This window comes from Palaemon carinicauda, chromosome 3, assembly GCF_036898095.1.
Source record: "Palaemon carinicauda isolate YSFRI2023 chromosome 3, ASM3689809v2, whole genome shotgun sequence".
Taxonomy (NCBI): Eukaryota; Metazoa; Arthropoda; class Malacostraca; order Decapoda; family Palaemonidae; genus Palaemon; species Palaemon carinicauda.
This window is the reverse complement of record NC_090727.1, coordinates 7,287,572-7,359,660: the sequence shown is the minus strand read 5'-3', so window position 1 is coordinate 7,359,660 and position 72,089 is coordinate 7,287,572. Positions and strand designations below refer to the sequence as shown.

The 72,089-nt window shown below is 38.7% G+C and overlaps 1 protein-coding gene across 1 annotated transcript; it reads left to right on the top strand.

Annotated features, from left to right (window-relative positions):
* Nucleotides 1-31,663: 31,663 nt before the first annotated feature.
* LOC137638199 (thimet oligopeptidase-like) lies at nt 31,664-59,332 on the top strand. The gene is given in 9 exon segments (XM_068370280.1): nt 31,664-31,904; nt 35,503-35,607; nt 36,008-36,130; nt 40,708-40,845; nt 47,542-47,616; nt 47,725-47,740; nt 47,743-47,900; nt 48,169-48,429; nt 59,066-59,332. Coding segments are annotated over 9 exon segments (1,293 nt in total). The 5' UTR covers nt 31,664-31,688; the 3' UTR covers nt 59,267-59,332.
* The last annotated feature ends 12,757 nt before the right edge of the window (nt 59,333-72,089 follow it).

Genomic DNA, 72,089 nt, shown 5'->3' with positions numbered 1-72,089 from the left:
TATGGAAAACGTGGGTAAGATAATGCACATTAATTATTTCTTAGGATACTCATACTAATTATCACAGAATATACACAATATTATTCACATTTAGACATTTTGTTGCAGCCTCTTTAATTTACCCAAGCGCTTCCTTTAATGTAGACATCCTTAGTTATAATTCTTTATAATTATCCTGGATAATTCGTTATTCAAATGAAATTTCAGTACTAAAAATAGAGCGTTTATTTTTATTTTCATCTCGATAAATGTTCTCATCGTAAACACACTTGAATATGTGTATTAATTTATATATATATATATATATATATATATATATATATATATATATATATATATATATATATATATATATATATATATATATATATTATAGCAAGAAATAAAAGCGGCGGTTTTTAGTCCATTGCAGGACAAAGGTCTCAGGCATCACAATTGATATTTGAGGTTTGACCAGTTTTCATCACCATGCTAGCAAGTATTGATTGGTGATGGTGACAGATTTTCGTCTGATCGTTAACAGCAAACCAAGGTAGTATGGGTCGACCTGTCTAGTACAGCTTTGCTGATTATGGCGGTACGCAAACCCTTTCACCACGGCAAGGTTCCTCCCGTAAAGTTCATAGTTGTAAAAATACCTTATAAAAACCATTGATGAGTTATCTAAATAGATTTGTTTTATGCACGTAGTAGTAGTAGACTTACAAAGTGGAACTCATTCAGGCACTCGACCAAATGATAAACTGAGTCGAAAATAGTTTTCATTTAACGTGCTGGAACGAATTTCCGAGGACAAAACGTTCCTCAACTGAATTTGTTTGTAGTGATAAGACAACCTTTCATGTTTCAGGGAATCTGAACACACAAAGTGAGAATCTGGTGATCAGAGCATCCCCTTGTGTTTGGGGGAACTTAAACTAGATCGTTCAAAGGGGAATGTGTGGTATAGGATCGTGTGTAATTGAATCGGTGGTCCATTATTATTCGACGGGACATTAATTAATAAAGACGTTTATCTTGGCATTTTTATTGAATATGTGGCACAACTTGATAGACGTTCAATTAAACATAATTTTCCGGCAAGATGCTGCATCGCCATATTGGGGACTGCATTTTCGTTAGGCTTCTAAATCAAATATTTCCAGACCGGTGGATTGGTGGGGGTGGGGATGGCCCAATTCCTTGGCCACCTCGCGCACCCGATATATTTTGCCTGCAATTCCTTCTATACAATTATGTTGAGGATATCATGTAACAAACAAATCTCGAGCAAAAGAATGCCATTGCCACCATGGATGAGACTGGTATAACGACCATGGCAAGAAATAGAGTTCGATTGAATGTATTTTGTGCATCGACGATGTGTAATAAATAAGGCATAAACAAATCAATTTATACTCCTAATTTTATATTTTGTTCCCATAATGTATATTTGTATGTTTGCCAAATAACAAATATACATTAAGGAAAAATATACAATTACGAGTTAATTCTAAGGTGGCTGGATGTAATAATATTAATTAGTAGTCGATAGTTAAAGGGTTCTTGTTAGTCATCGTAAACTGCAAAGAAGGAATTGAAAATAAAACCAGTAAAACTATAATTACAATGGTTAATGATAACGAATCAGGAATGATGGACAAGCACAAAGTAAGTGTAAATGTACCAAGCAATGGTAGTTGGATAAAACTATTAACGGATAAGAATCGAGAGACATACGCTGGCTAATGAAATTAAGATTAACAGAATTGCATTTTATTAGGCCTATGGTGTTTTTCATACCGAGAAATTCCGAAATTTTGTCCAGAAATTGTAGAAACGAATTAAGATATTCATGAAATTTGTCTGAAGTGTTAAAATACATAAGTATAGCATCGTCATGCCCTACCCTGGGTCATTACTTTTTATGGGGGCTCCTTTCATATGTTAATTTGTAGTAACGAGACACCAGGTTAAAAAAAAAAAAAAAAAAAAAAACTATACATCAGGAAGTGTTGCCAAGTCAGAAATGAGGTGAATGATTATGTTCTCTATTTTAAGGAAACGTGAATAGAAGATGCTGACCAATCATTACCGTTTGCCTGAGATTCTTATATTTTCCAACACTTTTGTTCCATAATTTCTAGTTGTGATGTATGGTTAATCAGCTGAGTAAGGGTTAGATATGAGTGCAGTTAGCATGATACGTCTTAAGTTAACTCGAGGACATGTTTTTCAAGGTAGTATATCCAATCAGTTGTTCACCTTCCTAAATTATACAGTACAGTAACGACCTCTTACTTGTTCCTCCTCCATCACAAACCGCAACATCGTAATTTCTCTTAAAATATCCATAATTTTAGGAAAGATATTTTTTGGTGGTTATTTCTTTCAGGTATTGTAATTTGACGTTTGAGTTAAAGGTTTAATTTTTTTGTCATTATTTAAAAAGAATTTAAAAAAAATTTTTCGTATCATTACTGGAAACTATGTATCTAAGAAAAATGTTCATGGGCAATGATTTATTTAAAATGATACATGTTGTTTTATAAAATATATGAAAAAAAAATCAATTTTACTTTATTTTTATGCTGTTTATACATTGCATTATATTATTGCAAGGTAAGATTGGTGAATGTGAGCTACTAGAATGTAAAACCCAAGTAATCTCTCTCTCTCTCTCTCTCTCTCTCTCTCTCTCTCTCTCTCTCTCTCTCTCTCTCTCTCTCTCTCTCTCTCTCTCTGTATAAAACTTGCTCTCTGAAACAGTCGTCCAGTAATGAACACAAGAAAAATATGTTTGTGGAAATCTTTTACGCTTTTGTAATTTTTTCTCAGTAGAAATAAAAGTGAAAAGCAATTAGATATTTTATCGTTCCTTTCGTCGGCGCTAAAGATTTAGTTGCAAAATTAGATTTTATTCTGTGCCAGTTGTGCTGAAAGCTTCCGGTTCTACATTTTTCCATGTGGGTATGAAAGAGTTAAACTGACAAAAATTTGGTGTTCTTTTTATGTACTTTTTTTTATTATACTCTGCAAAAGCATGTTCACACTTATTCAGAGGTATTTTAATCAAATGACTATTTTTGACAGACAACAGGATGTACAAAATTTTCGCCTAGCTATGCATTTATTTTTTGTAAAGTCATGTGTTTACCTTATGACCCCATTCTTGTATTGTGGGTTCTCGTCATGTACTATTTTACACTTCCGTATCATAAACCCTTAGTCAATTTTCATTCCTTTCCTCCCCTCATGCTCATGTCACCTCCCTGATATAAATCTGTTGTAGGTATTAATCTCGTATTTGAAGCTATATTTTCAATTTCATCTTTAACTAAAACTTCTATTACTTTAATAAGGTAAAGATGAGAGATTCCCTCAACTTATTTTTTTGGAAACCATGTATTACTAAGATAAAAAATGTAATGATGAACCCCATTTCCATAAGACTCCCATACCTATTTCTAGATTTAAATCACTACTGCTTAGCATAACTATCCTTTGAAATTGTCCTACGTCCCTGCCGGACTAAGGGGTTCGAGTTCTTGTGAGCTAAGGATGGAGGTTTGGCGGAGCCTAAAGGTCTACCTGTTAGTCATCACCAGCCACTGTCAAGCCCTTCCCGGTCTTAGCTTGTGTAGAGAGGGGCCTTGGGTGTTTATTATGTATATATGATCAGTCTCCAGGGCATTGCCTCTACCATTCATGAGCGGCCTGTAAACCTGCCAGAGATTCGCCCCCAGAAACAGGGTCTCTCTCTCTCTCTCTCTCTCTCTCTCTCTCTCTCTCTCTCTCTCTCTCTCTCTCTCTCTCTCTCTCTCTCTATATATATATATATATATATATATATATATATGTATATATATATATATATAATATATATATATATATATATATATATATATATATATATATATATATATATATATATATATATATACTGTATATATAATGTATAAATATATATTTAATTTTTCTGAAAGAAACTCATCATGGTGTAAAAAAATCCATGTATGGTCTAAATGAAGTTTGTTGTAGCTACCTACCAGTTTGAAGATTCATATTTTTTATTTAGCCAACATTTCGACCGAGTGAATTTCAATTATCTATTTTAACGCCCCCCTGGTGTTTAATTTATGTTTATTCAAGTCTTCGACTTTTCGTTCGCTTGTTGGGTTAAAAATTTTATTTTTTTCGTTTCTACTTTCACTTTATTTTCTTATGGAATAGAAAGTTTTCCGTCCCAACTTGATATAATATCCCCCCCAACTTGATATAATATCCCCCCCAACTTGATATAATATCCCCCCCCCCCTTAAGCATCATTCCATCCTAATTGGCAGAGTTAACACTCCTATTAACTGGATGAGCTTCCTATTTCTACTGAGAGATGTACTTTCTTCTTTTGAGCCAGCGAGTTTTCTATGTTAGTTTGTATTGCTTCTTCTATATCCAAGAAAGAAAGCTTTCCATTCCTCTTGTGATTAACATCATATTCGTCAGGTAAATAAGTGAAATTTCCGTTCCAGATTAAAGTAAGCGTAGCCACTTTTTTTTTTTTTTTTTTTTTTTTTTTTTTGCCCGCTGCAGTTAAAGAAAGTACAATTTTCTATTTTAAGTAAAGGAATTCTACGTTATTCTTGGGGCTGCCATTACTTATTTTTCCAAGTTATGTAGGAATATGCGTGTACCAACGGACACTTAGAGTTTTCTATTTATGCTTTGTATAAAGTCATTAATTATTTAATGTTAAAAGGGCTTTACGTTCTGGATTAGAGCATTAACGTCTCCCTCTCCTATTTTAGGGACATCTCTGCTCTTGCTTGAAATAATCATTGTTTTTCCGCCATGTTTTTATAACTTTCTATTTCAGCTGAGAATATACAAAGCGAGCCTATTCGAGTTAGCGAGTATTATGCTTAGAGTAAATACGGCCTCCTTGCATCGCGTGTTCAAATAACTTTTATCTCTCTTATAATGATTCAAGCATTCCATGATAGGAATCAAGTTTCTAAAGCACGCCGTCCTTGGTTCTTCAGCTTCATTCCTCCCAGCAAGCTTTCTTTTGTAATCGGCGTTTATTCTTGCAAGTCTTTGAGCTCTATGTTCATGGAAATTTTAAGAACAAAATATTTCAATTATGAATAAAAGGAAATTTCATCTTTTATAAGGAGCTCTAACCCGCTTCATACAAGGACGTAAAGGCGTTGTCTTTCCTTGGTTGGACAAATGCCTGCCGGTATCAATTTCCCCTTACAAATTCTGGTATCAATTTACCCTTACAATTTACAGCTCGTATCAATTTACCCTTAGTGTCGAATGCATTGCGTGGATATGTTTGTACTGTATATTCTATTTCCTCCAGAAAGCGAACATATTCTGCTGTAGAATTTCTTTAGCACAGTATATATGAGCCTTTCACCATTCTTAAGTAAAATATGCAGTAATTTTCCTGTTTCTGATAATGATTTTTATGATTATTGCGATGTTAATTTGCTTGTTTTAGTTTTATTTGGTGATAATGGTAGCTGTTCCTGCAATATGCTTGGTAGTTTGTGTTGATAAGGAATACTATATAATTTAATTATATATAATCGCGTCTTTATATTACCGTATGTCACTAAATGTGAATGTAAAAGATAACCAAATTTCCTGGGAGTTTAATTCTGGTTTACGCTGTCATATGAAAGTGGTTAATTTAATAGGAAAGAAACCGCGGACGTTATTGAAGATGCTTATTATAGATTACACAGTGTGGCTGTTTGTCTCACCAGGGTAATTTAACGCGAGATCTCCTCTTCATTGGAGACTGACGAAGAGCAACGTATCTTTAGGGAAGCCTCACACTCGAACAACACAAGCACAAAAGGAAGAGGTTTGTTGCCTGTGTAATTGCCTTGAAAGTTAGTGACTAACGAAAAACGTTAGAATAAAAAATTTCAAAACAGCAATTATAATGCAGCGAAAATAATAATGATATTGTTACCGAAAATTAAATGATAGAACAATAGTACCGTTAGTGATAGGTTTCAGATAGAATTCATATACCCATGGCAGTACTAGATAAACAGGATAATGAGAATGCATAAGCAGCACTTCAATATCAACAATGATAGTGAAAATTGCTCAACAGAGCAAAATATATTATTGTTAGTAAACATTACACCAACAAAAGGACTCAATAGGAGAGAGTGAATTACCGTAGAGGTTTCGTACATCTAATTTAAATTAAATAAAGTGTTTGTGCTCATCTAAAAAACGAGAAAAAAAATAAATGGCTAGAAAGTGGAGGGAACTGTTTTCTCAGGAAGGGAAACATAAGGATACTTAGAAACAAAGATGTATTTTAAGGGAATGTCAGTCGGGGAAAAGGAAACTACATCACTTTTATTTGGTTACTGAAAGTTTCAGGAACGTGATGAAATGTGATTCGGAGAGAGAGAGAGAGAGAGAGAGAGAGAGAGAGAGAGAGAGAGAGAGAGAGAGAGAGAGAGAGAGAGAGAGAGAGAGAGACCTCTTTGAACCTCAAGGTGTCCATCAGGAAGAGGGAAAGTTAGATGGTAGTGAATGCTAGAAGAAATGGATAAAAGAACTAGGCAGGAAGAATAGAATGAATGAATGATTTGAAGTTCTCTGGCATCCTGACATCGAAGGTCATTGACGCCGATATTGTTTATTATAAATACAGATTAAAATATATTCAATTAAAACCAGAAAAGTAAATGTTATAAAAGTTATATAGCATTAAGAAGACCTGCTTCTAACATAAATTTAAATAAGCCACTAGCTTTGTACGACACATCATGTCCAAGGATCTTGGCAAGGATGAACCTGCCATCCTCACCTCGAGAATCAGACAGATATCCATTTCTATCTGTGCTAGAAGTGGGGCATTCAGTCAACAAATGCCTCACTGTCAAGGGTATCAAACAGTCGTCGTAATATGGTTGGTGTTGGCCAGCCAGCAGAAACTCTTGTGTCATCCGAGTGTGACCAAGGTGTAGACGACAATGAGTAGTCTCCCATTTTCGGGGCATCCAATTATACCTCCAAGGGGATATAACAATCGCAATTGTTCTCATCTTATTTCTGGTTAAACTATCCCAATGCTGTTGCCAATTGTTATAAATAGAATTCTTAATTGATGGTAAAAAATCATTACAGAGAATGGGATACCTTCTTGGTAGCAACTCGGGTGCAGCAGTCTTTGCCAGTGAATCTACCTCTTCATTTCCAGACACACCTACGTATGCCGGAACCAAGCAAATTCGAACTGTTATACCTTTTAGGCCAATATTTAAAAGCCACTTTAAAATCTTTAAAACTAAAGGGTTGCTAGAATTAAAACCTTCTAAAGATTGAAGGACACTTCTTGAATCACTATAAATGGTAAAATTGCCCTCCTGTTTTAACGCTATTTTCTCAATAGCGGTTAGTATGCCATATTCAGCATTAAATATGGAAGATATAGGAGGAAGTTGCACCTCTACAGTTGAAAGAGCTACTATATACTCCAAAGTTGAATCCCTATGTATGTTCCATAAAAAGAGACCTAGCTTCTAATTCGGTCATGTTTTTTAACACCAATAAAATATTTACAAAAAGATATCTCTGGTAATTTCCACGGAGGGATTGATATCTTAAATGGAAGCACCTTACCTATAATTATAGCAAGACTGTTTAATAATAGTTTTACCCGAAAGCCTAGCCTTAAGGTTGAGGAGATTTTGGGTGCCACTCAAAGTATGTTGAGAGCCTTACAAGGCTTGCAGTCTGAAAGGCTAAAGAGTTAGGGAGTCTTTGTAACCTAAACCAATACCGAATAATGGAAGACATTCGGTAATGGTCTAGAGGTAACTTTCCAGCATCAACAAGGAGACTTGGGATAGGTGAGGTTCTAAACACTCCAGTGGACAATCTAATACCAGCATGATGTATTGAATCTAATATCTTTAGTCGACTTGGGGTGGCTGAGGAGTATATTTCACACCCATAACTAATTTTGGAAAAAAAATAAGGCCTTGTATTAGCCTCAAGACATTTAGCTGTCAACGCCTTTAAGTGAGAAACCCATGTAAGCCTGGAATCTAAAATCAGTCCTAAAAATTAGCTTTACCTACACATGGGACCTGTTGACTTTTCATGTATATATCCGAATCTGGATGTAATCCCCGGATATGACAGAATTGGACTATAGTAGTTTTGCTTGTTGAAAACTTTAACCCATTATTATTAGCCCACTGAATAATTTTGTCCATTGCAAATTGTAGTTTTCTCTCAACCATTGCCATTCTAGCTCCAGCAAATGATGTGGAGAGATCAACCACAAATAATGTTGAGAGAACATCCTGGGGAATGACTAAGGATATCCCATTAATTGCTAGTGCAAACAGGGTTACACTCGGCACACTACCCTGAGGAACTCCTCCTTCCTGACATTTACCCTCTGACAGAGTTTCCCCCACTCTCACTTAAAAAACTCCATGTGAAAGAAATGACTGAATAAATAGTGGTAGCTTTCCTCTTAATCCCAATTCATGAATGGTTTTAAGTATACCATATCTCCATGTAGTAACACATGTCTTTTCAGGATCATAAAAGACTGTCACATGGTGCTTTTTGGAAGCAAAGGCTTCACAAATAGAGGACTCAAGTCGTATCAACACATCAGTCGTTGAGTGCATTTTTCTGATCCAAAACCAAACTGAATAGGTGATAAAATACCCTTCTTTTCAAGGTACCACATCAGTCTTGCATTGACCATCTTCTCCATGATTTTACATAATCAAGATGTCAATGCAATAAGTCGATAGTTTGCTGCTAAAAACTTGTCCTTACTGGGTTTTAAAAGGGCTAAAATAATGGCTAGTTCCCAAACACTTGGATAACTATGATTATGCTATATTCTATTAATAATGCTTAAAATAACTTTTTATTAAAAGGTACATGTTTAATCATTGCAAATAGAATTCCATTGAGTCCAGGGGCTGTGTCGTTACAATTAGCAAGTGAAGACTCAAATTCTCTTTCAGTAAAAGGAGAATTATACAACTCTTCCCTTCCTGTTGCAAAATTTTAAATTTTCTTTTCTTCAATGCTCCTATACTGGTGGCCGACCAGGAGCTGCTTCACACTTGCATGATACATTTGAAAAATGAGCAGCAAGGGAATTGCTAACATCATTTGCTTCAGTCACATACTGATCGTTCACCTTCAACACTGGTGGTGGGTTTAGGGTAAATTTGCCTGCAATCTTTTTTATTTTCCTCCATACAGAAGATGGTGGTGTTCTACCATTAATGGTGGAAACAAAAGACACCCAAGACTGGCGTCTAGCTTCTTTCATGGCACGACGGAACTGTGCTCTACACTTTTTGTATATTATCAAATTTTCCCTAGTACGGCATCTACGCAATCTATTCAAGAGATTTTCCGGTGGCTCTGTATAAGACAGTTAATTCTAAAGACCACCAGGGGACTAGTCGCCGTTTGAATAATCCTGTGGTTTTGGGATTCGAATTGACTTCTGATGTATGGAAAGTTCCATTCAGTAGGTTTATGGCATTATCAATGCTTTCAAACTGCTCTGCACTCCCCTCAATTTCACTTAGCTCACGAAATTTAACCCAGTCCGCCTTGTCAAGACTCCATCTCTGTAAAGATGGACCATTGTTGGTGTTTATAATGATTGGTGCACAATCACTAGTATGCCAATCATCTAATGTCCTCCAATCGAAATCAAGAAGGCAGTTAGAGCTTGCAATTAAAAGTTAAATGCATAGCAAGGTATCTGTCTGAACATGGAAGTGTGTGGGCTCTCCTGTTTTAAGGAATCTAACATCCTCGTTTTCCACAATTTATGATAAAATATTGCCCCTGGCGTTTGCTAAACATCACCCCACAAAGGATGTCTACTATTCAAATCTCCAAGTAAAAGAAAAGGTAGAGGGAGTTATTGAATCACCTATACTAAATTATCAAAGGATGTTATCATTTAGAGGCAAGTACAGAGAGAAAATTGTATATTTTCTTCCTATATCAATCTGTACAACCACTGCCTGAAGAGGTGTACAGATAGACAAAGGTTTTTAAGGAACATCTCGATGAACGTATATGAGACTTCCGCCATGGCTCTCTACTCGGTGATCATATGGTGTCCTATAGCTAATAAATTCGCCAGGACAAGGGGTATTAGCATCAAGCTTCTCCACCTGTAGACATATAATTATGGGGGAATGCTCGTGAACTAAGAGCTTAAGTTCCTCATATTTGGCCCTTAAACCCTAACAATTCCATTGCAAAATAGAAGAAAAAAATGTTCTTTATTTTTTGGAATAACTTTTGGATGAATCTTCCCATTAGCAATTTATGATCTAACATTATTTCCCGGTGGTTTTATTAGAGAGGGTCTTGATAAATTAGGTTTTGTGATTATTTTCTTTTTGTCCTTTTGATCTAATTGTTGAGGGGGACGGTGGACCTCAACTTGAATTTCTGATTTATTTAAATTGTCTTCTTGTTGATCAGAGACATCAACAGACAAAACATCATATTTATTTGATGTCGTAACTCTAATATTTCATATGGAAGGGGGTGAGAGACATGGAGGTCTTTCTCTTTTCCGATTGATAGGTTGTGAGCTACCAGGTTTTTGTACCTAACCCACTACTGGTGCCCCTGATAACTTGCAAGGACATGGCCTGGCAGAGGTTAGTACTATCCTTTGTGATGGGGGATAAAGGTTGGATAGTGGTGGGCAATGTCTTTTTGATGATACTCCATGGTAAATCTTTAGGAGGAAGATATTCTTGTCTTATGCAGCAATTTGTCAGTAGATGGTGAATTTCTTTTACGAGAACTTCCTACAGTAGTAGTAGGGTTAGACGATTCCCGAGGAACTTTTTCTCCTGTTTTTAATGTCTGTGCATAGGTACTAGATTTATTTAATAATCTCTTGGTATGCCCTACGCTTACATGTTCAATAATTGATTTATTGAGGGCAGCTTCTTACTTATAAAACTGCAGCTCCTATCATTAGATTTATGACTAGAGTTGCAGTTTAAGCACCTTGCCTCAAGTGTACATTCTCCTTGGTAAAAATTGGAGCAAGTATTACAAATTTTATCATTCTTGCAAACGTTGGAAGGATGCCCAAATTTAAAGCAATTAAAACATTGCTGTGGCTTCTTCTTAAAAATTCGAACTCTAATCCTTTCATTTTCTATGTCTATGTGGAAAGGTGCATCAGCATTCTGGAAAGTAAGGATAATCATTGATGCACTTTCCACACTGATAGATAGTGGACACATAGCCAATATCTTCTCTTCTGTAAATTCATACAGATCCCTATTGAAAACCACTCCCCTTCCATAGCTAAAGTTTAGATGGGGTTTGATGTCCAATTTTATATCATCATTTTCTGTCTTTAAATTGGACAATATAACAGACTATGTGTATGACTTTGCTTTTATCAAGTAACTTTTCTTACCGAATCGAGATATATCTCTAGGTGCGATCGTTCCTACCTTCCTCTGAAGAAATTTGCAGAGTTAAAATAATTTTCTTTAATCCTGTAGATTGAGCAAGAAGCCACATTGGTGGTCTTGGCTTTCTTTGGGATGGCACAACTATTCCTATATCTTTATTAATCCAGTCTGCTGGTCAGTAGACATCCAGATCTTTAGGTACCCCATCACACAAAGCACCAATTAATACTCATATTACCTACTTTGATATTCATAATGTTACGGCTTGCATTGAATACCTCCTCATGACAATTAAATGCTAACCAAGAATACCATTTATCATCTTGAAGTTTCATTCTAATTTATTTTATTAATCCGTAGCACTCAAATATCTTATGTATCACATCATAATTAGCTTCTAACGGGATTTGGGTAACATGCAGGATTTTCAATTTTCCTGTTGCCCAAATTACCCTTTTTTTGAATGTTCAAAGAATATTCCTTTTTAGTTCCTAAGTCATCAACGGAATTTTCCTTAAATGAATTGCCAGAGGTCGTCAACAGTGCTGGAGACGAGTCAGCATATCCAGGGGAGTGGGGAGGGGGTCGTTGTCAGAAGAATCCATAAGAAAAAATAAGAGAGAAAGGTGATATTTAGAAATGTTTGATTCACCTGCTTGAAAACATTGAGGCATCACATGTTGGAAAGTTAATTTGCACACGCCACTATCGGCACAATGAGAGTATACTTCCCAGATGGCCCACTCCATACCCTACACGAAGGATAGCACCAAAACAGATATAGAGGCACAGGTATAAGCTGAACCCGCCTGTTAGGACTGAGACCAAGAAACTATGGAATCATCCTCCCCATATCTGTAATGATGGGCTTCCGGCCAAAATTCGAGACTCCTACCCCAAGCATTGGATCCCCCTGGATTCCAAAGACCCAACACTTAAGAATAGTTCTGTCAAAAAGGTCCAAACCATCTTCGGGATAGCCGATATCATCCAATACTCTGGCATATAGCTTTGAGCGCAAACACCTCCCAACCGTGACACCTCCCATTCATCAAAGCCGGCAGCAATAACAGAAGTAGAAACATCCACGCCAGTGGCAATAATGGATGTAAAAACATCCACGCCATTAGAAAAAAAAAACATACATATATATGTATATATATACACATACATGTGGGAGATTTTACTAATAGAGTTGGGACAGCAACACTAAAGAAAGTTTATAAAATTAGGGGAAGGTTGAAGTAATATTAAGAGGAATAAAAAGGTGAGAGAGAGAGAAATTTAGATTCGAACTGGGGGAGCAATTTCCCCAAGTTTGAGAGCCCTCTTGGCCGTCACCAAGCTTCATCACGGGAATAATATACCGTGCTGAAGCTCAATGACTTCACCAAGGCATTCTCTCATTAAGAGGGCAGGAAGAATAGAAAAAAAGCAATACAAACATTACAATACAAAGTTCCCACCCCACTATGTTAGCGAATCAATATTGGAATATTCGTGGCAAATATGAAGTCTGTTTCTGATATTTCAAAATTTATGCCAGAATTAATTCCTAATTGACTTTTAACAGCCAGGGATGACCTTGAATTTACTCAAAACATCGTTTTAATTTGTGGAATGTGCAAATATGAATTCTGTCTAGTATAATTCTCAAAAGTTGTGGTTAAGGTTAATTTCTGTATTGGCCTTTTAACTTTAACGTTAGCATTCGGATCTATCATATAAATGTTGGATGTCCATTGTTCGTTGATGATACATAAGTTTTGAGTTTTATCCTTGTTGCAATTATAATGGTTTTAAAATTTATAACTATAAAACGGAAGGGTTAGAAGCAAATCTGCTGGATGTCTTCGGATAGTTTACTGGTGGCACAAAACAATTTTGAAATATTAAATTTAGAATACAGTTTAGGATATGTGCAATAATCCATCAAGTTATCAGAACCGGCGTCCAAAATATCAGAGAGAATTGCTACACTTCCTGCAGCTAACGAATCGTATAGACAAGAGTATAGTTACAGATGGTTTCAAATGATTGGAGCCAATATGTATGTCTACTGTAGGTTCTAGAGCTTTTAAATATGCAGCCCCACGAATATACAACCAGCTCCCACTAGACATCCGAAAAACTGAAGATAATAAACATTCAAGATGAAACTGAAGACTTATTTGTAAGTGCTACGATAATATGGATTTGACAATTAACACGAAATACGGCTTGTGATATTCTAAATACCTAAGAATGTTTACGAAAAACAGATCTTGTAAAGTTCTGTAAGGGACAGGGCTTCCCTGTGTGTGATAGGACCCGGAAAACAGCCCTTAAAACAAAGTAAGTAAACTGTAAACATAAGTTAACTGAAAAAAAATGGAAATGAAAGAATACTATATTATATCGATAATGCAAAACTCAACCTGTAACACACGTCGAGGGGATGCATTGACCTCTTACTATGAACACAATATCTTAGAAATTGCAGTTTGAATATCACCGGAGTTTAGTGGCAGTACTTCAAGAATAGCGCACTGGAACTGTTTTATTACAATGGGCTTAGGATACGAAACGGAATATTTATGTTAAGCAAAGTGTCAGGTATTTTACAAATTATTTTACAAAGCGAAAGACTTGAAAATATGCTCATTTAAGTAAACGGTGGAAGGTCTCGCATTATTAGTATGGTTATTAGTTTTTTTATTTCGTTTTTTTAGTTATATCTATTCTTATCACTTCTCTTTCCTGCATTGATTAGTTTCAAAAGTATTATTCTAAGAATTGAAGTACTATTTTGTTAATTTCTTTCCATGCAGGAACGAATTATTTAATTAAAGAGAGATTAATGAAGAGAGTGCAAGCCATTATCTGTCAGCTTTCATTTGTAATTAAAGAATATTCCGTTGATAATCACGAGTGTCCCATTATACAGCGGTAATTGTACCAAACCCTTAAATTACCCTGTTATTAATTGTGAAGCCTCTGAGTACAAATTTCTTTAACCAGGTCATTTTACTTGCCAACGCATATGGCCACCGTGTTGCGATTTGAAGGCTATGAATGTTTTTAATGGTCATGGGGACTGACTGCCAATTATCCTTGTTTAGCCCGGGGCTAAAGAAAATAAGAAAGAAAGCAAGCGTAAAAAATCGACGGTCGCGCCGGCCCTTGATTTGAAAAAGTGGAGTATCACAGAATTCCTTCATTCATTCATTGTGATTATATATATATATATATATATATATATATATATATATATATATATATATATATATATATATATATATATATTATCGACAAAAAAATTTGTATACTTGAAGCAGATCTACCTAATTTTGTTTTGGGGTAAAGATATCTATCCTGTGTTCTGATAATTCTGACCTGATACGCACAGCACAGCAAACTACTGAGCTCGTATTACCTCAAACCCGCTTGTGCAATTTGAATCCTTTGCAAGGCCTCTCGTTTGCTTTCTGCTCTATTGTAAGTAAGTGTTCCATTTAAGAAGATCATGGAAGGCGAAGCTTCCAGATTACGCAGACTTGATACAACTTTACGTTGTAGTTTAAAGCTTTGGCAGCTCCTAAGCAAAATGCAATTGTCTCAGGACTTCGTTCATGAGGGACATCCCTCGCTCATAAGGAGACGGAAATAATTGAAAAACTGATGAAAGGCAATGGCATAAGGTAGCATTTCTTTGGTAAGCAATATTACCAAAGTGTTTGGGTGCATTTGAAATGATTGTTCCTTAAATGAGGAGGACCACTCGGAGTCTTTACTAAGCAGAGATAATAGGTCCGAATATTACTTTTAGTTGATGCCTTTTTCTTATATTTGGCAACTTAAAATAAGTAAATCATTAAGAGGTGAATTTGTAAGACCAGATGATTTAATCTATTTTCTATAGGGGTTTGCCTTCTTTATTCAGACTTAATAAAATTAAATATCCTGCGCTATTTTACGACTGAAATGCGATACAGCATTCTACAATGGAGTATATGCCCAATTATTTGTTTTTGTTTCTTTTTATTGAAAATAGTTCTTCTTATGAATAAAGATGTATAGTTTTGCTTATAAATTTTGCATATTTAAGTAATGTTTTATATTTGAAAATGCATTAAGGTGTATACTTCTTAATATAATGGTTTATGTTTTTCTTTTCAAAATTGTAGTTTTATTTTTAATCTATTTGAAAAATTCTTTCGTTTTGAGTTTTTTTTTTACTTTTAGAGACCTTTATATATAAAATCTTCCTAAAATACACACACACACACACATATATATATATATATATATATATATATATATATATATATATATATATATATATATATATATATATATATATATATATATATATATATATATATATACACACACAACCGTACATATGCATTTTTTTCTCTTAACCCCCATAACTGATTTGGAAGCTTGGTCAGTTCTGGTAGGGACACTTACTAAGCCCACATGTATAAATAGATAAAGAAGCAGAGGTCATTTTCAGAGGGCCGGAAATCAAGCATCTGTAATTGCGTTTATCCTGCATGCTGAAGAAACCCGATCCCAAAAATATGCATATTTTATGTGGTATATTTGCGGAAGGGGTCAGTTAACAATCCTAATTATTCCATTAGTTAATTAATTGGAAAATTTTGGATGGTGTCGTTAAGTATTTCATGGTTAGCTTTTATTTTCACAATACAGTGCCTCAGAAACATATTACGTTTTTTTTTTCTCTTTTTTTTTCTTTTGAGATTATAAATTATGTACAGTCTAGTAGTGAAATAATTATTAACATTTTGTAGACTGTGTAAAAGTAAAAAATAATCTGTCTTCTGGATGTTTCAGAGAGGTTATATTTTATCATACGATTTTTCCGTATGTATAAATGCCTTATGAAACTATTCATGAATCCCGGAGGATTTTGAATTAGCGTATGGAACGTATTTCTGCAGAAGGTCGAGGTATTCGAGGAAAGTAACGGCGCTTTCTGGGGAGGACAATCATAGGTATCTGTTTGCATCTTAGCTCTTGACATCACAGTAGTAGAGCATAATAGAAGTTACCCAAATACGTTGCTTTACTCTTGAGAATGGCTTTTTTTATATGAATATTAATAGAAAATATATTTTGTCCCCAACAAACGACAATGCAAGTTATATCAATTTAAGAGAAAAAAAAATAACCTATGCTTTTACTTCATTGTGAAGTATTCTTGAAATTAATATTGATATTTTTTTCTGAAATTAAGTTTATATTGGAGAATTTCCAGGCCCCTGTTTTTTCCTCCGTGGATTACAATGGTAACTAATATCTTCAATATTCAAATTTCTTGTTTTCAAATCGTTCAAAGAGTTTTCTAATCCTTTCTTAGGGATATCCCATGCTCTAATCATTGTTCACAATTCATCAAAAGTATTACCATCAATGATTTCATTCATCGCATCTCTTTTTGATATTTTTGTTACCAAGCGACAAGTGCACATGTTTTCTTCCTTATCGAAACCAGCTTGTCAGCGATTACTACAGGCTTTTTTATGGGTGCAGAGAGAGAGAGAGAGAGAGAGAGAGAGAGAGAGAGAGAGAGAGAGAGAGAGAGAGAGAGAGAGAGAGAGAGAGAGAGAGAGAATCTTTTGTTCATCAGGCCATGATATAAGACGTCTTTGATCAACACTTTTTGAGCTGCAAAAATCTCGTTAGCTGTAACCAGAGTTTGTACCTATTGTTGTTTTATTTTCTGTAACAGAAAAGCCAATTTTGTCATTTTTTAAAAGTAAGTTTTCAAAATTTTTTATTGCCATTTTCCCAAACTTCCAAAGTTTTAAACAGGTCTTTCCCTTGTATCATATAGCATTACTAAACAGATGATTATATACAAGTTTCTCATGGAGCCAAGCAGTCTATGATAAAGCCATTAGAAACATACCAGATTTACCATATATATCATTACTATTTTCCTTGGTTAACAAATCTCATCCCTCAAAGTTATCTAGAAGCTGTTTCATAACGTACACTTAATCCAAAACCTTTCGAGGACCTTGTTAATTAGATAGCCAAATCTTATAATAAACTTCTGGTAGCCTTAGTATTTTTATATTTCTGTAATTATTGTAGCTACTTGTGTTATGCGTGTTTTTGTAGCAAGGGCCAATTATCTTCTTGTCCACACTTTGGAATCTTTCCCTCCACTTGTTATAACCATTCATGAACTCGTGGAGACTTTCCCCTCTAATACCTGCAACATTCGCTTCCAAGGAAATTCTACAATCTGTGTTAACCTATTACATTCACAGACAAACGCATGAAATTGAATATGAGCTTTCACAAGCTATCTATTCATGAATCTTATCAAAATACTCCAAATATACTTTTGTCATAGAATGAAAAAGCTCCTTGAACTGAAGTCACTACTTCACCTCCTTGAAATACAGAAAGAAACAACGAAACTAAGATGACAATTAGAAGGATAGTCCCCCCCCCGCACCAAAAAAAAAAAAAAGAATACTCTTCGTATGGAGTTGGAATTAACACCCTAGTAGTTAAGCATCTGCTTTTTATCTTATAACGAATTTTGTGACTTTTACTACTGATTTCCCCACAATAAATTGTTTTTGTTTTTGAGACAATTTCATACTGATTTCCCCACAACAAATAGTATTTGTAATAAACTATTAATCCCCTCAGTCTGGTATCATTCTATGATACTTCCCTTTATTTCCTCATTTTCTTCTAAAAGTGATAGCTTTGCAAAGAATTCGGATTTTCTGTCAAAAGTATCCTGTTACGTTTTTGAAGATATATTTTCAATTAATAACCCTTATTTCTTATTATAGTTCCCTGTGGCAGTTTGAGTTGAAGTTTCTTAATTAAGATAAAAAACAAACTATTAATTCTACCCTGAAATCTCGGGCTTTTGTTCTCAAAATATCAAACTTCGAATATTGCTGGCAATTACCGCCTTTTTTACGCGAGAGAATATAAGAGGATAAACGAGAAGTTATGGAAATTTAAAGGGGGCATTAGTTTTGAAGTTGATTTTCTTTCGTCGCTCAAATGCCTTTTATCTTAGCTCACTTTATGCGAATCTTGGTATATTTATAGGCTTGGTAAATCTTGAAAGTGTATTTCAAAGTTTAAGTTATATTATCCATGTGTTCTGGGAATCTTGGGAAGGCGGTGGAAATGGATCTAACTAAAAGAAAGGCTGAATTTCTTCTAAAATTACCAATGAGAGGGAGGTTCCCCTGGTGAAGGGTAAATATAATTTTGTGAGAATTATGTTCTTTTTCATTTTCATGTTCCTCTCAGAACTTTCAAGAATTGTGTTTATGGGTGTTTGCTTTATATTTATCTCCATATAGCTAGGTAGACAACCATGCTTTATTGTGTAAGCAACTTTCCATCGTGTGTGTTATTACAAGCTTGACAGTACATGAATTGTTTATCCTCTTCGATTTTGTGGTATAGATTCTTATCCCTCCACTGCAAAGGAATTGAATTTCACGTTTTAATGATGGGATATTCTGGAGAGGATGATTAAAAGGCTATTGACTATAGCCAGTAAATATAGAAAATATTAACCAACATCGTTTAAAAATCATACACAAGGAATATAGAGCAAGATTTCCCATTTAATTTTCAGACTCCAGTCATACATTTATGTGATGGGCTTCAAATACCATATGCGCAAAATAATACCTTTCCAGGTAAAATATACAAACTTCGCTAGTCATAGTTTGGACGGAAACGTGGGCTGGAATTAATTGATTTATTTACTTGTTGCAGATTACCTGGCCCTTCCTGCCAGACGCGGTCTCTAGCATTCTTGCAGGTCGTAATATTTATTCACACACAAATCTGACATATAGCCACTACATACGAGAGGTAGGGTAGAAGGAAACATTTATAACTAAAAAGGTATGCTTATACAATCGAGGTGTGTTTCTTCACATCTGATAAACACTTGAAATATATTTGATTTACAAGAACAAAACCGTTTGAATCACCTGAATTGAAAGCTTTCACTATTTTTTATTTAGTATTAGTTTCTGTTTTAAAGATAAAGCGTCATCGTTCATAGAATACAAAAAAAATATCTTCGACGGTATCTTGTGTTTGCTGGAAGTCTGTTTTCATGACGACCTCTGGAGGTCGGGTTTTTGTGACCAGAATATCGCTGTGAGATGTTGGGAAGCGTTTCTTATAAACTACTAATATATACATTAAATCTTTATCACCTCCTTCATGGCCAATGGAGCACAGCAAGTGATACAAGAGAAGGTAGTGATAATATGGCCCAATTATGTAAAAGAATGCGAAAAACTAGTTTTTTGTGAGAACATGTTTTGCCTGTTATGGTTCCCGAAGTTGATTAAATAGAACGAAATGTTTGGAAACCATTCTGATTGAATAAAATGGATAGTTTTCTTGAAGGACATCCATGAATATACTTATTGATAGAAAATGGTATTGGGAAGATCGGTCGGTCGGTTTGTATTAAAGCCAACACTTCTTGTTGGCACGGGCCTTTCCCTTGGTCGGCCCGTAGGTAATCTGCAATTTTGGAAGGTTGGTTGATTAATTGAGAGGAAATTTGAAAGGTTTTTAGTTGCAGAGACAGATGTAACTTTGGGTAGAGGTTGTCAGATCATGCGCTAGGACAGAGTTAATACTCGTAGAAGAGAGCAAGTTCTTGGACGTGTTTGCGAGAATGAATGGTTAAGGGTTTATCAGAAATTTGGTGTCAAGGTAAAACTTGAGATAAGTTTCAGAGGAAGTGGGGGGGGGGGAGACTAGCAGTTTTCTGAAACCGCTTCTTATTTGTGGAATGATGAAAAAACGATCTTAATTGAGTTTTCACGTAAATGCATTAATAATGTTTTCCACATGAATGAATTACCGGAAGAAATCTTAGATTTTCCGACGTATGTTAAAAATAATTTAAAGGCAAGTGGAGTATATTATTTACGAATAATGTCTCGGCCGATGCGAGCATATGGCTGTTGAAGTTCTGCTTTAATATCTTATCCTATTTTTTCCTTCAGTAGCCTTTGTGCTGTCCTTGGAGAGTTACGGGGAAAAAGAACACTGCTGGCGCTCTTACCAGATAATGGTTTTATGAGGCTCAGAACATTACGAAAGCTTTGCACTTGTGATATTCTTCTGTGACTGAAATATTATTATTGTTCTGCGCCTCATTGTCCTTTTTTATGATTTCCTTTGTCATTACCAATTCATGGCGTTCGGACACCACACACACACACACACACACACACACATATATATATATATATATATATATATATATATATATATATATATATATATATATATATATATATATGTGTGTGTGTGTGTGTGTGTAAAATATATATATATATATATATATATATATATATATATATATATATATATATATATATATATATATATATATATATACATACATATTTAAATTTTATGGATTTGGTAATCTATTTCTTCCTTATTTGATTAAATTTACAATATTTGATTCTGACTGATTTGGTGTTTTTCCTTTATTATGATACTTCCTAATTTCCTCATTTGCGTTTTTAAATCTTAGATCAAATGTTATGAAAATAGAGAATTCCCAACTTTCTACCATATCGTAGTTCACATTAGCTTTCATGTGATTCTTGGTTCACGTCAGTTTCAATGTGCTTCGAGGACACATTTCATTTCCATAAGGTTTCGTAAACGTTCTTGTGTATTCATTACTTTTCTCTTTCATACTGACGAGAGGCAGTTGCTCTACTTCAAAAACCAAAAGACGTTTTTCATATAATGGTAACGAGGAATGTAAGACCAAGACTTGTCAAGAAAATTAGCAAAAGAAAGTCAACAGTAACTTAAATATGTCCGGGAAGGAGAGATTACTGCAGTGCCTCTACAGTACGGCAAATGTAGATATTGTTGGCTTAGTAATTGGATGAGGTCTTTTTGAATATGATGCTCGACTTTTTGAAAACTCAGTAACTGGGTTCTGTACCTTTGGGGATTGGAAAGGAAACTACCTGCGACTTTTCAGCATAACCTTCATTGCAGCTACATTTTTTTTTTTTAAAGGGATGGTTTGGGAGAACAACACAAGTCACTACCATATTCTTCTTTAATATCTATTGAATTATGATTAATCTCACTGTGCAGTAAAAAGTTCCACAACATTGATCACTTCATACATCTTCATAGATGGCTCATCAGCAGTGGGTCGGACATGCTACACATTACGCCATCCATCCCTATTTTACACGTACTCTTGTACCGCCCGGTTACCTTTTTCATAGATAATTGTTAAAAAATGCTTTTAATTCTTTCACTATTTTCATATTCTTAAGAACAATTCTTTTATGATAAAGGCTAGAAAGATAACGTTAATTGTATTTTCCAAATCTTATTAATAACAATTTTTATACAATAAATATAGAAAATGTGGATAGAGTGAAAAAAAATACTACTCCATTTGTGCTTGACCTCGAAAAAAATATAACTATATCAATTAAGTATATGAATCGTATCATATAGATTTTATGGAAATAAAGGAATAAAGGATGAAGAATAATACGTTAGAGAGAACGCATTTCGAGCAAATTTCATAATCATAATATATAGATATATATGTACACACACACACACACACACATATATATATATATATATATATATATATATATATATATATTATATATATATATATACACACATATATACACACATACGTGTGTATATGTGTATATATGTGCTTACATATATACGTATATATATATATATATACATATATATATATATATATATATATATATATATATATATATATATATATATATATATATATATATTATATATATTACATACATACATACACACATCACACACACACACCTTCACATATGAGATACTATATACATTTCATAAAAATAATACATGCATTAAATACAAGGATATTTTCCGGAAAATGCTGCAAGTTATTTGCTTTTGTTTGGAATCTTAAAAAACTATATTATATATACTGGTATGTTTAGGTAAAAATAAATCATTTAACAAATAAAACGCAGCTTGGGATAGTCTCTACTTGAAAAAATATTTTTTGACCAAACGTCTTTACTTGAACAAGTGACAACAAAAATTCTTTCAAAAGATGTTCTTTTTAATTTTCTTAGTTAGTAACCCTTTTGTGCTGGTCTATTTTTTATCTATGATAAGTTTTTGTTTAAATGGCGGACTCTGAAAAAAATACTAATCTTAGCAATGAAATACACAATATCATCAGGCAATGATAGTTTTTCAGATTTCTATAATTGCGAAACTCATTTCAAGAGGCAGTCTTTGCCATCCTGAAGTGGCTCGCCATTTATGGCTTTGAATAATTTTCTCATAAGCAATTGGGAATAGAAGTGTTCAGATGGAAAGTACAAATTCCCTCGGCTGCCACTCTTAATCCATGTGTTACTATCATTAACCGTACCATCTTGTGTTCCTAGGTATGGGTATTTAGTGATAAATTTTCTTACCATAAATCCCCCTATGTATCTTAAAGATTCTTCAAAAAATTTTATCACCTACATCTGACAAAGGGTTATCAAAATTAGGGCACATATCACAAAAAGCTGTTGCATCATCATCGTTATCATGAAATTCAATACCACCGAATAGCATAGACGTTAAACATAATTCAAGTGCAAGATTGGACGCAATGCACGCATTGTCAGGGAAACTATCACATAATGTACTTGGATTAGACCTTTCTGAAATACTACCAGTTGAAACACTTTCAGTAATCTCTATAATCCTACTGAAATTACTCTTATCACTCATCAGACATACATTTCTGCCAAGTAGATATTTCCTAAGTCTATACTTAAATTGGGTAGGGCTTGGGTGATCATGAGTCCCTGTCATTTGTCTGATGCAGCCAAAAAAATGCTCTATACAATCTTGATTGAGTCGTCTTGTTATCATGTATTCTATCTTGAAGAGTCTTTTCAACATTTCAAAGAACGCTTTTAATGCTCTTCACAAAATAGTATTATCCCTCTCTGGAATGGGTAAAGACTTCTTGTTTTTTCACTTTCATTGTTTTTCATCATTTCACTCATCTTATCAAGTATTACAGTTTGTGCATCAATTTGAACTCCAAATGTATTACGTGATTCAACATCATATTTTCTACTCGAGTTCATGGCATCGAACCAGTCATTGACGAGTGAAATAAAGTCCGAGGTGTGTGCCCAGTCATCTCCTCCTAACATACCATTCTCACCTAAATAGCTAATTGAAGATGCGCAAGATTTTGATTTTTGTCTAGCTGCTAAACACACACGCTGTTTTTGAGACCCTGACACATTAAGATTTATTTCTGAGCTATTTTAAGTTCATCTTTATTTTTCCGTATTATTTCTTGAATACATCTTGCTGATACATACTTCCCAGTAGCTAAAACAAATCCTGAATCAATTAAATGGTTTCTTAATAACTTAACCATATGATATAACCTCTATCAAAACACCAGGTTCACTTCTAAATGATTTTGTATGCCTGTTCATAGTTGTTATGGATGGCAAATGGAATTTTATTTACCTCCCTTAAATACTTATATTATTTAGGGCTAATCCTATGTAAAGTAATGCTTGAACAAATATCATCAATAGTTCAGTTAGGACTGCGAGAACCAACTATTCTATTGATTATTGCCTTAATTTGTGCGTCACTAAAGAGAGGGACTCAATATGGATTTATTTCATCTTGCAATTAATTCTTTTGCTTTTTCAAGATGAATTTATATTGTTTTCGAAGAAAGTAATTTTCTCTTGTTAGTCTTTATCTAAAATTTCTTTTCTTAAAAGATTGTTTTCCTCTTCCAAAATACCCAATTTGTGCTTCAAATTCTCCTGTGGGTTTTGACCGACAACATCCTTCTTCTTCACGAGTTGCCTCGCTTGTATGTGTGTCAGCTTGTAAATGGATTCATATGCTTTCTGAGTTCCTCTCCAGTTATTTCTGATGTGCCCATAATATTGCTATCATTTATAGAGATAGAGTTGTCCAGTTATCTCTCGTTGGTCCATGATGTCATTTACATATGTCTGGTGATCTCGCTCCACAAGTCTTGCTGATCTCAACAGCTGCATCAAATGAAGAAGCTGCAACATAGAAATAATATTAGTATTACTGTTATTGTTGTCGTTTATGTATACATTCCACGATTAGTAATTTTCTATAGAGCCCCCTTTGACTGGTGATGTATGTCCTGAATGATTTCTACGACATTAAGATTATAATTCCAAACGGAATTACAAAATTATGGTATGGAATTCCCAGTATAAAAAATTCGTCTTGTAATGTCTAACTAAAATTCATAAAATGACTGAGAGCTTATATATCAAAGAACAATCGGTGTAAACACTATGGCCCCCAAAAGTTTATCAAAAGTGGAACTTTAACATATAAAATTGTGATAAGCAAAAAAGCATACATACAGACAAAAAAGAAATATCTCCCCAACTTTATTGTATTGGTTGGACAAATGGGACATAAGTGCATCTGCAAGAGTAATTTTAGTAGTGAATTATTTGGACGTTGGCATGAAGGGTGGGAATATTGGAACATGTAACCTTATGTCTTTATTTTCATTTTTAATATCTAATGGAAATCAAATGAAAAGTGAGAGGTGACGACTATTAAGACTTAAAATCTCAACAAAGACAAAGAGTACAGAGTTAAAAAACATCTCATGTTCTTGGATATCGTAATAGAGTAATAGTTTAGAACGTCATAAAGAGGTGGCTTTAGACATAATACCATAAAAAAAAACCAGCTTTGGTTAAGCCAACTTTTGAATTAAGATTTTAGAAATTTATATGATATAATAAGAGCACAGAATCGTTTACACAATGATAATCACTTTATAGGAGGCAGTGACACAATTCCCAAATCCTATGCTGACAGTTGAAGGTGCTGTCAGGACGTTGCTGTAATAGCCATTGAGTAGATAGAGTTTAAAACAATCACTAGGGCTAACTATCACTGGCCTACAGAAGCTTAAAGGTAATGAATTAGATCATACAAACATATCTACTAATATAATACACACACATATATAATATATATATATATATATGTATATATATGTGTGTGTGTAATCAAATTAATTTGAGTATGTTCATTTCATAATCTCTTATGATCCAAATAGCTGAAATCTTTATTAATATAACGTATTGGCAAAATCACAATAGTATTCGCTTATGTATGATTATTCAATATAGTGCAGCAGGGCTAGACTAATGAGAACAAGGAAACGGCATCATTTGGTTTTAGATTTAGAGAATTAGTGAACAGTATGTTATACTGTACATATATATCAATAAACTGCAGACAATTTATCATACTAGCGGCGCGGGCATAACAACAATTAGAATAGCGCCAACGTATCCCTGCGTGTCGTAAGAGGCAACTAAAAGGGACGGGACGAGGGGGCTGGGAACCCCCTCTCTTATGAGACATCGAAGAGGTGGAGCTGGGGAAGCGTGACTGCTCCCCACACTCTAGTTTTGGGGTGTCTGAATGTGCGTGGATGTAGTACGATAGAGAGTAAAAGATGTGAGATTGAAGTATGTTTAGGAATAGAAGGATGGATATATTGGCTTTGTATGAGACAAAGATAAAAGGGAAGGGTGAGGTGACTGGTAGTGTGACTGGGATTGAAAGGGAAAGAGCAAGAGAGGGTGTGGCTTTATTGCTTAGTGAATGGATGACAGGCAAAGTAGTGGAGTGGAAGGAGATATCATCTAGGTTAATGTGGGTAAGGGTTAGGTTGGGTACGAAATGTTGGGCTTTTGTTAGTGTGTATGGGCCAGGTTGAGAGTTTTGGAATGAATTAACTAGGTGGGTTGAAGGAATAATGTAGTTGTCATGGGTGACTTAAATGCTAGAGTGGGCGCTGGAGAGGTAGAAGGTCTCATTGGGAGGAAGTATGGCGTACCAGGTGAGAATGAGTGGTGGCGAGAGACTGGTGTATATGTTTGTTGAGCAAGAGATGGTGATAAGATATAGCTTTTTTTTCAAAAAGAAAGATAAAAATAAGTATATATTGGTAAGAGTGGCAAATGGAAGTGGTAGAAAGGGCATTAATGTATTATGTGTTGATAACTAAAATAATGTATGGAAGATTGAAAGACGTGCACGTGTTTAGGGGTATGGCTAACGATATGTCTGATAATTTTTTTTGGTGGAAGGGAAATTGATTGTAGCAAAAGAGTGGGGGAATAGAGTGGGGGAGGGGGGAGGGTAAAAGGGAGCTAGTGAGGGTTGAAGAGTTAATAAAACTGGAGGTAAAAAGTGAATATGAAGAAAAGTTGAAAATGGCATATGACAGAGTGAAAGTAAGAGAAATTGGTAATAGAAGAGGAGTAGAAGTTGGTAAAAGAAAGTTTTTTGGGGATTGCAGTGATGTGCGTGGCAAGAAGTTTGTTGGAGGCAGCATGAGGAAGGGTAGTGAGTGGTGGAATGAAGGAGTGAGAGTAAAAATGGAAGAGAAAAAGAGGGCATTTGAAGAATGACTGCTGAGTAATAGTGTAGAGAAGTATGAAAGATATGGAGAAAAATGTGGAAGTAAAGCGCAAGGTAACTGAGGCAGAGGGCGGCTGACCTGAAATGAGGTCAGGGATTGGGTTGTTCATATGAAGAGAATAAGAAGTTTTGGAAAGAAGTGAAGAGAGTAAGGAAGGCTGGTTCGAGAATTGAAGAGACAGTGAAAGATGGAAATGGAAGGTTGTTAAAAGGAGAGGAGGCAAGGGAAATATGGGCGGAATATTTTGAAAGTTACTGAATGTTTAGGGATAATAGGGAGGCAGATATAATTGCTGTTGCAGCTGTAGAGGTGCCAGTGTTGTTAGATGAGAATGAGAGAGATTACAGGAGAGGAAGCGAGGAGAGCACTAGATGAAATGAGAGTAGGAAAAGCACCTGGTATGGATGGTGTGAAAGCTGAGATGTTGAAGGAAGGGGGTGTGACTGTACTTGAATGGTTGGTGAGATTGTTTAATGTGTTTTATGCTTTCAATGACACCAGTAGATTGGGTTTGTGCATGTATTGTACCCTTATATAAGGGTAAGGGAGATGTGCATGTGTTTGTCGAGTGTGGTTAGAAAATTCTGTGGTAGAGTGCTGATTAATAAGATTAAGGATAAAACAGAGAATACAATCTTAGAAGTACAGGGTGGTTTTAGAAGAGGCAGGGGATGTATGAATCAGATTTTTATTGTTAGGCAGATTTGCGAGAAATATTTAGCCAAAGGTAAGATGGTGTATGTTACGTTTATGGATCTGGAGACAGCGTATGATAAGAGTTGATAGGGAAGCAATGTGGAATGTGATGAGGTTATATGGGATTAGTGGAAGGTTGTTGCAGGTAATGAAAAGTTTCTACAAAGGTAGTAAAGTGTGTTTTAGGATAGGAATGAAGTGAGCGATTGGTTTCTGGTGAGAGTGGGGCTGAGACAGGGATGTGTGATGTCGCCATGGTTGTTTAACTTGTATGTTGTTGGAGTTGTAAGAGAGGTGAATGCTCGAGTGCTTGGACGTTTATTGAAAGTGTTAGACGAGAATGATCATGAATGGGAGGTAAATCAGTTGTTGTTTGCGGATGATACTGTACTGGTTGCAGACTCGGAAGAGAAGCTTAGCTGATTAGTGACAGAATTTGGAAGGGTATGTGAGAGAAGGAAGTTGAGAGTTAATGTGGGTAAGAGTTAGGTTTTGAGATGTATGAGAAGGGAAGGTGGTGCGAGTTTGAATGTCATGTTGAATGGAGAGTTACTTGAGGAGGTGGATCAGTTTAAGGACTTGGGGTCTGATGTTGCAGCAAATGGTGGAGTGGAAGCAGATGTATGTCAGAGTGTGAATGAAAGAGGCAAATTGTTGGAGGCAGTGAAGGGAGTGGGAAAGAATAGAGGGTTGGGCATGAATGTGAAGAGAGTTCTGTATGAGAAAGTGATTCTACCAACTGTGATGTATGGATCGGAGTTGTGTGGAATGAAAGTGATGGAGAGACAGAAATTGAATGTGTTTGAGATGAAGTGTCTGAGAAGTATGGCTGGTGTATCTCGAGTAGATAGGGTTAGGAACGAAGTAGTGAGGGTGAAAACGGGTGTAATAAATAAGTTAGCAGCTAGATTGGATATGAATGTGATGAGGTGGTTTGGCCATGTTGAGAAAATTGAAAATGTGTGTCTGCTAAAGAATGAATGCAAGAGTTGATGGGAGAAGTACAAGAGGAAGGCCAAGGTTTGGGTGGATGGATGGAGTGAAGAAAGCTCTGGGTGAGGAGGATAGATGTGAGAGAGGCAAGAGAGCGTGCTAGAAATAGGAATGAATGGTGAGCGATTGTGATGCAGTTTTGGTAGGCCCTGCTGCTCCCTCCGGTCGCCTTGGATGACCGCAGAGGTAGCAGTAGTAGGGGATTCAGCGTTATGAAGCTTCATCTGTGGTGGATAACGGGGGAGGGTGGGCTGTGGCACCCTAGCAGTACCAGCCGAACTCGGTTGAGTCCCTCGTCAGGCTGGGAGGAGTGTTGAGAGGAAAGGTCCCCTTTTTCATTTGTTTGATGTTGGCTATCCCCCAAAATTGGGGAAAGTGCCTTGGTATATATGTATGTACATTCAAGAAGATGAATTGCTGGCACAGCTGTACTCTTCAAGCATTTAGGAGGAACTCCAAGTATCTGAGAGTCAACATCATCTTCAAAATCCTCTTGTTGGAAATAAAGGGAACGAAACCAGGCATGTTTTACATTAATTTCGTCCTGGTGTCTGCAGTGAATTACTTAGGCTTTCTGTGTTGATTTGTCTCAAGGAGACCTGAAATATCTGAAGCCTTTAAATTTTGAGTTACTGTAATTCTGACATTGTTGCAACCGAAAACAGCGCAATAACCAGGCATCTTCCATAATGTGCATGTAGGTTGAAACGTGTAGCTCATGACAATGAAAGCGGTTAGCGTCAGGTGGTAGTATGGCCACATTGGACGCCGATGATGTTGCACAAGGGGTGCAGAACATACTCTATCTGTATTGACTCTGGATGGGACCTTGAAGGCAGTTATGTCGAATTTTGAGCGCCTGCTCCAAGGTTGCGCGGCTCGTTCAGCGGATGACCCTTATCCCCGTTCAGAGGTCCCACGTGGTAACCACGCGGGGCGATCCGCTCGTCCGATGATGGAAGGGCGAGAACCTTCAGACCCGATACGTCTCCAGAGCCGTCAACTCTTTGCCCGACGTGACCTTACGGAAGTTTATCTGCCACCAGTGACCAGTTTCTTTACCCCTCCACGGGTAGGGGAGCCTCCCTCCGCCCACGGAGCAACAACTTTATCCTCCACTCAGCGGTCCACTACAGCTGATCTGTCCTCATGGGAACAAGAGGCCTTTACAGATACCCCGAGGACGCCGTTCAGGTCACCGTTAAGGGTTACTTCTCCGGGGAGGAGAACTACGGACCCAATTCCCCAGACCCCTTGGGTCGATTTTTATCCATCAAACGGTGACGTCTATCCTCCCCCGGTCTTCAAGGACCATCTATGCCGGGGAGGACCAAAGGACCATGGGACGGGGCACCATCGTACTAGGTCTCGCTCATACGGCTCCGAGTCTCCGGACCCCTTTCCAGCTCGGAATGGAGATCGGACTGTTAGGAGAGGCGATCTCCGGATCCAGGGTAGGGTGCCTCAGGTAGGGCACACGTATACAGTGAGGGGATTTCGAAGATGGGATCCCGGGACCACCTGAAGGACGAGATAGTGGAAGAAGAGCTGTCTTACTGAAGTGTTGGGTCTTATGAGAAGGTTCAACAACCTACTCGATCCCATTCCGGTGAAAGTTTGACCCCACGACACCGGTCGGGAACACTGTTTTGGAGCCCCTAGGGAGGCAAGGCCCTCCCTGGTTCTTCCTCTCTCACAAGACATCGAACAGCGGTTTAGAAGATTCAACACCGCCGCCACGGAGCCGAAATCACTGAACATGCCCCACGGCGCACTGAAGCTTTTATCCTTTCCAGAGGTCAAGCAAAGACGATTCTATACTCCGGAGGGGACCTCCCAGGGGCATCAACTGTCAGAAGAAAACTTGGCTGCCCTGATCCCCGGTTCCACGGAAGATAGACTGTCGGGCGGGGCCGTGGGTTTCATGGTTTAGGCGGCAACATCCATGGGCCTCTGTAGCCGTGGCTTCCTGGCTAGACCTCTGGTCCACTGCTCTAGTTTCCTTAGTCCTGGAGAAAGATGTGAGGAGCGGCCTGGCGAGGGAACAGTCCCTTTAGTTGGAGGTCTCAGGATCGAGAGCTGTAGCCTTCTTGGCGGGCCAATCTTATACCGCAGCATCAAATTGGGTCCTGCGCAGGAGAGACGTCATCCTCCATAGGCTGCCAAGGAATCTCCCGGACAGGGAGTTGAGGGCGTTTAGGGACGCCCTCATTGTCAGTGGAAAGGGCACTGGACAAGCGGAGAAAGGAGAGTCACAACGCAATGCTCCACAATGCATCCGCACCATCGTCATTTTAAAACACACGCCCCCTATACCAGACTCGTGATCATGGTAGGGCCAGCACCCAGTAAAGTGATCGACCTTCTATGACGTCGACCCAAGCCCCATCCTCCTCCTGTTGGGCTTGAAATATTTTTTTTATAACTGTATTAATCTCGGCATACTGTTCCCAGTTATATTTTTTATAACTATCAGTCTTGGCATACTGTCCGTGGTTATATAACTTTTGTATGTTGTGGTGTATTTTGTCTTATATAACTATGCTTTTTTGTGTGGTGTCCATATCTGTTGTCCATATCTGTTTTTCCAGTTTCATGGTGAAAGCCAATTGTCACTAGTTAACACATACCTTATAATTCTTTTTTGGGGGAACCATACTACTATACATTTATTATTTATTATTGGTTTTGAAAATTTTATGTAAGTTTATTTGTATTTTCAGGTTTTGGTATTAGGGAAAGCTTTTCAGCTTGTGTAATAATTTTTATCACACAAAACTAGTTTCTCATGCAAAGTCATCAATTATAAATTACCCTCAGTATATTTAGTAGGCATTTGTAAAGTACAGTGTGCTGAGCTAATATAAATTCCACTTTCTAGTGTGTAAGACTTTGGTTTAAAAAGTTCATCCTAAAGACTGTAGACTATTATCTTGGATTTTTTATACAGATGCATGGATGAAAATACCCCTATACTAGAAGAATTGATTACTTTACGTCAGAAGCAAGCCAATCTTTTAGGATATCCAAACCATGCAGCTTATATTTTAGAAGAGAGAATGGCAAGTACTCCTGCAAATGTGGAAAAATTTTTAACCAATTTATCAGATAAACTTCAAGTTCTATGGAAGCAAGAAAGAGTTGATATGCTCAACCTGAAAAAGGAAGAGGTATGTTTAAATTTATTTATTTAATTTCTGTGTATTTACATTAAGTGGCTACTGTACTCTACTTGATCTGTGTAGCTCTTGTATCTATTCATTAATGCACAAAGTATTTAGGAATTTAAAGTAGAATTTAGTAAAATGCCTGAATTCAAAGATTTCAGAGAACTTTTAGAAGTACAGTATTTGATATTCTGGACAGGTCAGACATCGTGTGGAAAATAGTGTACTTTATTTATTGTTGACCTTTTCATCCGATAGATGCAAAGAAGGAAGGCACCATCACTAAAGTATTTGCCAGCTTAGAGCATTTCACATTTAGTTCTACCTGTATTACTTTCAGCGTTGAATTGAAAGTTGTTCGTGGGATCAAACTAAGTTTATGAATACATCACCTATGTGATGTGCCATACCTTCATTCTTACTTACTTTCTTCCACCTTGCTGCCCAACCTCTTAACACGCTATAATGCTACTGTGAGGTTGTCCTTCAGTTGCACATAACTGCTGAATGATCTCCATTTCATAAATCCAATGCAATTAAGAATCCTTCCTGATAATATCTTGCCTAAAGCCCATTATCTATAATAAATGGTGGGCTTTATAGAATAATGATCATAGTTAGAAACTATGACATATCAAACCCATTTTTCAGTTGTGACATTCTAAAAGCCCAAGAGAGTGCCAGAGTAAATATTTATTACATAGAAGTTGTCACACTTCTTTTATCTGTGAATACTGAAGAAAAGACAACGGGACCTAATCTCCTTCATTAAGGAATGCAGGTTAACACTTAACAGTTAAATCTGTGCATAAACATCCAAAATTTAGTGAATGTTAAGTTTTTAATACGGGGCATTATTATTTTATTACTACAGCATTATACAGTATACTAGATTTTTTTTCATACTAACCAGTCTAGTGCTGTGCTTTAGAATGCATATGCATATAAGGAACTGAACTTATCATGGGTAGGGATTTAAGAAGATAGAGGTAAGAGAAGAGAATTTTGATATAGTTATCATAAAATTAATGTACCGTATATTTCTGCATATAAAACAATCCTTAAATTCTAAAATTCACTCCAAAAAATTGTAGGTCGTCGTATACAGCCTATATGAAAATTACACTTATTTCTTCCCCACCGTTATCCCTACGTTAAGGGGTCGATTACCTGATGCACCTTCACCAATGTCTTCTATCAAAGGCATCCTCTTCCACCAAACCTCTTCTCTCCATATAATCCTTCACCTTATCTCGCCATCTAATTCTCTTCTCCCCCTAACAGGTTCCTCCCTCCTCGCTCCCTCCCCACCATCCATCCTCAACATGTGCCCACACCATCTCATTCGTGATACTCCTATCATCTCTGTAATCTTTACTACACCTACCATTCTTCTTATTTCATAATTTTCCTGTCTTTCAAGCAGTGATATTCCCATAATCCCCGTTAGCATTCTCATCTCTGTTCTCTCAAGCCTTGCTTCCTCTTTTCGTTTTAAAACCAAAGTTTCTGGTGCATACATTAACAGTGGTCATATTATTGTGCTATAGACCTTAACTTTTACCTTGATTAATATTTTCTTATCACATACCCCTCCTGCTACCTGTCTCTACTTTTTTCATGTTGCTTTTATCCTGTTCTCAACTTCAGCCTCACATGCTCCCTCTTGCTTTATAGTAGATCCCTAGTATCTAAATTGCTCTACCTCTTTTATATCGGTTCCTCTACTTTCTTGTATGGCTATCCTGTCCCTATCTTCCTTAGTGCTCACCATAGCTTGTCTTTATCCACATAACCCTCAAGCCACCCCCTTGAATTCGAAATGATGTTTATTGGTAGGCTATCCTAGGCATGGGTACGATAACCGAAAATAAAGGTAACCAAACTGTATTTACCTTACGTGTTATTGGCATAAGTTCATGATAAATAGCCTATTTGAGGAAATATTCCACATAAGCAATTAAATCAACTTTTATCTATGCGAGAATAGCTGACAAGTTGTAAATATCAAGTTATCGTTGCGTTCTCTTCTTAGCAACCTTTATCTTTATCTACCCTTTCGATAATTTTAATGGTAGCATTAATAACGGTAGTAATGAAGTTTACATTGGTATAATTATTTTTCATTAAAAATCCATCATGACTCAAATTATCCTCACTCCCTCACTTTTACTCCAATCTTGCATTATCATCTCTTGACACTTTGAGCGTCTAGCGGCAGCACATCTTTACTTAAAGCTCTTGGTATCATTAGTTATCACTTGGATGTGTAACTGCATTCGTTATGATCGACGATGAAATGTAAGCAAAACATTGGTTTCTGGTTTGGTTGACATGTTTAGAAAAACCATGATATAAAATAACTCATTTCATTTATTCTTAATTTTTAAGGATTAAGTAAGTAAAACAAGATCATTAATAACATAATCATTACATAACCAATTCTTTATAAGAATTTGTTGCTGCAAAAGCTAACCTATACAGGTGATGAAACGTAAACAAAATGAGGATTTTTGTTTTAGACAGTGTTTAGGGAAAAGATGATATAAAATTGCCTTTAATTTATTTTGGATTTTAAAGATACAGCAAAAGCTAGCCTGTACACTGTTGATTTTTTTAATTCACAAGTAGTGTTATATAACAGATATGACCTAAATTAATTAAAATTGCCATATCTTTTACCTCTTCTATCTTTAGGTCGTTTTATATTTCGAAATATACAGTACTGTATTGCATAACAGTATATTATTAGTAAAGTACAGTATTGTACATTGCATTGCTTTAGTATACTACACTGTATTACACATCTAATGTACAATTACATTACTAGGGGGTATGTTTTATGTAACAGGCAAAACACATTTGGAATTCCTTATCTTGGGAGTGACAAACACTATACCCACAGGTAGGAGGGAATTTATTATCATGCAATTGGAAAATCAAAGCAATTACTGGTAATTCTTAGTATCAGTTTGGATTAATTGACAGTGTTTGGTATGATGATTACATTATGAGGTTTAGTGTGAAAATTTTTTTTATGGCAAAATCCTAATCATGATGCTTTACAAACAAGTTCAAATTAATTTATTTTCTCAATTTTTTTTATCATTATTCCATTTTTTATCATTTATTTTAATTTTTGTTGGAAACAACTTGAGTCACATTTTGAGACCTTGATAGGCTTGCCCAAAGGATTTGTTTTTTAATGAGTATGAAAAAGGAAGCAAAGCAAAATTTAAATTGAATCTTTAGGTGGGTAGAGATCAAATGGAATGTATAAGAATATGCAATGCAGTTCTGTTGGGAACAAGAATTTACTGCAAAGAATCTCTTGTACTATCTACAGTTTGTAGCACTGAGCACTCTTCAAAGAAGTAACTCCTTCCTAGTATTTTTTTTTTTATTCAACATACTATCAGTGTTTGATTGAGGAGAAATAAGCATTTAAATAATGAAAATTTTGAGATCTCAACTGCAATTCTTTAGACAATTGGTTGAAAATTGAAATTAGTGAATGACTGCTAATAGAAAATTTGTATTTTTATTTACATTGAACATGGCAAGTTAACATTGTTTTATGAGTACTTCTTTCTTTTTTCAGTGTGAAAAATTTAATTATGAATACTCTGGTAAACTCGACTTTTGGGACTTCAGATATTACATGAATCAAGTTGAAGAGAAACTTTATGCAGTTGATCAAAATGAAGTAAGCTACAAGAATGATCTTCATGCTGTTTTCTGTGGAATAAGTTTTGATATTTGGGCAAGTGGGAATGGTAAACTTCCATGGCAAACGTCTTATTCATGTTAGGTTATATTTTTTAAAATGGTTGCAACCATGATTTTCTTATGAATGTGTTACCGTATAGTATTAAGGATATTTTTATGAAGAATATATTATACTTTAGAAATAATAACAGGAATCCAAAAGTTTTTTATAAATACTTGTAGTTTAAAGTCTATGACAACATATAAGATTTGCTTTCTTTGCTATTTGTTTTCTTTGCTTCTATGCTTCTCCATCACTGATGTTTGGTATATTCTGATAAAATTCATTCATAATATTAAATTTAACAGAGTACGCAACATCTTTTTATTCCACTTAGGTCCGGCAGTACTTCCCATTGGAAAAGGTAACATCAGGCCTCCTTGGAATATATCAAACTCTTTTAGGTCTCAAATTTACTCAGGAACCCGATGCTGACACCTGGCATGATGATGTTAAATTGGTAAATATTTTTACCTCTTCAAAATCGAATGTTGCTTATCCTTTTTTTTATAACTTTTAAAATTTATTTTTTTGTCAGTAAATACTATTTAGGAATGATTTCCATAAATCTTGCCTTAAAATAGTAAAATGCTATTAATTCAGGAGTGACAACTTAATGAACCATTAATGAAAATAAGAAATACAAAAAAATATTCACAGCCATGCCCCCTTATCCGTGGTGCCTCTATATGCTGCCAATAACCCACTTGTCGTTTACTAAGAGAGTAGAGCATAAGTGATTAAGACATCAACAAAGATCCTGATCCAGATTATTTGGTTTGTGCCTCAAGTTCACAAATATTTCTTTGTCATTTTTAGTTTTTAACTATTTTAGTGCCTTATTAACACCAATGGAAAGCTGTATACAGTTAGTAATTGTGTACTGTCTATTACTGTTTCAGCATTACACAGGCATGTGTCCATTAGTTTTTAATTTATTTTATAGTGCCAAATTAACAGCGATGAAAATCAGTTAACAATTTATAGTAGTGTATTGTATATTTGCATTTGAGCATTACACAGTTGATCATCACTTGTTTGCTCTATTCTGTGGGTTTCAGTTGTTACTTTTGCTTATTGCTGTTATCATGTAGTTGTCAATGATGACAAAAATATAATTACTTTAAATTTATTAATTAGGATAATGGAAAATGATGCAAAGCCCAAGGAGAGATGTTTTGGGTTGGAGTACTGCATTTGATTTTAATGGTTTGATATTGTCATCTGCAAATGTTGTTGAAGTGTCTGGTGGAAGAGTTGTTAACGACTTGGTTGCCTGTCAAGTAAATTTAGATCTTTCAAATAGACTAGGGACAAATGGGCTCAGTTTTATATTTTTAAGTAGTTTTTGCTTTATTACCTTGATGTTTTTAAAATTTTCTTGGCTTTATTACTTTAATGTTTTTAAAATTTTCTTGGCTTTATCAGCTGTAGATACAAATATAAGTACTAGTCTAAGTTCTTATACAGTAAGTACTAATTTTTCTCTAATAATGTTAGTAGAATAACTGATAAAACAAAAGTATGCTGTCCTCTGTATGGATGTCACAACATGATACAGGTGTAAATTCCTTTAAACAAAATCTCTCTCTCCTTTGTCTCAAGACAATGTTACTGTGTTGTTGGTGACATAGTATTGCTGTTCCCCATCGCAAGGAGTTCCAATTCTCAGTTTTATATAGGACCCAATAAGAAACTAATTTCCTCCTAGTTTCCTGTCCCATATATTTCCATCAGACATCATGTCTTGAGAATGAGTTAGACCAACAGATCCATTTCCTAAGGTCTTACTGCCAGGTCCCTATCATTAAGACATGTAGGGTGATCAATATGCGTTATATAGAGGAAGGCCATTTTGAATTGTCTGATAAAACCACCATGTTGTCTCCAAAGCTATCTAGTGGAGACAAGAAATTTTAGGCCATTAAGAATTCACCACTTTCATTCATGCTTTTAGCGCTTGTTGGAGAATGGGTAATGTTACTCCACTATGTAAATGCGTTTTTGGTAGCTCAAGTACAATGGATTACCGCCCAATTTCCATAACTTCCATATTATCTGAAGTTTTTGAACATCTTTGGCAAAACATCTTAATAAGTTTGCAGAAGGTAATTATTTGTCCCTAGTTAGCAACTTGGTTTTCATAAAGGTCTTGGAGCATGTCATGCCCTTCTTACAATCTCCAATGCTGTACAGAAATCCCTTGATTGTGGTCAGGAAGTGCGTATGATTGGCCTTAATTTTAGTGCTGCCTTTGACCATGTTAATCATATCATGAGGACCTTGTTTTCAAACTCAAACAGTTGGGAGTGGGTGGGTCGTTTCTTAGCATCATTATTGAATTTTTACGCATAGATCGCAGAGTTTTTGTTGATGGGCACCATAGTGAGTAACTCAGTATAGGAATGTGATATCTGATGTTTCTCAGGGTAGTGATCTCGGCCCATTACTTTTTAAACTATATTATTACTTGCTAAGCTACAACCCTAGTTGGAAAAGCAGGATGCTGTAAGCCCAGGGGCTCCAACAGGGAAAATAGCCCAGTGATGAAAGGAAAAAGGGAAAAATAAAATATTCTAAGAGTAACAACATTAAAATAAATAACTCCTATATAAACTATATAAATTTTAACAAAACAAGAGGAAGAGAAATTAGATATGATAGTATGCCCGAGTGTACCCTCAAGCAAGAGAACTCTAACCCAAGACAGTGGAAGACCATGGTACAGAGGCTTTGGCACTACCCAAGACTAGAGAACAATGGTTTGATTTTGGAGTGTCCTTCTCCTAGAAGAGCTGCTTACCATAGCTAAAGAGTCTCTTCTACCCTTAGCAAGAGGGAAGTGGCCACTGAACAATTACAATACAGTAACCCCTTGGGTGAAGAAGAATTGTTTGGTAATCTCAGTGTTGTCAGGTGTATGAGGACAGAGGAGAATATGTAAAGAATAGGTCAGAATATTCAGTGCATGTGTAAGCAAAGGGAAAATGAACCGTAACCAGAGAGAAGGGTCTAATTTAGTACTGTCTGGCCAGTCAAAAAATGCCATAACTCTCTAGTGGTAATATCTCAACGGGTGGCTGGTGCCCTGGCCAACCTACTACCTACTAATGAGATATGGTTTGACCTAGAAAACAGATGATGCTACACTCTTTGCATCAATTGCATCTCCTGAATGTAGATGTGGGGTTGCTGAATCCCTTAATATATTGTAGCTAAAGTTAGTTGATGGTGCAAGTTATAGGGCATGAAGTTCAATCCTAACAAAACTCAAAGAATGATTGTTTCTTTAACTCTGTATGACTTTTAAAATTTTAGGTGTGATTCTCAACAGCAAATTTACTTTTGAGAAACACATTATGTCTGTGTCTTCTTCAATTGCACAAAAAATTGGCGGATTGAGAAAGTCTTTCAAGATTTTCGGTGATCAATTTATTCTGAAGAAGTGTTTTAATTTTCATTCTACCTTGTTTTAAGTACTGATTCTCATCTTAATTTGTTGGACAGGAACTTACGGTCTATTAAATTTCTTATTCCTGATCTAGATGTTAATCTCCGACACCGTTGTTCAATTAGTTCGTTATGCATTTTGCATAAGATTTTTCATAATTCTGACCATCCTTTTCATTCAGATCTTCCGGACATTTCTATCCTGTTCGTTATACTAGGCATGCAGTTAATTCTAATAGTCAGGCCTTCTGCATCATGAGGCTCGATACTAAACAGTATTCTAGAAGTTTTATTCTAGCTGTGACCAAGTTGTGGAATGATTTTCCTAAACTGGTAATAGAATTGATAGAACTTCAAAAGTTCAAACTTCCAGCAAATGTTTTTATGTTGAACAAGCTGACATAAATCTTTTTATAGTTAAAATATGAAATATCTGTTTTGATATTGTTTTTTAAAATTTTTATTTGTTAATTATTTCTCATATTTATTTATTTCCTGGTTTCCTTTCCTCACTGGGCTGTTTTTCCCTGTTAGAGCCCTTGGGCTTATAGCAACTTGCTTTTCCAACTAGGGTTGTAGCTTAGCTAATAATAATAATAATTGGTTAAAGTGAATGGAAACTAACTAGAATCTATATACAGCATGCTGAGACTTCCAATCAATGATTCCAAATAAAAAGTGTTATTATTGACCCTCATAATAGGGATAAAAAGCAGGCATCAAAAGGTGCTTTGGAGTATCAGTAACAGACTCTTAAGGTTTCTGCAATTTTGGAGCAAGTATCTAATTCTTGTAACCCTGATGCCTATAGATCTATATTGATTCTTTGATTATTGTAGTTAAGACAGTATCTCCCGCTTCAGTCGTTTCGTCAGTTAGAAAAGGGATTTGGATAGAATTAGCAGGTGCTTATTTCTGCATTCCATTTATCACTGATCTAAAAGTTGATTTATGCATGGACTCCATCTATCAATTCACATTGCTTCATCAATGATTTTTAAACTAAAACTTATTATTCCATATTTACTTTCCTGCCCTCATCCAAACTTTATTTAAGGTGATACGATAGCTTAGATGTCACAACTGGTTTAATCAGAATCCTGTTTTTGTTGATCTTTCTATCCGTTAATCTGAATCTTGTTCTTATCTTTGTACTCAGGAGACTTGTTTTTCTCCACTCCCTTCTCTGTACATGGCAAGTGAGGGGCAGTATAATAGTTGGAGGGGGGGGGGGGTGTTTACACACTACAGAGAGGGATAAATTTTTTGAAGTTACATTATATCTCTTCTGTGGTCAGGAAGTTGAAAATCTGAATTAATACATTGTACTATTTAAAGACAAGTATGATAAAAATAGATTTTATATTTGAAGACAAGTATGATAAAAATAGGTTTTACTTTTAAAATCATCTTATTTTTATGAATATTCCAAAGTGACAATTTCTTGACTTCGACATGTAAACTTGTGATAATTTTTTTCTCTATACCCAGCTTGGGTTGTTAAGTTATATTTTTGTATTTCAAAATTTTTTTTTTGATGGAACTTAATGTATGTGCCAACTTTTAATGTTTTTTTTTTTTCTCCAGTACAGAGTTAATGATGCCAAAACTGACGAGAAGATGGGTTACTTCTTTTTAGATTTATATCCACGTGATGGAAAGTTTGGCCATGCTGCAATTTTCCCTCTTCAGCCATCATGTGTCAGAAGTGATGGCGAACGTCAGGTTAGCATTTGGATTTTGTTCTGGAATTTTCAAATATCAGTTTCAATGGTCTGGATATAGTCTTTTGGAAAACATGTCACATATTTGATCATATGCTTACACTGTTGAAGTTGGTATTTCCATTATGCTTGACAATACTGTTACTAGACATCATACAAACCCTCGTTCTTTAATTCGGGAGATTGCTTTGGCTTGAGCTGGAATCGTGTATTCAAATGCTTATCCGACTGGAGAGGGTACCGGGCGAGGAGTCCAGCCCCTTCCAGTAGGATCATAACTCACTTTTTACTTTGACTGCTGTGGCGTACGCATGTACAGTACTTTACAGCACTTGTCAAAACTGTTGATTCCTTTTGCATAATGGTGTGTGGTTGATGAATAATGAAATGGAAATAAGAACTTAGTGTGGTCGGGGAATGGGCGGTCGCTGCAGCTGCTTCATGACGAAGCCGGCTGTAGATCTGTACTCCCTCTGTATCTTAGGGGGGGCATGTCTGTTTGTAGGTATCCCCTTAGTTTAAGTGTCGATCGTAGCCTCCATGCAGTGGCAGGGATGTGCCCTGAAGAGCAAGAAGCACGGTAAACGTTTGTTGGAGCTGGAATGGGCAACGCCCAAAAAGACAATGGTGAAGGTTACTGCTGCTGTCACTTCGGGAGGTGGTCTGCTGCTGCCGCCTCCGAGCTTATACCCCTCGGAGATATTCCGCTGGGGTTGTGAGAGAGCAAATAGACAATAGCATCCTTTTCAGGCTCTGTTGGTGTGCTGGGAATTGCAGGTGTTCTCCACTCCCCTTCAAAGGCTGAAGGGTTTTCTGATATGAGGCTGTTGACAAAGAGTTTGACCCAAGGAAAGCTTGGAGTTCCGTAGGTCTTTCAGGTAGGCCCTCCATGACTGTTTTGAGGGAGGTGGTAGCCAAGGCTACCTCTCTCTTAGTACCCCCTGAGCAGATTTGTGTTTTTATCTCGTGTGGTGCCAGTGGCAAAGTGTGTGGTGGTTCCCGAGTGTCAGGGAATCTGGTGGTTAGTAGGTCTATGTTGGATGGCCCCAGGCCTGGTAAGGTAAAGGTAAGGTATCCCCCATCTCTTTGGTGTGGCCTTGTTCCCTAATCCAGTTCCAGTGTTCTCCACCCCTTCCCCTGTGTCCCTCATTATCAGTGGTGTGCCTTCCCGTTCCCCTATGATAGTGCCCCATTGTTGTGGCTTCTGTTGGGAGAATGTCATTCTTGGCAGTCACTCAGACCTAGACTGCTTTGTATGCAGAGTTGGAGTGAGGAAAAAGCACTTGAATTTTTCTTCCTATTCCTCCTGGTCTTCTTCTCAGCTGAAGAGGAGGAAGAGGTGAAAGAAGTCCAGGAAAGTCGGCCGTAGTTATAGGGATAGGACTCCTTGCTACACTACCTCTTCTTCCAAAAGGATAGAGGGCTCCCGACCCCATCGGGCCTTGGCCCAGGCCCCAATGCAGCCTGGTGCAAAAGGTAGTGGCTCGATTCCTTTTCTGTGGGGTCCGTGCAGGGGGCTAGCGGGCCAGCTAGAGCTGGTGTACGAGTTTGGGGTCCTGGCCCCAGGGAGCCCTGGCCCAGGTACTGTGCTGTGGCCTCTCAGGGACATTGCAAGAAACTGGGGGCAGGACCTTGTGTATGGCCCCCCAGGGATATTGGTAGGGACCAGGGCCAGGACCTTGTGTACTGGGCCTGTCCCACTACAGCCAGTACAAAGGTGTACAATGTGGTACACAGTCTGTTCAAAGGTGTATGGAGGAGCTGCGGCAACCTCCATCTGCTGATTTTCCTAGATGGACGATTGCTCCTCCCTGTTTTGTAGAGTGGCTCTTGGAGTAGGGAATTGTACATTTTACTGTTGTACTGTTGTGTACTTTAGTAAATAGATGAAGATTGTAGGGAAGTAAGTCTTGCTGCTAGTGCATTCGGGCACAGGGCCGTGGTTGTCTCTCTTTCCCGACCCTTGGCGCCAAAGGCACAGGTACCAGGAGTTTTCACTTTGCCTTAGGCTCGCTGGGCCTTCCTCATCCTCTATTATGTGCTTTGTCTGCCCTGGGGACAAAACAGTTGCATTCGTAGTGGGAGTAGATTCTTCAGTGTGTGCAACTTCACCCTCTCTGTGTCCTCAGGATCGGGAACTCTGGGGCATGGTCCAGAACCCTGAAAGCCTATCTACCCTGAGTGCAATGGCCTGGAAGAGATCCCTGTGGCTCCAGCTTCTTGTGGAGGGAGGAGCTTTGATCATTGATCAGCACTGTGGTGTACGATCAAATCTATTTATTTGAGAATTCTCTCCGTTCTGGCATATCAAGGAAGATCTTGTCACCCCCATTCTCTAGGCAGTCGTATCCCACCAGTCAATGAACCCGTGGGCTGACAGGGTTTTGAAGAAGCGAGACACTGGTGGCTCGGTTAAAAGCAGGATAACTTGAAGATGGCGTTGAGGAACCCATCGACGTAGTTCCATGTCTCTTGCCATGCAGATGGTAGTGAATTTGTGGAGGATTGCTTCACGGTTCCCTGAACTACTGAGCTGTTGCCTTTAAGGGGGCCAGCTGGCTAATGCCGTTTTTTAAGGACAGGACTTTGACATTCATATCACTTTATAAGGTGACTTAGGACATCTCCAAACTGCATAAGATTTTGTCTAAAAGTCATTTTTTTTTTCATTATGGTAAAAAAATAAACCATAAAAATCAGGGGGAAAAAATTGAGAAAAAAATAATGAAACAAAAATTGCTAGAAAACCCTTCATTTTTTTTTTATAATGTCTTTCTAAGTTATATACCAAATCTCAGTGCTATATCTTTAAAACTAAGGGAGAAGATAGAATTTGAAGATCAATAAGTTTAGTTTTGAGGTACGAGCGGCGTTCAAAGTTTTTCTTTGTATTTTTACAAAGACAATATTAATAAATCATGATTATTATGACTTTTATGTTCCTTTTTGAATATTAATAAACCAAAACAAAGTTATTTATCATAATTTAATCATAAATGAAGATCCTTTTGTTCAATATTTTGCTTCTTTAGGCGAGAGGGTCGCACCGTCATCATCTCTCTCCTTCACTAACTGCCTTCACCAATATTACCCACTTCTGAACTCTTGTTATAGTGAATTTTCCTCTTATGTTAGTGAGATGTTGAAATTGTCTTTCCCTCTTAGGCATGATGAAAAACGAGTGAATGTCAGAGGTCAAACTCAAACGTGTACTCTATGAGGTTTGTGCTAGGACTGAGAGGGCCGAAGGGTGTAATGACTTGTAATACATCATGGAATCTATACATGGAATCCATTGCTCACAATTTTTTTTTTTATCAAAATGTAATAATTATAAAAATTTACAATAAAAGAAGAAATACTGCATTTTCTTGTAGGGAACAATATTTTTGGTTTATTGTTACTTTTACTAATTACCCTATAACTATGAAAGTAAGAGGAGTCTTGACGAAATATATTGTATACGCATTCTCCATTGCCATTCGAAGTTCTGTTAATTTTTTCAGGATTTTGTGTTTTTCTTCCTATGCCCCCATATATTGGCATTCTAGCTGGCCCCCGTAAGGGCTCTGGCTTTTCGAAGGGAACAACTGTCAAACCTGCAGGTTAGTGATTGGGAATGGGCCAAGCGTCTGCTCAGAGACCCCGTTCCGCAACTCTCACTACATCTTTAAGAAAAGAGCCTGTGCTAGCACAGCCTTTTTGATCACCACAGGTCACTCCTTGTAAGAAGGATGGTTGTGAAAAGAGGGGAAGGGGAGGGAATCACAGAGACAGGCATTTCTCCTCAACCGGTATCGAGAGTAGGGCGTTGTTGGTCTCGCCACTGGGCTACTTGGAGACCCAAGGCCGAGCCTCGGTTTGCAAGTGTCCTTCGGGCGGTTACTTACTACGCTTTCTGGATCTCAGCCCCCCCATGTCCTGTTCCAATCGAGATCCCGATGGGACATCCAACATTGACGGAAACCTTGTGTTTGGGGGTAGATGTGAAAGTGATGTGATGGAGATTACACCATAATATAGGATAACTCGATCTCAAAAGAGAGTTATAAGACACAGAAAGACCTCCACACCCAGAGATAATCAGGTGACTTTTCAAGGTCTTGAGAACTTTATTGATTTATCTGTGTCACACTGAACAGTTTCCATATATTCTGCACTACTGTACCAGTAGATTAATGGGCTGCATGGATGAAACATTCTAACACCCTTGTGAGAGTTTTGACGATCTCTGTGGCTTCCCACTGTTCAGCGTGTTTTGTCGGATGATCTTTAGTATATTGTCCAACCTTATCTCAAGGTAACTGTGTTGGCTTCTAGTTGGTTAGAGGCAGTGCTATGCCAATCTGTTAAGCCTTCTTGTTGATGTGCCAAGAGTTATCCTGTAGCACATACTCCTGTGACAGCCACACCAACTGAAGTACCACTAATGCATGGAAGAATTTTCCTGCAGGATGTCATGGGAGATTTCAGATATTCAGAGTTCCACAGTACTGTAGATGTACTTTACAAGTTTATACCGATGAAAGTAGGCCATCTTTTGTTGTCAATGTTTGAAAGTGATTTTTTTTTTCAGCATCTGCTCACTGGATCACAGCATTCATAGTTTTCTTTCCGAGACATTTTCTTCTGTCTGCAATGAAGGTTTATCATGCATATCTTTTCCAGGTATTCTGGCTAAATGACTAGATCTCTCTTCTTTAGAAGTATCCAAAGTCCTTTAAAGCTTAAAGCTTTGAACAGTCCTGGCCACCTCTTGAACTTGGACCTTTAAAGTGGGATGTGACTTCTCCTTCAAGACTTCTGATGACATGACCTAGGATGGGTGGGGTTGACTAAGACGACGTGTTCATCTAAGGAATGTGGTCTTATGACCAATCAAAATTCTCGTCGTTGATTGTGCTTGCTTTGCAATTATTTGAGTCGGTTGCTGAATCAGTGTCTTTTTATTTTTGAGTAGGAGAGGTAGGTGCATGCCTGGGGACACACTACTTCTTAATGGTGATCACCAGACTGGGGTTCGAGTCCTTCTCAAACTCTTTAGTTCCTTTGGTCACTGCAACCTCAATATCCTTGTGAGCTAAGGATGGGGGTTTCAGGAAGCCTTTAGGTCTATCTGCTGAGATCAGCAGCCATTGCCTGGCCATCATTGGTCCTAGCTTGGGTGGTGAGGGGGTTTGGGTACTGATCATACATAAGGTCAGTCTCTAGGGCATAGTCCTGCTTGATAGAGGAACATCTATGTCCTTTGACTCTGCCATTCATGAATGGCCTATAAACCTCTAAACTTTGAACCATGTTCTCACTCAGGAGTCAGGTGTGTTCATTCATTAGCCAAAAGCTCTGCTTACTCTTGAGCTTTTCCCTGTGGACTCCAGGTACTACTGAGGACAAGGGAGGAATCTTGCCAGGTTGCCTTGTCATCTATCTATCTCGGGAAAGTGCCCACAAGTCCGGAGACTTGTACTTCCTGCTATGTGTGGTAGTTGCTCTTATGTTGGGTCAACCTGAGCAGCTGTTTGGGCTGAACAGCATATCATCTATATTATTATATTAAAATGTTGGATGACAGTTATGAATTGGTCTTTCCTATTTCTGACTTGTATTTTTCACAGTCACACACCTTTATCATTGATCAGACCAGATGGAACATGTTTTAAGATGGTCGTTTGTCAAAGGAATTAATTTTCCTCCATCCTTTCTCTTAACAGTGGGGAAAGGGGGACATGAGCATGTAAGACTGGGGACGTCTTGACGCTTCTTGGTAAGATGGCAGTGTCTCATAATTCATTAAGATAGCCAAATTCTATTGGAATTTCTTGAAGTCTTCTCATATTTGCACATACACCAACTCGGGTATCCCACATCCAAAGCTATCCAGGTAGTTACATTAATTATCCATCCACTGCCCTTAAATATGTATCCCATTAAGTAGGGAGTTTCCTTTTAAATGACAAAGGATTATATATCATGGTAAGGATAATTTGCAAATCTTGAAAAGGATTGGCATTGATCCTTGAACACAAACCAGAGTCGTCTACAGTATAACAAATACTGCCTTAAATCAACCATGTTTTTTTATACATATGTCAAAAGAAAATGGTTAGGGAAATGCTCAGTTTAGCGGGTTATCCAGTTACCCTCATCAGTTACTACTAAACGTACCGAATTTCTTGTTAAAAATTTCCACGGCTGTTCCAGTTTCACTGAAAGAGTATCCATGCAAATGACCGTAATTTGTATGCAAGGAAAAATACAAATGATAGTTAACAATTTTAGTTTTTGTAAGTGGTACTATGTGATTTCTAAGTCGGGTTAGATTATAATTGCAATAGCCATGTTAGAATGCTGAAGAAGTGTCAGTTTTTCTTTGGGGGTTTGACATATGTACTTTGCGGATTTAGAGATCCAGTATGACTACTAAGAATTTTTAGAAATTATCAAGATGTTGAATAGGCTGACTTGAGTATCTTTTTATAGTACTGTAGTATATGAAAGGTATTCTTTGACGTGGTTACTGTACTGTTCTTAAAATATTTTGTTTAAATTGTTCATTACTTCTCTTTTTGTTTATTTATTTTCTTTCCTCACTGGGCTATTTTCCCGTGTTGAAGCCCATGGGCTTATATCATCCTGTTTTTCCAACTAGGATTGTAGCTTAGCTAGTAATAAAAATATTTTTTTTATTCTATAACAGGTTGCAGTGTGTGCAATGATGTGCAATTTTACAAAGCCTACCAAAGATAAACCAGCTCTATTGGATCATTCAGAGGTATGTTACTAACAATCTAGTTTTGCATACTTAGGTATTGGTAAATGATTGAACAACTATATACTGTTTGCAAATTGACTGCTTACTAATTAATCTGTTTATTTTTAGGTGGAAACTTACTTCCATGATTTGGCCATGTCATGCATCACATATGTTCACGAGCAACGTTTGCCATGTTTGCAGGCACAAGAGTTGAAAGGGATTTCTTAGAAGCACCATCACAAATGCTGGAGAATTGGGTTTGGGAAAAAGAGCCTCTTGCTCTCATGTCAGCCCATTATGAGGTGTGTGAACTGTGTTTCTTCTTCAATTAATGTTGGCTATATATTTTGTAATTTTATTTTACTTTTTTTCATGGAGACAGAATACAGTTTTAATGGAAGAGGTTTTCCTGCAGTTGCGAGTTAGAATGTGTGTTGTATTAATAACATTCATTAGGTTAAGATAGTGAAGTAGATTTGCATCATGCAAGTTAAGGAAAGGGTTTTGAATTAAATACAAATAATGGAATTATTCTTTAGTAACATTTTTGTGATTTTATTTTGTTTCCAGACAGGCAAAACTCTTCCTGATGAGATTGTTGAAAAGTTGGCAAAGTCAAGAAAAGCAAATGCTGGTGGATTCAACCTTCGTCAGATTATCTTGAGTACATTTGATCAATCAATTCATAGGACAGGGAAGGCTGATACAAAGTCTCTCTTTGCCCAGACATACAGAGATATAATGGACATTGAACCAATACCCAACACAAACATGCCTGCTAATTTTGGTCATTTAGCTGGTGGCTATGATGCTCAGTATTACGGATATTTAGTAAGTACTAAATGATACTATATTAAGGAAGCATGATAGAAATAACCCAAAGCTAAAAAATAATAGGGTAACAAGAATTTCTCTCAATTGATTAATCTAGTAGAGAAGCTTAAGGCCTCTTTGAGATTATTCCCATAAAATCATAAAATTTTTTTTTACAATATGGAGAATCTAATATAAGTATAGTCAATAAATATAGTCTTCCCTTCATCAGGTGCTGGCTTTTATGGTCAATATTTCAGATGAACTGATCCTCATGTAAGAGTCCTACAAATAAAGAAAATTAATTGTTCACTTAAAAAAGACAAAATAAGAAGAGCTGTTCTTACACGTATACAAACCCTTGTCCTTTTGACAGTTGGATTTTAGAAAAGTATAGTTGGAATTTGGCTGTTGAAAACTTAATGTGGTGACAGGGAAGTACCCCCCTCCCCTCACTGATTTCAGTACAAGATACATTCTTGTGTCATCTCCAATTGGGCATTTTATCCTTTTGCTTTTTTAGATAAATTGTTTGGCAGATTGTCGTATGTAAGTGTTGTTAAGGAAGAAGTGAATTTCTGTAGTTTTTTCCTGATAACTGTAACTCACGACAGTTGTCTGTGCAACCTGCAACCTACCACATTTTTCTTGTTCTGACTGTTGGAGGATTTGTTTATTTCCTAATGAGTGTGGCTTGATGGTGTCCATGTAATAACCCTGAGGAAGTTGATTCATTGCTCACTGTTGTGGTTGTCTCTGGTAGGAGTTTTTACTACTGCCGAATGTGAGGGGAGGGGGTTTTGCTTTTCTTTATGTCAGTGGTTTCCCGCACCTGGGAACTAACCGTCCTAATGAAGTTAAGTGCCCCAGAAGTTTCTGCTATTGGTGTGCTGGAAGAAGGAACTGCTAGTGGAAGGGAGGAGCAATTTTTTGCTTACTTGAAATCCTCTCCTGGGACGGTAATACTTTTTCTCTTGAAATTGTCTAATCCATCTTTGAATGGGAGTTAGGACAGACTTCTCAATTTATCACAACCTCAGTTCTAGACAAAACAGAGAGACTTTTCTAGGAGGAGAAGGTCGTCCTACAACTCCACTAGGATCATCCAATTATCCATTGTCATGCCCATGTGGATACCAGTTTGAAGATCTTTCTGAAAACTTGGGGTCCCATTGACAAGCTGAAGTAAACCTCACTGAATTTGAAGCAGTTTTCCGGCTGTACTATCTGGAGGAGGGGTCAGATAGGGATTTGGAAGTACGTGTCATTCAAGTCCAAGGTGACCATTAAATCCTGAGGCCTGATTGGTTGTCTGACTGTGGCTGTAGTCTTCATCCTGAAGTGTGTTTGTCAGATGAACATATTCTAAGAAGAGAGGTCTATGATCAGTCACTAGCCTCCAGATGCCTTACTTACAAGAAAGCTTCTTCCTTATAAAAAAAAAAAAAGCTTTAATTGAAGAGGGCTGGGGAGCCATTGCCAACCTCCAGAACGGTGCTATTCTTCAACATGGCTTGAACTTACCGTATGCTAACCCTTGGTGATACAATGTCACCATGCGGGGAATCAGAGGAGGAGGAGGAGGAGGAGGAGGTAAACGCATCGAAGGACCTCCACCCTCCATCTCTCTGCACCATGGAAACTTTAAACTCCTCCAGTTGACCAGCACACATTCTGCCACTGGTGGTGAGAGACGGGGGAACAACCTTCCAAACAGACTTTTTCATCTGCCTTTCCCCCTATCACTACTGAGACCCTGGTTCTGGCAGGAAGAGGGTTAAGATTGCATCGACACATTATTAAGGATGGATTCAAGGGCTTAGCCGAGTTGGTTTTTGAGGCCGAATCAATTGAGTAGATGTTTTGCTCTGTCCTGATGTGGAAGGTTGAAGTTGTCAAAAGGGCAGCACATTGAAGGATAGTGTGCCAAGTTTCTATCCTCCTCTTTTACACTGTTGCCCTACTTTTGCTGGCGGAGAGATAAGGCTCCTTCAACGACGAGTTACGTAAATTATCCTTCTCGGCAGCTTAAGTACCGTATTGGCCCACTGATTGGCTCTGGTGCATTAGAAACTTAAATAGGCTAGCTCCCATCAGTCAGGACAAAGTCTTTAAAGCCCTGCTTCTTTAATATTAAGGTCAGTTAAGTAGAAGACCAGTGGTCCATCCAAGAGGCCGCTTACACAAATACCCATGGCCATGACTTCTGGTACACGCCAGATGTCTCTGTAACTTACGAGGTTAATTGAAACCATTGTAAGACGTTCTGCTGAGCAACCTGGTGACAAGTCTACAACTGCGGTGTCTAGTGGAAGAGGGAAAGGTATTTTCTCCTTTGTACAATAATGTTTCCTTTACTTCATAAAGACCGCAAGAATCAAGCAGGAGTATCCCCCCACCCTCAAAGAGACCAGAAACACTATTTTCGGCTAAGGCTGACCAAGGGAGCTTAAGTTTAGACCTCGCGCTGCTAGTGGGTAGGACAGAGAGGGTCGATGGCTACCTTCCTGCCCTTCTAGGGTGGGAAGATGTCTCGTAGGCCGATGACCTTTTTGATACAGAGTAACACCTTAAAATGTCAAATCTGTCTCGACTTCCGCATCTGATAGTTACGGCACAGCTGGTTGAGAAAATTACCCTTTGGAATTCTGTCTAACTCTAGGAACACCACTGTCCAATCCCAAGACGGGTTGTCCTTTCAGGATAGATGAAAGATGCAGCCAGTTGATGTGTCCGTGGCCTGGTCTGAGATCCTGACAACCTGAAGCTGTTGAACCAGTCATGGATCCAGTGGTTAAACTTCCTGGACAGCCTTCCAGTTCTTGCCCTCCTTCCTGCGGGCACCAGCTGCAAAGGGAGAGATTTGGCTTGTTGAAGTTCTTCAATCATCCGGGAGCGATGCAGGTTGAAGGTTCATCATCCGCTTCTTCAAAGGAGGATGTTCTGCTGTGAACTCAATTGGGAATACATGTAATTGACAGTTGTTCCGATGTATTGTAACTACGAACTACTCTCAGATTCCATTCCAAGCAAGAGGCAAAGCCTCAGGCCAGTATCATGCCACAGAGTATGTTCCCTGCGCAAAGCGACATACTGTCTTTGACCCACAATGGACCGAGAAGAAGGCCGTATCAGGCCTGGTAAGGAGAGGGCAAAGGTCGCTATTCGTACTCTAGTCATTGCCCAGTGTAGACCCATACTTCTCGCTCGTGACAAACTGTGACCTGCGTTTGCGTTTTCAATTTATTGTGTGTGCTAAGTGTTTAGATGGATAACACTCGTGTTCGTCGTTGTCTGGGTGTGAATGGGAAAGCATGTTCGGCTTTCCTTTCACATTTGGAAATTGATCTCCATTCTTTGTGTACCTCATGTCGTGGTCGTGCCTGTACTCAGAGCGATACGTGTATTGAGTGGGCTGAAACCCAATGGGCTCTTATGGCCATGAAGAGGAAAAAGAAATGGAAAAAGTCTTCCTCGAAGAAAGGCAGTGGTTCGAGACCTTCGTCGAGCTGTTCTTCAGTAATTCCTTCCCTTCTGTCGATGTCGCCATCACTACAGCAAATCAACGAGGGAGAAGGGACTACGCCGATTCAACCACTCTCTCCGTTGTTATTGGCTCCCCCATACCATCCCCTTCAGTGAGTTCGGCACTCATATCCCTTCTTCGGAGATTGGAGGAAAAGATCAACAGGATGAGCGAGTCGACCGCCTCACGTGGCTCACACGTGGTGCCCTCCGACCGGCCACCAGAGCCGCCATCTTGGCCTGCCCACACATACGCACAGCCTCCCCCTACCTCATGACAATCTTGGGGATACCGGGCACCCCCTCAGCCACCAGCGCCATCTATTGGAGCTACCTCATAGGCCTCCTCATTGGCTTATGCCGCTGCGCCGCCATCTTGGCCTTCGCCAAACTGCCGCCCCATCATCGGAAGACGCCTCTGACCTGTATTGGGGTGAACTGTTCTCAGATCCTTACCCTTGGGATCAGGAACACTGGGGAGACACTCCGAGGACCCCGTTCAGGTCCCCTACGAAGGATCCTTTGCCACCATGGGAAGAGCAAACCCTTCATGGAATGCCCCCGTCGTTATTCCAGCTTCCCTTGCAGGACCATAGGAGGTAGAGAAGAAGAGAAGGGGGGGTACACACTCTTCGAGGACCTTTACGGGTTCTCCCCCTCTCGCATCGGTCGTGGTGGAACCCGTCCCCAAGAAGAGAAGGTTGGAGGATGCGACAGGCTGTCGCCATTTCATCAAATTCTTCAAGGGCCTCTCAAGGTTGTAGAGGTCCCCTAGACCATCATGCCTCATCAAGTGGGTGTAGAGCAAAGGATCCGGCCAGGGCTCATCCTCCCCTTCGTGGACAGGACCTCCGGAGGGGAGATTCTTTGGAGAAGATGCCCACCAGTCATCGGAGGGTCTGGCAGAAGAGAATCCTTACTTCGATGGAACACTCTTCCTTCTTCTCCAGGGTGTTGGCGCTCAAAAGGCACCTCAATAACCTGCCGGAGCCAAACCCTGTTGTTCCTCCAGGGGAAGTTTCTTTGTTGGAGGAGCAGTTTGGCATCCTTCGAGAAGCTCGTCCCCCTATGTCTCTCCCCTTAGCCCCATCTCTGGGCAGAAAGCTGGGGAAGATTAGTGTGGCTGTCGCCGACCCCAAGAATTCTCTGAAGCCTTCGGGGTCAATGAAGTTGTTGCCTTACCCAAGGGTAAGGCATCAAAGATTCTACGCCCCGGAGGATTTTCCACAGACAGCCAGACCCGTGGAGGGGAACTTGGCATCCCTGTCCCCAGGATTATTGGAAGATAAGGTTACAGGGAGTTCGGAAGCCTTTTCTATCCAAGAGATCATCGCCCTCAGGTCAGCACTGTGGTCTTCATTCTCTGTCTCCTTGTGGTACAACGCCATGGGTCCCTTGGCTCTGCAACAGCCGGGTTGGTCGGACCAGGCCAAGGAACAGTTTATGGAACTAGCAGTGTCAGGAGGTTCATCTCCTTCCAAGCGGAACAGTCCCTGGTAGCTGCTTCCAACATTGTCCTTCGTAGGAGGGACACAGTTTTTCACAGGATGCTGAGGAGGCTTCCCTCGAGAGAAATAAGGAACCTGCGAAACTTGCCGTTTTCAAACGTGGCACTGTTTGATGACAGGTTGATTGAAGAAGCCCTCAATAAGTGGAGTAGGGACAACAGAGATGCTGTTCTCCACAGGGCCTCCAGCTCCTCCTCCAGACATCATAATCATGGGAATAGGGAGGCTCCAAGTCCTCCTACAGCAGTTAACAGGCTTCCTCCTCCCTCTCCACGCTGGTCCAGACACCCGCAGCCCTCCTCCGTACCAGGCAGAAGTGCTCCTCCTAACGGTCGGCAGGGGTTTGGACAGAACCGACGACCACGCACCAAGTTCCTTAGGAGGAAGTAGGAAGAGAGCCCCCCACCCCCTCTTCCATGCTTCCTTTAGTGGGGGGATGCCTCAATCACCGGTGGGAAGCATGGGTCGCCCAGGGCGCAGACCTATGGGACTATTCAAGTCCTTCGTGATGGGTACAGGTTGCCCTTCGAGAACGACCTACCCACCGTTAATAACGGCCTTACAGGCCCAGGCTACTACCCACAAGGACAAGGCCATAAGATTGGCCTTAGGAGAGGAGATCTGCGAATTATTACAGAAAGGCGCTGTCCAATGAGCACCCCTACAAGAATTGGGGTTCTTCAGTCGGCTCTTCCTGGTGGAGAAAGCCACAGGAGGTTGGAGACAGGTGATAGACCTTTCCTCCCTCACATGCTGTCCATAGATCTAAAGGACGCTTATTTCCAGATCCCAGTACACCCCTCCAGCAGGAAGTTCGTCAAGTTTAAGTGAGGAGAAAAGGTCTTCCAATTCTGCACCCTCTGCTTCGGTCTCTCCACAGCCCCCAAAGTGTTGGGGATTGTCGTGTACTGCGAGATGTCCCAACAATGCCCCTCCATGAGGACAGTGTACCTGGGAATGGATTTATGTTTGGTCCAGGCCAAGGCCTTCCCCATGTCAGAGGGGCTTGAACGCTTGGAAGAAGTCAGTCAACCGTTCCTCAGGGGGAAACGGCCAACTTTCGTCAGTGGCAGAGGCTTGTGGGGCACCTGGTGTCCTTAGAAAAGCTGGTCCCTCGGGGCAGGATACGTCTAAGTCCAATTCAGTGGGGACATGAAAAGATTGTTAGCTCCTCAGACCAAGGATCGACCAGAGGACCTAACGCAGGCATCAAGGGAGGCTCTCCAGTGGTGGTTGGACAAGAAGAATATACTGGCGGGAATATCCCTCCTGGACTCTCCTCCCGAGGTACTGTACTACTATTCAAGGACGTGTCCAAGGAGGACTGGGGAGCTCACCTGCAGGACAACTCGGTATCGGGTCTTTGGAGCGAGGAGGAGAAGACCTTCCACATAAACGAGCTAGAACTCCTGGCAGCGCAGAGGGCCCTACTGTCCCTGGCGGACGAAGTCACGGGCAGAAAAATCTCCCTAATCTTGGACAACTCCACGGTGGTCGCCTATATCAAGAAACAGGGCGGCCTGAGGTCCCGTTTTCTGCAGGACCTGACGGAGGAGATTCTAACCTGGGCTGAGGTAAATGGGACTACCCTGATGGCAAGATTCATTCCGGGAAAAAGAAACGTGGTGGCGGACGGCTTGAGCAGGAGAGGCCAAGTCCTAGGCACCGAGTGGTCCCTTCATCCAGAAGTTGCAAGGTGGGGGGGTCTCCCTCCCTGGACCTCTTTGCAACCAGGCTGAACGCCAAGCTACCAGGTTCTTGCTCTCCAGTCCCGGATCCAACACCAGTCATGGAAGATACCTTTCAACATCCCTGGGACGGCCTGGATGCCTACGCGTTCCCTCCGGTCGGACTCCTGCGGCAGACCCTAAACAGACTTAAGGACCTCCAAAAGGGCTCAGCTGACTCTATTCGCCCCCTGGTGGGTAGAAAAGGAGTGGTTCCCCGACCTACGAAACCTAGCAGTTGCCCAGCCGTGGCCCCTTCCCATCAGAAATCTTCTCAGGCAGCCTCACTTTCTGAAGTTTCACGAGGAGCTCGGAAACCTATCCCTTCACGCGTGGAGGTTATTAAGCGCCTTCTGACAAGGGAAGGATTCTCCCCAAGGGCGGCTTCCCAGATGACGGGCTGCCTCCGCTGCTCCTCGAGGGCCATATACCAAGCTAAATGGCCAGAGTTCTACAAGTGGTGCCGGAGAATGAGCGTAAGCCCATAGGAGCCTCCATCCCAACAATAGCAGATTACTTGGTTCACCTAGATAGAAACATGTCAGTGCCATCCATCAAAGGGGTCAGAGCCACCTTGGGACAGATCGTGTGGTTGGAAGGAATAGACCTTGGTGGTTCCAGGCAACTGTCCATGCTTATCAGGAGTTTTGACCAGTCCTGCCCTCCTCAATCCTTGAAGGCTCTGGAGTGGGATGTCCTCTTGGACTTCAAGAAACCACCGTTCAAGCCCTTGTGGTAGGCTCTGGACAGAGAATTTACCCTGAAGACTGTGTTCCTCCTCGCCCTGGCCTCTCCCAAACGGGTGGGAAATTGCATGGGCTGGCAGCTAATGTTAGTCACTCCAGCTGGAAGGAGGCAATACTTTGTGCCCTCCTTCGTAGTCAAGACCCAGAACCCAGATCCGAGGTTCTCGGAGGTGGTGATCCCAGCCATCCCTAAGTCAGATGTCTTTGAGGACCTTCTGCTGTGTCCGGTTAGGACTCTCCGAAAGTCCCTGGCATCGACGTCCCGCTTGAGGCCCGCCGTGAAACACGTATTTATATCCACGGGCAAAGTGAGGAAGGCGATTTCGAAGAACACTATTTACTACTGGCTCAAGGAGGTAATTCGAAGGGCGTATGTAACGAAGGGCAAGCCTAATGTGCCAGGCCCCATGATATCAGGTCCATCAGTACATTGATGGCCTTTTCGAAGAATATGTCAGTGGCGCAGGTGTGTGGAAGAAACAGAACACCTTCACTTCCCATTACCTGAAAGACTGCTCCTTAGTGTCTCGCGATGACATCAGACTCGGCCCCATCGTGGTGGCACAACAGGGATTTAATGCAACGACTTGCACACAGTGTTAAAGTCCAGTTTGGGAGACGCGGTGAGTTCCATACCCCCTTCTCCTGCTATGGCATGTATGATAGTTCTACGTCGATGGATGTCCCCCAACTTGGGCGAGTGTTATTGCAGGTTTCTTGTAGTTTTCCCCCAACAGGCCTTTCATATTTATCACCTTGTCTTCTGCCCCTTCCTCGTTTCAGTTCCCACCTCCTAAGCCTAAGTCTCCTGTGAGAGTAGTCCGTGGTTACAGTGCATCGGAACAAATATCAAATTCTTGGTAATTTGAATTTTTCCTAGCATACTTACCACAGACTACTCTCGAAGGTATCCCTACATACCCTGCTAGTTCTCAGAAGTAGCTGGTACTAAGACAACGGTGGCACCTGGATAGAGTACGAATGGCGACCTTTGCCCTGTCCTTATGAGGCCTGACACGGCTTCTTGGTGCATTGTGGGTCAAAGACAGTCGAAGGTCGCTTTGTGCAGGGAACATACCCTGGGGCATGTTACCAGCCTGAGGCTTTAATGGAGTCCTGGTTGGGGGAAAAATTTTCTGGTCGCAAGTTTAAACTAAAGAATAACTCCTGAGAGAGTAGTCCATGGTAAGTATGCAAGGAAAAATTCAAATTACAAAGAATTTGATATTTGTAAAACTAGGAAAGTGCCCCCCCCCACCCGCGGGTCACACCTCTGGGGAGGGTGTAACCAGAACCTGACCCCTATTATGTAATCTGGAGTTGAGCTTATTGGGGGATAAATGTGTAGTAACTGGATTCTTCCACTTATACAATACTAGTCTAGCTGTAGAGTGCTGCTTTAGAGATCCTGAGACGAATGCTTACCCGAGGAGTCTCGCACGAGTTGGAGACTGTACTGGTAAGCCTCGGTTGATCCTCTGTATAAAAGCCTAAGATTTAACCAAGGCACTTTGCGTCAATAGGCGTAGGAGATGATGATAAGAGCCTAATGTGGCCAGGCCAGAAGAAGAGGAGCCTTGTATGACCAGAGCACACGATCTTTAAGACCTGTCAGGTGAAAATGGATTAGAATGATCCCTTTTCTCCAATTTACCTCTTCAAGAGATGAGCACCTACAAAGATAGGTGAAAAGAGCTATGAAAAAGTGCGCTGTGATGAAAGGTAGGTGCAGTCAGTTGGGAAAGGTCTATAGCGTCCACAACTGGAATGATCATTATCCTCCAAAGATTGCTTTGCTACCACACGTGAGGAAGGAGTGCTTGTGAGGTGGTGAACGCCTTGAAGAACCTTGCTTTGTAGAGAAGGGATGGCTAGAGGAAGTGCACCTGGACTGATGGGCATCACAAGGAGTGAAGTAGCGAGATAAGCCGGAAAAGAGCTTGCAGGAGATTGTCCAAAAGACAGTGGCGTTGATCCGAAGACCGATGAGGAGTTGGGTCTCAAAGCACGCACGCAGAGAGAGAGAGAGAGAAAGAGAGCTAATTAACATGCTGGAATATCAAGTGTTATCCACTTGCAATGAAGGCTTTCGAATTTCAGTAGGGTGGGAATAAAGTTCCGGTGAAGTAAGTCAAACTGGGGACTTCTGAGGAGACACTGAAGGGGCGATGACCTCTGGAAAGTGTCTCAAAGGTTTGTTGCAGTCTTTCCTTCAATGGAGAGATGAGGAACCTTAAATATCAAAGGAGGGTCACTAGAGAAATTGGAAGGACCTCCTTGCCCCCTGGGATTGACCTGAAGTTAAACGGACACCTGGAGGAAGCCAAGAGAAGAGTCAGAAGGTAGACAGTACCAGGGGTGGAAGAAGCCTGGATAGTAGCTTTGTCTTTGAGGATGACCCTGATGTTGAATTCCTTTTGTGCTTCCTCCTCCTCCTGTCATACTTGAGAGCAAGCATGTCCTCAGCATGAAGGGCACAACCGATTAGGATCAGTCGAAGGAGAATTCGTAAAAGTGATGCAGGTCTTCGGCGACTCTCCCAGACATTAATGCATAACAAGTGCCTCAAAGCAAACATGCTTTAAATAAAAAAATACAGTAGTTAGATTTTCTATGTGGTTTGTCAGTGAGCGGGGAAGGGACTGTTGCCTCCCAGCTATAAGATGTAACTATCTGCTGGTTGTTTACGTAAAACCTTGTTATTAACAGCCTTGTTCGAGATACACAGTTATGTAATTTCTTAGGTTAAGGACAATGGTTTACATATAGTGTATGAACAAAAAGTAAAATGTACATTGTGAAAAGAATTCTACTGTATATAATCAATGGAATTTTTGTTCAAGTAAAAAAAAAAAAAAAAAATTGTCTTGCATTATTCACTTTGATATGTAGGCTTAACGAAAGGTACTTTTACAGCATATTTTCAACTTCTTGCATTACCTCGGTTCTCACTTCCCTTCATCTGATCTTGTTGGCCAGCTGCCTCAACCTACTTCATAAATTTTCCCCACAGTTCTATCCCCATGCCAAATCTACTTAGCATTTAGCCATGCGTCTCATAGAATAAGTAAAATTTTGAACCTGTTCTGGTAACAAATACAATAAAATATTTTAATTTTTACTAGCCTCTTAATCCTTTATTTCCCAGTGGAGTGAAGTTTTCTCAATGGACATGTATGACAGCAGATTCAAAAAGGAAGGACTACTGAATCCAGTCATTGGTGCAGACTATCGTAAGCTTATTCTTCAGCCAGGTGGATCGAAAGATGCAGCCGTTCTCCTTAGAGACTTCTTGGGTAGAGATCCTAGTCTGGAACCATTCCTTCGCAGTAAAGGACTTCAAGCGTAAACCTATTTTGGAAAAAAAAAATTTTGAATGTGTTGACTTGTTTGGTTTTTTCTTCTTTTTTTTTTTTAGAAAAGATATGGACAATTATAGAAGTTTTAAAATTGTGAATAGACAACAGATAAAACATTAATTTTGCTCAATACCAACGTTCATGATTGCTGTGCGTGTAAACAAAGGTACAAAATTTTCATACTCCAACTATTTAAAGTTTTTATAATACATCTTTAATTTATGCAAAGGTAATGAGAACTTATATCCATATAATCAATGTTTAAAATCTTAATTAAGAATGAAATTCAGCAAATTGCCTATAGGTTTTATAGTCTCAATATGCAGTAGTAAAATGCTACTAAAGAAGGTTGCTATTTCAGTTTTGTTGGACATTTTTATCATTAATGCACTTATTAACACAATGAATCTTTACTGAAGGGTAAAATGTACAGGTTGTTAAATGTATATTTTTTGTTTATTTTTACCATTCTCTATAAGTAATTGATTATTAAATTTTTATGTTTTGTTTATATGATTATTTATTTAACCTTTTGACATAAGAATTAATTATATTATTTTACCAATATATTTTTTAAAGCAACTAAAATGAAGATTTGTAACAATACAAAGTAGCTAGGTGATTTCTAAATCAATTCCAGTACTTCTGTTTCATTCAATAAGAAGGATAATTACTTTAAAGGTTATTTCACTACATTTCCAATAGATATTTCAGAAAATAATACTGTAGGGCATATACTGTTTTTACAGTATCATATATCATACAGATGTATGAAAAATTATACTGTACATTAAAAACGATAAGAAAATCCATTGTTTACAGAACAATTGAAAACTTTAAACACAGATTTCGGTCGAGATCGCTAGGTCAAGAAGTACTGTGAATAAAACCAAATAAGCATGGTTAGCAAGCTTGTTATGATTATTATAAAAATTATTATTAAAAATAAGCAAATTATCCAATAAATGCAAAATCACACTACAAAAATGAAAAAAAAAAATTCTCATCCTCTTATTTCATGATATCGCACGTATGACAATACATTGCATGTTCTTATGGTCATTTGTCAGTATAGTTTACATGAAGCTAATGTTTCTGAAAACCATAGTTTTAGCGGTTTATAATCGACAGTCACTTTATGTAGGTGCTACAATAGAAGAAATTAGTACGATGTATCAAAGTGAAGGATCCTGCTGCGCTACAGTAATAATACAAATTTAAAAATTTGTATTTTTCTTAGATAAACAAAGCCAAGTCATGTAGAAGGACTCTTAATGTCAATTTTATACTACCAGACAAAAAAGATAAGATGGGGCCAGTTGCAACCATAGGTTAACTGGTACTGTAACAAAATGAGCAGCATTACATGCTACTGTGATGCAAAGGACTTATGGGGTGGTTGAGTCGCGACTTTAGCTTAAATGTCTCTGGGTTAGTTTAGCTAGAAAAAATACAAATTCTTAAAATTTGTAGTTTGTTCCTATGCAGATACAAACTTCCGTGTCATTTAAATGGGGGGTTTTACTCATGGGGGGGGGGAGTCTCCGTTAAGAGGGCGGTCACTCACTCTGAAAAAATTACAATAGTAAATCCAGGCTTTATGCAAAAGTAGCACATAGAGAGGCAAGGTTGTAGTGTCTATGCCCTCTAGGTTCAGACTAAGAGATTAAGCTAAATAACATGTATGCATCATAACATGAGATACAGTAAATACATTCATAATTAAGAACTAGTTATTTTTACCTGCATTAGGATGTGATATAAGGAAGTACTCCAGGTGCAAATATGTTCTGACTTTATCAACATTTCATGCCCTTATAACAAAGAATAACAGATGCCGCAAGAGCACGCAAAAAGTCCTAAGGTCTGCGAGTACAACATTTCAGGTAATGACCTGTGAAGGTATTCTGGCTTCTCCAGACACCTGCACCAAGACTTTGGGCTGTTGAGTGGTTCTTGCAGAATGCTAAGGTTGCACAGGAAGACCACGCACATCAAATGTTATGGGTGGGTGGGGGTTGATTGATTGATTGATTTTAAGTTTTCTGGCATCCTGACATCTAAGGTCATTGATGCCAATAGCATTTATTATATATGAAAAATAAAAGAGAATTTAATTAAAACCATAAAAGTTAAGACGTCATTATAATAGATAAATAGTTTTCAGAGGACCTTCTGAAATAAATCTAAAAATGCCGCTCGCATAGTAGGACGCATCATGTTCAAGAATCTTGGCAAGGATGAACCTGTTATCCTCACCTCGAGCCTCAAAGAGATATCTATTTCTTGAGTTATTATAATTAGGGCATTCGGTCAACAAATGCCTCACTGTTAAAGGTACTAAACAGTCCTCGCAATACAGTTGGTGTTGGCCCTTCGGCAGAAACTCATGCGTCAACCGAATGTGACCAATATGAAGACGACGTCTCCTATTTTCAGGGTATCATTTTATACCTCCAAGGTGGTATGACATTTGTTACTTTCCTCATTTTATTGCCATCTTGACTATCCCATTGCTGTTGCCATTTATTACAAACCAATTTCTTGATGTAAGGTAGGAAGTCATTACAGGGAATGGGACACCTCCTTGGTAGCAACTCGGATGCCGCATTCTTTGCCAGTAAATCTGCCTTCTCATTCCCAGACACACCTACATGTGCTGGAACCCAACAAAATCGAACTGTTATACCTCTCCGTCCAATAATAAAAAGACATTCTAAAATCTTTAAAACTAGAGGGTTACTAGCATTAAAAACTTCTAAAGAAGCTTGAAGAATGCTCATTGCATCACTAAAAATTGTAAAATTACCCTCCTTTTCCAAAGCTATGTTCTCAATAGCACAGTTAGTATGCCATACAGTTCGGCAGTAAATATGGAAGCTGTTAGAGGAAGTGCACCTCTACAATTAAAATTATTACTATGTACTCCAAATCCAATGCCAGCATCAGATTTGGAGCCATCAGTATATATAAAAATCGATCCCTTATGTTCTGCAACATGTTCCATAAAAAGAGACCTGGATTCTAAGTCTGTTACATTCTTCTTAACTCCAATTAAGTATTTACAAAAAGATACATCAGGTAATTTCCATGGAGGCGTTGAGGATACTTTGTATGGAAGCACCTTAATTCTAATTAAATCCAGATTGTTTAATAATTGTTTCACCCAAAACCCATAAGGTTGAGGAGATTTTGGGTGCAACTCAAAGTATGTTGAGTGCCTTACAAGGCTTGCAGTCTGAAAGGCTAAAGAATTAGGGAGTCTTTGCAATCTAACCCAAAACTGAATAATAGAGGACATTTGGTAAAGGTCTAGAGGCAACTCCACATCATCAACAAGGAGACTTGTGATAGGTGAAGTTCTAAATTCTCCTGTGGACAATCTAATACCAGCATGATGTATAGAATCTAATATTTTTAACTGGCTTGGGGTGGCTGAGGAGTATATTTCGCATCCATAACTAATTTTGGATAAAATCAAGGCCTAGTATAATTTAAAAATAGTATTGCGGTCTGCCCCCCATGATGTATGGGACAATACTTTTAAAAGATTCAGAGCCTCAAGACATTTTGCTTTTAATGCTTTTAAGTGAGAAACCCATGTAAGCCTACAATCAAATATCAACCCTAAACATTTAGCTTCACTTGCACATGGGATCTGTTGACCTTTGATGTATATATCCGGGTCTGGATGTACTCCCTGGATACGACAGAAATGGACAATGCAATCTCTTTGACAGCCAGGTACATCCCAGGAAAAAGAAGGTACAGTAGTAACGGATGGTCTCAGCAAGAGGGGCAAGTGTTGTCCGAGGAATGGTCCTTCCACCTGAAGGGGGAAAGGGCAGTGATAGAAAAGTGGGGGTCACTGTGTTGGGACCTCTTCGCAACAAGGCTGAACGCAAAGCTGCCGGTCTTCTGTTCACCAGTACCGGACCCAGCAGCAGCTCTGGAAGACACGTTTCAACACCCGTGGGACAGCTTCGATGTGTACGCCTTCCCTCCATTTTCCCTTCTAAGGCAGACCTTAAATGGCCTTCCGGGGCGAAGCAGGCAAATATAACTCTCACAACCCTGTGGTGGCCCGAAAAGGAGTGGTTCACGGACCTGAGGTCCTTGACAAGGGAAACTCTGTGGCCCCCTGCCCGTACATTGAATCTTCTAAGGTAACCCAAGGCCAATATAGAGAGGTCGGGGGGAGAGAAATGCCCGAGGCAAATTAGCGGGCCTCATCTGCCCAGACGAGGCCTGGTGTCACCTGTCAAGTGGCCGTGGGAATTTTGTAGTCATAACTGCCCAAGATAAGGCATGGGTGTGGCCCCCTGGAGTGCATGTTGTGGTAGTCTTGGAATGAATTTGTTTATTTCTTAAGGATTCTCAGAGGGAAGTTTTTTTTTTTTTTTTTTTTCCTTTTAAGACAGCTGTGATAATAATTATTTCACCTTATATCTTAGCCTTATTATGGTATTAAATAATTAATTTTTCAGTCTTGCAATGACTGCATTTTTTTTTGAGTAATTAAAGATGTTATCTGCCGGGTCAGCTACTATCGGACCCCAGACTCAGTGACAGGTGTGGCCAGGTGTGGCTAGAGCAAGGCCTATATTGGCCTTGGGCTAGAGATGAGGCCCGCTGAGAGAGGTGAGTCACTGTAAATCTCCTCACCGCCTGACCTCCTCTGTATTGGCCTTGAGGTAACCCCACTTCCAGAGGTTCCACGAAGGCCTCCAAAACTTCTCCCTTCACGTGTGGAGGCTATACAGCGTTTGCTAAGAAGGGAAGGGTACTCCAACAGGGCAGCCTCCCAGATGACCTCGAATCTCACACATTCCTTGAGAGCCATATACCAGTCGAGATGGGCAACTTTTGGCAAATGGTGCGACAAAGAGTTCCTGGTGCAACTGTGACTTGACCGGGGCATGTCAATACCAGCAGTAAAGGGATTACGAGCTTCCCTGGGCCAGGTATTCCTCCTCAAGGGCTTTAACCTAAGCTCCTCCGCGTGCCTCTCGATGCTGGTAAAAGGGTTCGAGCAGTCCTGCAGACCCAGGACCTTCAAGGCCTCCATTCGAGCCTCCGAGACAAATTACCAACAAGGAACTAACCCTGAATACAGTGTTTCTCCTCGCCCTGGCCTCAGCCAAGAGGGTAGGCAAGCTTCATGGGCTCTAAGCGGACGTCTCCCATTCTTACTGGTGGAAGGAGTTGGTCTTCAAATTCATTTCCTCCTTCGTGGGAAAAACACCGAACCCGACGGTAGATGACCCTGCTTCAACAAGTTCGCCAGAGGACCTACTCTTGTGCCCAGTAAGGCTGGTGGGGAAGTATCTCTCGAGGACCTCCGCCCTCAGACCAGATATCGGGGAACTGTTCATGACGACGGGTAGAGTGAAGAAGGCGGTCTCTAAGAATACAATCTCCTTCCGACTCTGGGAGACAATCCGAAGGCCGTATCTGATCAAGGGGAGACTTCCTCCAGACCTGCCAAACCTCACGACATCTGGGGTATCGGCACCTCGTCGGGCTTCGAGAATAACATGGCGGTAGTCGGCTGAGGGCAGGTGTATGGACTAGACAGTCAATGTTCACGGCCCATTACCTGAAGGACTGCTCCCTTAAGTAGTTTCAAGCTCGGTCTCGTCGTGGTCGCCAAGCAGAGGATCTAAGAGTGGACAGACTCGAAATAGCCTGAATGGGGAGGTGAGGGGTAGAGCGTCTCAAATCCCTATCCCCTCGGCCTACCATGAAAGGACCCGGAAAAGGAGATGTCCCCTGGGTGAGCGTTACCTAGTTAACCTAAGTTCTTTAATACCTCTTTTTGCTTTTCCCTGACAGGCCTTACCCCCTCCTCTGATCCCTCACCTCTCTTGCAGGGGTCTATTTGCCAGGCTCCTAATTATTTGGGACGTCGTAAGTGTCCGTGACGGAATAAATGACAATTTCTATGAAAATTGCATTTTTCGTAACATACTTACCATGTCCCAATAACGTAATTGCTCCCCATCCATCCCCACTATAGACCCAACTGTCACTTGAATTTTCTTGGGGTCAGTGTAGAATGGCTAATGGCGACCTAAGAAGGTCGACCGAAGCGTCACCTCGGGCATTCTGGGTAAACAAGAGAGGTCAGATTTGCACAGCTAAGAAGAGGGTTTGGGGTGGTCTGTTTGGGGTGAAAATTCCGGCTGGATTGCAGATGATAAGAGTAAACTCTTAATTAATTTCGACGTGGTATGTATGTTTGGAAAAATACAACATATATATATATATATATATATATATATATATATATATATATATATATATATATATATATATATATATATATATATATATATATATATATATATACACACATATATATTGTTTGTTTTAATTATGTTATGGTGCTACTTTTGTATCTTTGCTTATCATTCAGTACCTAGCATTGCTTGTTGTATACATAAATGGCAAAAATATGAGCTCCCCACTCTTATGGCTATGGTTCTTAGGTGAAAACGGAGCTTACATCGCCGGGCTGAAAAGAACACACTAGGGTTAAACTGTAGCTTATAGGTGAGTGTATTATGCTCTTCCACTTATAACAAGAGTAGCCTGAGTAGTCATCAAAGAGGATAAGGTTCTCTGTTCGCCTGTTTGTGCTTACACTGGGTCAAATCCTTCTTATTTTAAGTAAACGTCCCTCTCTCACATATCTAGGTACTGCTTTTCTCACGCTTCAAAGTTTGTCAGTTTAAGTATACCAATAAATGTATGTCTTGAAAACCTCCTTGCTTCAAATAACACATCACCTTAGTTGCACATTTCTGGAATAAAAATAAAATTGATGCTAAAGGCATGTCCTGAGGTTATCCTTTTTTTCTTGCACCAGGGTGTTCTTAGATATACAGTATATTGTGTGATGGCCATATGGTCTCTCTCTCTCTCTCTCTCTCTCTCTCTCTCTCTCTCTCTCTCTCTCTCTCTCTCTCTCTCTCTCTCTCTCTCTCTCTCTCTCATGGGAACAGTACCTTGAAAAATCCATAGCTCTTAGTGAAAATAGTTGGCTAGTTATAGCTCTATCTTTGTTGCTATTGCATAAATATTTTGTCCTTGTTTTATAGGCCTTTGGCTTGTGGTAACGATAATGGGCCTGCCTAATTTTAACTTGGTCTCCAACTTCAAATTTTTATTTTGTTCCTTGTTTTTTTATTATGTATCGCGGGGTTTTAAATAAATATGCCTGCAACTTTGGTTGTCCATCGATCTATATGATTTATCTTGATGCTGCCTTTATAAGTTTATATTTTAATGTAATTCTCTAATAACTTGCATAGTGCTATTATCTTCTGTTTGATATTTTGTATTGTTTTGTATTTACGGGAGAAATGGATAACTGATGGCTTTGATCATTATAAAGTTTTTCTTGATTCTATTATTTTCAGAACGATCGTGTTACATTTAATCATGCCGCACAGGGGTGTATACAGTATTTTTATATATATATATATATATATTCCTTGTCTCTTTTTTGTGACACTTTGTCCTCAACTTCATTACCTGCAAAAAGAAACACAATTACATTTTGCCTACTCATCTTCCTGCTTTCCTTCAAAAGAGAAACGTGACATATTAGCCTTCCTCGTTTTCATGGCTTCCTATTATTTTGTCAACGGGCTAAAAATTTCCTCTTATTCTACGAGACCTTTGGAAGTGCTTCAATAATGAAGGGCCTTCACCGGCAACTCATAGAAGTCTTTCCAAATGAACAGATTCATCTAATAATATTTTTGTTTTACCCTCCCCCTGCCTATCTAATAAGGTTTATCCTCTCATCAGGTGCTGGTTGCTTGAAGTTGAAATTTATTCTTATTACGTAGGTTAGTTCATCTCTCTCTCTCTCTCTCTCTCTCTCTCTCTCTCTCTCTCTCTCTCTCTCTCTCTCTCTCTCTCTCTCTCATATAATATTAAGGAAAAGATAGGAAAATGGATAAAAGAATTTCTACAAAACAGATAGCAGGTAGTTGTTGCAAATGACGAGAAATCAGATGAAGCTCAGGTAATATCTGGCGTGCCACAGGGTACGGTATTAGCTGCACTGCTGTTTGTTATTATGATCTCAGACATAGACTGTAATGTTAAAGACTCTGTAGTGAGAAGTTTCGCCGATGACACAAGAATAAGTAGAGAAATTACTTGTGATGAAGATAGGAACTCATTACAAAGAGATCTAAACAAAATATATGAATGGATGGAGATAAATAGGATGGTATTTAACTCCGATAAGTTTGAGTCAATAAATTATGGAAACAGAGAAAGAATGGTATATGCATACAGGGAACCTAATAACGAGACAATCACAAACAAGGAAGCAATTAAAGACCTTGGTGTAATGTTAAACAGGAATATGTTATGCAACGACCAAATAGCAACACTGTTGGCTAATTGTAAAGCAAAAATGGGAATGCTATTCAGACACTTTAAAACAAGAAAAGCTGAACACATGATTATGCTGCACAAAACTTATGTACGTAGTATACTCGAGTACTGCAATGTGATATGGTACCCACACTACCAAAAGGATGTTGCACAAATAGAGAGTGTACAAAGGTCCTTTACTGCTAGAATAGAAGTAGTTAAGGACCTTGACTACTGGGAAAGACTGCAATTTTTAAAATTATACAGTCTAGAAAGGAGTGGAAAACGCTTCATGATAATACAAGCATGGAAACAAATCGAAGGAATTACTGAAAACATCATGGAGCTAAAAATATCAGAAAGAGCAAGCCGAGGTAGATTAATAGTGCCCAAAACTATACCAGGAAAAGCTAAGGAAGGCACACAGGACATTAATCCACTACGCACCAGCATCGATAATGCAGCGACTATTTAATGCGCTACCAGCTCATCTAAGAAACATATCAGGAGTGAGCGTAGATGTGTTTATATGCTCGATAAACACCTAAGATGCATCCCAGACCATCCAAGACTAGAAGATGCAAAATACACCGGAAGATGCATAAACAACTGTCTGGTGGATATACGAGGGACCTGGGGGAACCCAAACATAGAATAAGGCAATAAAGTAAGGTAAGGCTCTCTATGGTAGAGTAAACCGAACTACCTATCCAACAGGGAAGTAACGGCCAGACTTGCATATTCATGAACCAAGACTTGACCAGACGGCAGCAAATTTCTTGCTTGGGTTAGATGTCTAGGTTTATATTTTTAGTCATTTTTGCTATCGGTCCTGGGTAAAACATTTAATAATTTGAAAAGGCTCTTGCACTGCAGTTAGAAAACAGCCATTTGGGTTTCTGCTTGCTGTCACTTATAAGATCAGTCATATTAGCAGTAATCGAAATAACTTAGAATATTTCTAGTGATGATGTTATGGAATAACAAAAATATTTGGGAATGTTCAACCTACTTTTATCCAGAATGTAATGAATGGAGCATATTAAAGTGTAGTATGCATTTTAAAGCTTCTCTTTGTCGGTCAGGTAGTGGAGTTTAATTCGCATCTATGGGAAGAGAGATTTACGAACTCGTTATGGCCCTTTGGACTAAAGCAGTCAATTATAAGTGTACAGCAGATAAATGTTTGGTCGTATTCAGTGTGATTAACAGCTTATCATTAGCAATGCCATAAAATACTTCCTTAATATCAAAATGTTAGATTAAAAACTACATAAATGTTAAAATCATGTATGTGGGTGTGTAAAGATAATTGAGAAATTAGGAATGGTCAAGAATCAAGTTTTTTATCATTTTTTTTTTTAACCCACATAGTCATTCCGGGAGAAGCTATTAGATAAACATTTCAAGAAAGAAAATGTTAATTTTAAAATTGTGTTGCTAGTTGCACACAAAAAGATTATATTATTACATCAGCTTAGACTCTGACTGACAACACAATGTTTAAGAGAGAAAGCATTTCAACTTTTTATTTCTTTGGCCACCAAATAGAAATGAGGCTAGACGCACCGTCAAAAAGCCCGTCCAGAGAGAAGCTCCGGGCAATCTAAAGAAGAAGAGAAGGGGCCGTGTGTGTTCCCAGATTGATACGTGCTGAGTGTGTGGTCTGGAGCGATAACGAATAGGCCAAGATGGCCACGAAGAAGTCAAAGAAGGACTGTTCGCCCTAGGGGAAGGGTAGTGGGTCTCTTACTTCTTAGGCATGTTCAACAGTACCCAGTGTTTCAGGGACTTCTTTGCCTCCAGGGATGCATGCCCACGGTGGTAGACGAAGTAGCGGGACTGGTTGGATCCTCGTGCTTCCTCATCTGTGGCCGGGAGACCCCCCCCCCCCCTCACTGAGATTACCAAACAATTCTTCCTCGCCCAAAGGGTTGACTACTGACTGCCCTGTAATTGTTCAGTGGCCACTTTGCTCTTGGTAAGGGTAGAAGAGACTCTTTAGCTATGGTAAGCAGCTCTTCTATAGCCTCTGTACCATGGTCTTCCATTATCTTGGGTTAGAGTTCTCTTGCTTGAGGGTACGCTGAATGTATAAAGAGCTTTAATTTCATTATGAGAGAAAAAAACAAAAAAAATAAAAATTAAGATAAAAATGATAAAACTTACAAACGCAACATTGTCTCTGATAATTTCGATATGTCAATCTTTTTTTAGTAGAAGAGATTTTCTGATACAAAGCCCTTCATGAAAAACCTAACTTTTATTGCTGAAAACTAACGCCAAACTATTCTTCTGAGGATTTCAATATTTTTTCCATAGAGAACCAACATTTTGTACAATATATTTTCAGGTCTTTTTGTGATTGTCATTCTAATGAAAGATAGTTCGCAATTAGATTTTTTTTAAATATGACGGACCTCATAATTATTGTAAAATAAATTTATTTCACTCGTCACTATTCCACTTAAGTATTTTACCAGAACAATAACTAGACAAACTGTTCATCACAAGAAAACCCAAAGTAATTTGTTGGTTTTAGTAACAAGAATATATCGATACTTCGATTATGAACGTCCTATAATTATTGTACAATCTCTCTCACACATTTATCGCAATAAATACATGTCGGTGAACTCAATGGTGTGATGACCATTAAATCTAACCTTATCGTCGCCCCATTTGCCGTTATATTATTAGAATTTCGATGTAAAGTCCATGTAAAGGGAGATTCTAGAAATTTTTTTGATTCTCTTTAATTACCAGTGGGATATTGTATACGGTAAAACGAGATTCTAAAATCTGTTTCAGTGAAAATTCATGTATATAATACATTCCTCCAAAGACAGGTGAGACTGCATAAATTTTGTCCTAAGGTGAACGTGATAAGAGCGTATTTAGCAGAATATTTAGCTGCATTCAGTAATGAACCTAAAATTTTTGGAAAATATCGAATTAAGAAAAATTCGATGATACTATTTGATTGGATCCGATACTACTGTATTTCACTGAAATATGAATGTGTGGAGCAAAATAAATCTCCTCGTAAAAAATACCAAGTTATCTTGAACAATAAAATGTATGTATTCAGTAATAAATCCAACTGTATTCTAGTGGAGAGTAAATATGAATTAATAGATGAAATTCAACAATAACAACATTAATTTTGACTCTTTCTTGAAGGATTACACTAATTTAAAAGCATATATCGTCGAAGAATTGATATATCAGCTGGAAATCGAAGCACTTTTTGTGCTAGAGTTTGCTTGGATGCCTCGCATTTCCTACAGTAACAGTTTACCACCACCACTTTTCTTCTAGTTGGCACTCCCTTGTCCAACCTCCAAGGTATCTGCTAGAAGGGTCGCGAAAAATATTCTACATTCTTTCGATCAATTCCACTCTGCAGACAACTGGCTGATGAAACTTTCAGAGAGAAAGTGATGTATGTATAGCTTTTATTGTTAGATTATCAATATTTATTCAAAACTTATTGAATTACGGGTTTTAAATTTTTGTGTAAGAGTGTCGCATATGTTTTCCTCTGGATAGACAAAACCAAGTCTTAATGAACTGTTCATGGTTTATAAAAGCTTAAAAATGCTATTATTCCACCGTTTGCTATTGAGCTTGGCTGATGAAAATAAAACAAAGCTAGAAAGCTTTATTGCACAACGAGCGAATGGAATCCTCTCCCCAAAAATTAGACTCAATATAACTTTCCAAAGAGTGAAGTACCTATGAATAAACATTGAGTTAATCTGTATAGATATTCAGCAGCATGACCGAGTTCAACAGCGAGTCCATTTGGACTGCATGAATTGCTATAGTCTTAATGCGATTACCAAAACCCGTCAACGATAATCCCCCGTCGCGTTGCCCGTGGAAACCTAATCGAATGAGCAGCGGTCAAACTCTGAGGGCCAAAGTGTGGTTGGAGGGGGAGAGGCAGAAAGAAGATTCAAATGAAATGATAAAAGGTTTGATCTCCTGATGCTCATTCCAAAAATCACAATTTCGTTTTCGAGAAGAGGAAGGGAAACAGAAATCTATTGTTGGCTGAAGGACTCATTAAAACAATAATGGGCCGGGAAAGGGAAGAAAGACGTAAAAAAGCAAACGAAAAAATTTTCACTTGACCCACGTGCATTTTTTCGTTTGGGATATGACAGGAAATGAAATTGCATTTTATAGAATGATAGCAACATTAGTAGAACAAAGGGGGAGGGGAGAACCCGCAAATAGAAGGGGACAGTTGGGTATTTTAGCTTTCAATTTTGTTTTTTCGATAAAAAGGGAAATTAAAATGTTCTGTACGTTGAAGGATCCGATGAAATTTCATAGCCTCTTAGGAATTATACACACAATCGTAAAGTATGAAAAATATAATTAATTTTTTTTATGAATAGTGTATAC